Source organism: Capsicum annuum, unplaced genomic scaffold (assembly GCF_002878395.1).
Source record: "Capsicum annuum cultivar UCD-10X-F1 unplaced genomic scaffold, UCD10Xv1.1 ctg80788, whole genome shotgun sequence".
NCBI lineage: Eukaryota > Viridiplantae > Streptophyta > Magnoliopsida > Solanales > Solanaceae > Capsicum > Capsicum annuum.
Genome location: NW_025891456.1, coordinates 1 through 64,886, shown reverse-complemented (window position 1 = coordinate 64,886; position 64,886 = coordinate 1). Strand labels below are relative to the sequence as shown.

The following is a 64,886-nucleotide window of genomic DNA, read 5'->3' as shown; positions in this document are numbered from 1 at the left end:
CTCCGTTTTTCGTTATATAGGCTAACATTTGGATCAAAGTGTAAATTTTAAAACTTGTGGGTTATTTTCAAACTTTTTCAACTTTCTTAATTCATAATAAAGTAATTGTCACCTCCACCTAATAATTAAGACTTGTGTCACTTACATCTCATTTTAAAACTCTTTTGTCACCTGTGGCCCAAACCCCCATGTAATATAGGTTTGAAACAAGAAAATCGTTTGTTGAAAATGATTTGAATTATTCGTAGTGATTTTTCTTCTCGAGAAAATTAAGTTTGTTAATTTTTTAATCTCTTTATTCAAATATAAATTTATACTATGAATAATATAATTTCTTGATTATATATTATTTTGAGGTATTGCATAATTATGAAATAAAAATGATTGTTTTTTTTAATTTTATTAATCGTTATTCAATATCATATTTTGGTATAGTAAAAGATCCACATAGTGAAGGACTGTTGTCAATAATTAGTAATGAGATTTCAAGAAGAAGAAACCTATGAGAAGGTCACTATATATTCAAACAATATAGGTTTGAAACAAGAAAATTATTTGTTAAAAATGATTTTAATTATTCATAGTATTTTTCTTTTTTGAGAAAAATAAGTTTGTTACCTTAGTGATTTCTTTATCCAAATACAAATTTTCGTAATATAGTCTCACTAAATAATGAATCTATTAATAAAATTTTAAAAATATATCAATTTTTTTGACACGAATGAAAAATAAAAATTTCAAGATCTTGCTTGAGATTATTATGATTTATTCGTTTAAAATTTTAAATTTTTTAAAGATAAATTTTATCTCTTTTTTATATTTAGTATTTTATGATCCTATTTTGACTTAAATGTGAATGTTATAAATGGTATAACTAGAACGATAATATTTTTTCTTTATGCTTGGTCTCCTTTCAATATTCGTATATCGGTAAATATTTTTAATAAATTCAAATTGATTTTATCTACTTTTTTTTTTCATTTTCAAGTAATTTATTATGAATTATTTGTTATGAACTATTCAAAAACTATAATTGATCGGAGATTTTGACTTACATTTCATTAGTTTATGTTGGCTTATTTATTGGTCAATGATTTTTTTTTTTTTATGCTTTACTATTTGATAAATTTATAAATCTAAATTATTTTTTTAATCTATCTTTATTTAATAATTACTTTCACTCAAATATTATTCGCACATCGTGCGGGTACTAATACTAGTTATACATGTAAAAACAACTACAAAAGTGATTATTGCCGATTTCGATCAACAAAAACTAAGAAAAAGGACCGGAGTGAATTTTCACCAAACTGAAGAGGTGATTATGTAATTCACAGAAAAGTCAATAGACTACACTATTTATACTGGAATCAAACTTTGGAGACGATTGCCGGAACTGAAAAAAACTCTCTCGGGGAATGGCAGGAATGGCTATGTTTACCTCTAATCTCTCCAGCGAGGTATTTACTATTCGCAATACACTGATCTTACTGCGATTACGTTAAGTGATTATCCTTTTTGCTGCTAATTTCATATGTAAATTAGGATGTTTTCTAATTTAACTGAGATTTTTTTGTTGGATCATTAGCAATTAAAGGTTTTGTCTATGCTACTGTTTTCAATTTAGCAGATTATAGAAAGATAATTATCGACTGTTGTGGACAACAAAATTTTATTAAATTGAAATTCGTACGAAATTCAGATTACATTAAATTCAAAATATATTAGTCCCAAATAGATATTGTGGATTAATATAATTTGATTAATTATTTAAGTCCAAACATGTATGGATTTAAATAAAGTCTAATCTTTATTGGGCTAGTCCATTAACTTGAGCTACAAATGGTGAGCCCATCTTGCTAAGTCCAAAATGTTGTCTTATTCTAGATGCCCAAATGAGTGCCACGTGACAAATGACATGGCATGCCCAGTCAAGTGAAGAAGTCAATAGGTCCATGCCACATGTCAAAATGATGCAACAGACCCAATGAAATCAAAGCCCACAAAAGGCACCACATCACTCGAATTTGATTGGACAAAGAAAATCCATCTTCATCACGACTCTTTCCTTTCCACAACTATAAATAGGGGTCTCATAATTTAGAAAAGGAGATCCCGGAACGATCGTGGATCAAACACTGCAATTTCTCTAAAAAGCTCAAACATTCAAATCAAGCTCATCAAGATCAAGATCGCAATATTCAAGAACAAGCTCTAAAACCCTTGAATTCAAACAAGTTAAGATCAAGTCCCTTAAATCAACAAATCAAGGTCAAATTCAAGATCAAGCTTTAAACCCTTGAATTTATATTTGAAAAGGCGAATCAGAGGATTCATAGAGATTGTAACACTCACATATTGAAATTAATAAATTGATTGTTGCAATATTTTCTTGTCTCGATTACTTATTTTTCGGTCTTGAAAATTTTATTGTCCAATAAATTCTGGCACGCCCAGTGGGACGATCTCTACCTCTCATCTCAATTTTTCCAACTTCAAAGTTCAACAATGCTGAAATGACTTCCAAGAAGGTCAACTCTCAATCAACTGCTTCCAAGGCTGCTGATTCAAAGTTCTCTGCTGAAGTAGAAAGCATCCTTGGTGTTACTTTTGGAAGCTGTCACAAGGAGCAAGGCAGGCTTGCTAGGACAACAAACACATCCAGTGTCGTCCGCGCCAACTCCAGTTTTTGGATCTTCAGCCCCAAAAGGAACGAAGTCCAATGCAAGTGCTTCGGAAGGAGGAAGTAATGTGGCGGAATTGCTTAAGAGGGGCTAGCTCTTCTTGAGCACTCTGGTTCCAAATACTCTGGCGCAAAGAGCGATGATCGTTCAACAAATGCGTCATCTCCACTTATGCCGCATAAGTTGAGCACTTCGAAGATCAACTTATGCGACAATCCGTGTTACTCTCCAACATCTCCCGTTAGGGGTATGCAAAAACTGAGCCGAACGATAAACCGAACCGATAAAAATGTTATTAGGCTAATGGTTTTTTATTGGTTTTATAAAAAAATTTATTGGGTAAATGGTTCGGTTTCGATTTTAGCTTATTGGGTTATCGGTTAAACCGATAACCCAATAAGGATACACTAAATTATTGTTTAATCCCTATTTTTTATGTTATATATAAATATCTCTCTCTCTCTCTCTATATATATATATAGATAAATATGTGTATGTATATATATTATATGCACTACTTATTCACAATTTAGTGATTCACAAAGTATTAACCCATTCAGGGCAACAAAGGCACAATATAAAACTCGGCTTTTATCGTATTGAAAAACTTGAAGCATTTATAGCTTCCAACAATTAGGTTTTAATTTTTTTTCTAACTAATATTCAGTTCAAGTTTGAAGATTCTTGTAAACTAAAATGCATTGTGTTGGATTTTGGCGATAACTAAGATTTTGTTTTTTTATGTTAGTTGTTACTATTTCTATTTTATAAGTATTTTCTTATTGGCTAAACCGAAAACCGAACCATTAAGGACCGATAAGAAAAATATCATATTGGTTGGTTATTGGTTTTACATATTTAAAAACCGAAAATCGATAAACCGAACCAATAACACATAAAACCGAAGCGAACCGACTGATGCACACCCTATCTCCGGTGATCATGCAAGCAATGGTAACTGATGCCTCGTCTATGAAGGATCAAGTTGCGAATCTGACAAAGGCAATTGAGGGCCTAACCAAATATGTTTAGTATCAAGATGCTCGGTTGATAAGATAGTGGATAGGATGGAAGGCTTGATAGACGGAGAGTCTAGCCATGCACCTGAAAAGTCTCCAGAGGCTCACGAGACAGAACATCCTGTGAAACAAACATCACCAACTAAAGAAGTACAAGTTTCTTCTGAGGGAATGATCCCGATTGAGCAACTGAAGGAATTCATTGAAGAGACCCTCAAAGACTAGAATGATGTTGTCACCAAATCTTCCCTTGCGTATGCCAAGCCCTACACTGTGAGGATAGATAGCCTCAAAATGCTTGCCGGCTATTTACCCCCCAAATTTCAACAATTTGAGGGCAAAGGGAATCCAAAACAGCTTGTCGCATACTTTGTTGAGACACGTAATAATGCTGGAACTTACGGTGATTATCTTGTCAAACAGTTTGTTCATTCCCTAAAGGAAAACGCCTTTGATTGGTATACGGACCTTGAGCCTAATTCCATCGATAGTTGGGAGCAATTGGAGCACGAGTTCTTAAATCGCTTTTATAGCACAAGACGTGCAGTGAGCATGGTAGAGCTCACAAATACTCGGCAAAGAAAGGACGAACCAGTCATTGACTACACTAATTGATGGATAAATGCTAGCCTAAACTGCAAATATAGGCTCAACGAAGCTTCTGCAATAGAGATGTGTGTCCAAGGAATGCATTGGGAGCTTCTCTACATCTTGCAAGGCATTAATCCTAAATCCTTTGAAAAGTTAGCTACTCGTGCTCACGATATCGAGTTGAGCATGTCTTCTGCCGGAAAGGGAGCAACGCCTATCCATGACCCTCGAAGGGGAAAGGATAAGCAAGAACCCAAAAGATGGGGCAAGTTTGTCCCCAGAAATGACAACAAGGAATCTATGAATATTGACGTGTCTCCTATGAAGGTCACCACGAAGGTGAGCAAGAAGCAAAGTGTGAAGACGACTCCTGGAGCACATCCAAATCAGAAAACTTTAGAGGAGATGCAAGAAAAGGAATATCCCTTCCTTGATTCTGATGTTGCTGAGATTTTCGACGAACTCCTTGGGCATAAGCTCATTGAAATCCCAGAGATGAAGCGGCCCAACGAAGATGGAAGGACCTATGACCCTAATTATTGCAAATATCATAGGCTTGTGAGTCACCCTTTGAAAAAATCCTTTGTCTTTAAAGACAAAGTCATGCAACTAGTAAATGAGAAGATCTTCTTCGACGATGAGACAGCCAGTTCTCATCAAATCTTTATCATTTTTGGCTCGCTCGATCTAGTCCAAATATGTGCTGAAGAACATAATGAGAAACTATTAGAGTCTGACAGGTCTTCAGTTGACGAAGGAGATGACGAAGGTTGGACTCTGGTGACCAGGCGCAGACGCAGGAAGACGAGTATACGAAAGGAGTCGTACGAGTAGCCAACTAGAAGGAGGATGGTAAAGAAACCGAAGAAATAAAAGTTGGTTGAACTTCCAAAGAAGACGAGGGTAATGGAACTTCACCATAAAAAACTACGGTGTTCGATAACGTTGGAAGAATTCTTACCAAGTTGGTTTCTTGCAAAGACTGCTCAAGTCAACCTTGAGGCATCTTGTTTTAATACTGCCAGAGAGGGCGAAGGGTGAAAATCTACCAATGGAAGTTCCTTCATCTTCTGAAAAGCTTGTTGAAACTCTTGGCCAGGAGGCACATGTATGTGATACAAAAATCACATTTATAAATAACGATCTTCTACTTGGAGGAACCTTACACAATCGTCCTTTGTACATGGTAGGTCAAGTTCTAGGAAAGAAGATAAATAAAATCTTGATTGATGAGGGATCCGGAGTTGACATCCTCCCTATCCGTACAATGAAGGAACTTGGCATCGCTACCGACAAATTGGCCGAAAGCCGTATAATGATCCAAGACTTCAACCAAGGGGGCCAGAGGTCCATGGGAGCTGTCAAGTTGGGGATTCGTATGGATGATTTTCAATAAAATGTATTGATGCATGTGATCGATGCCAAAACTTCATACAATATATTACTTGGTAGGCCTTGGGTACACGAGAACAAAATTATCTCGTTCTCTTACTATCAATGCTTGAAGTACCTTGAAGGCGAAGTGGAAAGAAAGATAGTTGCCGATGATAAGCTGTTTACTGAAGCTGAGTCACACTTTGTCGATGCAAAATTTTACTTAAAGAATTAAGTTGTGAATGAGAAAAGGGTTGAAGATGTCACCAAGACCAAGTGTGATGATCTTGCATCTAAGAAGGTCGCGGTGACTGTCGAAAAAGTCGCTACCAAGAAGCCCCTCTTCACTCTGAATAAAGAAAGCGTCGCATCTACGAAAAAGAAGGCAACTCCTGTTCTTCACTATGTACCAAAGGTAAAGAAAAAAAAAGATCACCCATCTGATTCCCAAGATAATGTGTTAAAGGGGCTAACTTTACCTATCAGGAGGATTGACGCAATAAATCCATCCTCAAGGCTACTTGGAGAGTCTGTGGCTCAAAATCCTCTACAAGATATGACACTCCCCATAAAACGCACAAAAGAAGGCTTCGATCCAAATGCATACAAGTTATTTGTATAGGCTGGATATAATACTAATGAGCCATCAAGGTTGGGCAAACTTTCGTCGGAGGGTACAACCAGGCAGGCACGTGAAGGCCTAGGATACACGCAGCCACCTCCAATTTGCATCTCCATAAGAAGGGCAGTCAGTAATTACATCACCGTGGAAGAAGAATCCACTGCTGCTAATAAAAGACCCTCTGTATTTGATCGACTTGGAGAATCAACTATCCCACGTGGATTTCAAGTATTGTTCCAGTACGGAAGAAAAATGGCCAAATTCGAGTTTGTATCGACTTTCGGGATCTCAAAAATGTCTGGCCAAAGGATGACTTTTCAATTCCCATACCAGAATTGATGATTGATGCCACCACTGGTTATGAGACAATGTCCTTCATGGATGGTTCATCCGGCTATAATCAAATCCACATGGCACCAAAGGATGAAGAACTCACTGTATTTCGTTCGCCCAAAGGTATTTATTGCTACAAGGTGATGCCTTTTGGTTTGAAGAAAGCTGGCGCCACTTATCAAAGGGCTATATCAAATATCTTTGACGGCCTGCTCCATAAAAATGTTGAATGCTACGTAGATGATCTAGTTATGAAGTCAAGAAAGAGAGATGACCACTTAAAAGACCTAAGAATGGTGTCTGAGTTACTTTGAAAATATCAACTTAAGATTAATTCATTGAAGTGTGCCTTTGGAGTTACTTTCGGAAAGTTTCTTGGCTTCATTGTGCGACACCGAGGAATTGAAATTGATCAAGCCAAGGTCGATGGAGTTTTGAAGATGCCCGAGCCTCGAAACATTCACGAGTTAAAAAGCCTTCAAGGAAGGCTAGCATATTTAAGGAGGTTCATCTCAAACCTGGCTGGAAAATGTCAACCATTATCAAATTATACTTAATAAAGCCACCAGTTCTTATGGCACCCATACCTGGGAAACCATTGATACTCTACATCGCGGTACAAAAGAGGTCAGTTGGAGCATTACTGGCTCAAGAAAATAATGAAGGCAAAGAGAACTTTCTTTACTATCTGAGCAGAATAATGACACCAAATGAGCTAAAGTATTCTCCAATCGAAAAGTTGTGTTTGGCATTGGCCTTCTCAATTCAAAAAATGAAGCACTACTTTTAGGCTCATGTTGTTCGTCTTGTGTCTAGGGCGAATCCCATCAAGTTTGTAACGTCGAAACCAGTCCTTAGTGACCGACTTGCAAGATGGTACCTTCTATTTCAACAGTTTGAGATTGTGTATGTTCCCCAAAAGGCCGTTAAGGGACAAGAATTGGTTGACTTCTTGGCAGACCACCCGATACCTGATGATTGGGAACTGAGTGATGAACTTCCTGATGAAGATGCAATGATTATTGAAGCCAGACCCCGTGGAAGATGTATTTTGATGGTGCCGCACATCGAGATGGAGCTGGTGCCAGTTTAGTGTTTGTCACTCCACAAGAAGAGGTCATCCCATACTCTTTTACCCTAATAAACTGTTGCTCTAATAATGTTGCTGAATATCAAGCGTTAATACTTGGACTTGAGATGACAGTTGATATGAAACAACTGCAATTACAAGTCTTTGGTGACTCTCAATTGGTGATCAAGCAATTTTTGGGGAGCTATGAAGTCAGAAAGCCTGAGCTACGACTATATCACGATTATGCGCAAAGTTGATGGGGTGGCTTGGAGAAGTAACCCTCCAGCATATGCCGAGGAAAAAAAATAAGCAAGTCGATGCCTAGATGCTTTGGCCTCAATCCTGACTCTTCCAAATCAGATACGAGTTACTATCTGCCAAGAATGGGTAATACCACCGTCAAATGAGGATGTAGAAAATAAGGTTGAATACCTCGTTGTCGTGTCCGAAGCTGTAAAAAAAGATTGACAACAACCTATCATTGACTATTTGTGTTATGGGATTACTTCCAGAAGATCCAAGGAGAAGGATTGACATTCGTCGTCGTGCACCTCGCTTCCTTTACTACAAAGACACACTGTACAAAAGTTCATTTGAAGGAGTACTCTTACGGTGTTTGGGAAAGGAAAAAGCAATTCAAGTTTTGCAAGAAGCACACTCGGGAGTTTGTGGATCGCATCAGTCTAGACCGAAGCTCCATTTTCACATTAAAAGGATGGGATACTATTAGCCAACGATGGTGAAAGATTGCTTGGACTATGCTAGAAGATGCAAAGCTTGTCAATTCCATGCAAATTTCATTCATCAACCTCCTGAGGTAGTACACCCAACTGTAGCATCTTGGCCATTCAATGCTTGGGGAATGGATGTTGTTGGTCCACTACCAAAATCTTCTGGTGTACACTTATACCCACCACTTATACATCTTGGCCGCAACAGATTACTTCTCAAAATAGGCCGATGCCGTTGCTCTCAAAGAAGTAAAGTAGGAGAATGTTGCGAATTTCATCCGAGTGAATATCATCTATCGCTTTGGAATCCCTCAATATATAATAACCGACAATGGCAAGCCGTTTGATAACAAACTGATAAGTAAGATTTGTGATTTCTTTGGCTTCAAGCAACGCAAGTCTTCTATGTACCATGTTGCCGCCAATGGTCTAGCCAAAGCAGTTAATAAGACTTTATGCAATCTATTGAAAAAAGTCGTCTCCAAGTCCAAGTGAGATTGGCATGAACGAATGGAAGAAGCTCTATGGGCATATAGAACAACTTACCTCACACCAACGCAAGCAACCTCATATTCGCTTGCTTTTGGAGTTGAAGCCGTCCTGCCACTTGAGCGTCAAATACCTTCTTTGAGACTGGCTATCCAAGAAGGAATCACTAATGAAAAAAATGCTAAATTGTGTCTTGCAGAGTTAGAAACTCTTGATGAAAAGAAGCTGGAGGCTCAACAAAATCTTGAATGTTACCAAGCCTGTCTATCTCATTCTTTCAACAAAAGAGTTCGATTGAGGTGCTTCCAAGTTGGAGATCAAGTTCTTGCAGTGAGAAGACCCATTATTACTTCTCGAACGTCTGGGGGCAAATTCACCCCAAAGTGGGATGGACCATATGTCGTACAAGAGACATATTCAAATGGTGCTTACAAGCTTGTCGATGCAGATGGCGTGAAGATTGGCCCTATCAACGCCAAGTTCTTGAAGTACTATCCTTGAAGGAAGATGACACTCCTTAAGGCACGAGTATAAACTCCATGTTCACTTCTGGACCGCAAGAGTATAAACTGTATACGGCTCAAAAAAATGTCCGCTAGGTTGAAAACCTCGAAAGAGGCGGCCTAGGCAAAAGTTAAGACAAAAAAAAAAACTTACTTAGAACTACGTTGTGACTTGATACTCTTCATTGAGGTACGTAGGCACTTGGAATCTCATTTTGAGTTCAGTTGCATGAGTGTAAAAAAAAAAAATGTTCCTGCAGTATCTATCATATGGATACCGGGTATGAAAATATTCTAATTAAATTTTGGACTCACTCCAAGTATTGGCGGCTCAATGGGGGCAAACTCCAATGAAATATGGCTCCTTTCACATAAGATGAAGTCTCCAAACTCCCCAAATTTGGAAGTTGAACCACTAAATGCCAAATTTAGGAGTGAAAGTTGACAAAATCTCCAAGTCTTCAAATCAAGGCCTCCAAAATTTCCATGTCTTAAGGTGGGAAAGATTTGTCCCTTTGCACCTTAAGTTGGTTTCTTTACGGATTTATCTTTAAGAAGATATAAAATAGTTGTCATGCCTTACGGTGGACAAGATTTGTCCCTTTGCACCTTAAGCTGGCCTCTCACGAGTTTGTCCTCAAAAGGATCTCAAAATTTTTATGTCTTAAGGCGGACAAAATTTGTCCCTTTACATCTTAAACTGACCTCTTAAGGGTTTATCCTTAAAAGGATCTCAAAATTTTCATGCCTTAAGGTGGACAAGATTTGTCCCTTTGCACCTTAAGCTGGCCTCTTACGGATTTATTCTTTACAGGATCTTAAAATTTCCGTGCCTGAAGGCAGACAAGATTTGCCCCTTCGCAAGCTAACCATTGAAAAGGGCCCATACTTAAAGAAGACCATTGCAGAAATGCATTAGTGAAAGGGCCCATACTTAAAGAAGATCGTTGCATAAATGCATCGGTGAAAAGGATCTTACAGAATACCATTGCATAAATGCATCGGTGAAAGGGCCCATACTTAAAGAAGACCATTGCATAAGTTCATCAGTGAAAGGGCCCATACTTAAAAGCAGATCATTGCATAAATGCATCGGTGAAAGCGTCCATACTTACAGAATACCGTTACATAAATGCATCGGTGAAAGGGTCCATACTTAAAAAAGACCATTGCATAAGTGCATCGGTGAAAGGGGTCAATACTTAAAGAATACCATCGCATAAGTGCATCAGTGAAAGGACCCATACTTAAAAAAACCATTGCATAAGTACGTAGGTAAAAAGTCAGCATCTTGAAGCCAATTGGTCAGTCTTAGAGTGTACGGAGGGGAAGTTAAACTCTCGCACCCTAAGCTGAATGTTACATAGCCACCATCTTAAAGTCAAATTGGTTGGTCTTAGAGTGTACGGAGGCGAAGTTAAACTCTCGCACCCTAAGCCGATTGTTGCATAGTCAGCATCTTGAAGCCAAATTGGTCGGTCTTAGAGTGTACGGAGGCGAAGTTAAACTCTCGCACCCTAAGCCGAATGTTGCATAGCCACTACCTTGAAGTCAAATTGGTCGGTCTTAGAGTGTACGGAGGCGAAGTTAAACTCTCGTACCCTAAGCCGAATGTTGCATAGCCACCACCTTGAAGTCAAATTGGTCGGTCTTAGAGTGTACGGAGACGAAGTTAAACTCTCGTACCCTAAGCCGATTGTTGCAAAGCCACCATCTTGGAGTCAAATTGATCGATCTTAGAGTGTATAGAGGAGAAGTTAAACTCTCGCACCCTAAGCCGATTGTTGCATATTTGTTTCAATCCTACGGAAAAAGAGACAAGAACCCCACACACAAAAAAAAAGAAAAAAAAGAAAAAAAAGAAAAGAAAAGAAATTACCTGAAAATGGTTACTTCTTAGCCATGGAGATGGGTATGGCAGCTTACAAACTCTCTGGATTGTTGCTCAGGCATGAAGAACATGTGCTCTATTTATAGACTCCAAGTGTCGGCTCCAAGAAACTATCTCCTACACGGACTTGGTTACTTAAGGCGGTGGCTAGTTCCTAGTTGAATAGAAATTGGAAGCAGGTTAAATTTATGAAGAATATGTACGTGGTTCTAAAATATAATTGGCTTAGGTAGAAGATGTGAATAGGCAACATTCTCGTCTCCTTGATGAAATAAAATTAAAGACATATTCCTACTTGAATATGACTACAGAAGAGGCGGTGGCTATTATTTATTTCCAATCAGTACTAGCTTCAAATTGTTGGCGTGATTTGATTAGGAATTGGCTTGGTACGTGCCTCTGCTACAGATGGCATTATGGAGTCTCTGCATGTTTATGAGATTTTGTCCATATTAAGAAAAAAGTCAAATATCACTTTGTTATACTTCTAAATCATATTGTTTTAAGGGAATCATGTGTTATCCTAGTCATTAACAAATTTGAAGGTCCTTATACAAGGGATCCTTCAACAAATTAAATGATCTCTTTTAATACTTCAAGCCCAGTCTTCGAGATAGATAAACGTACTCCGACGAGTCTTGAAGTGGGGGCATTTTGTGGACAACGAAATTTTATTAAATTGAAATTCGAACGAAATTCGGATTACATTAAATTCAAAATATATTAGTCCCAAATAGATATTGTGGATTAATATAATTTGATTAATTATTTAAGTCCAAACATGTATGGATTTAAATAAAGTCCAATCTTTATTGGGCTAGTCCATTAACTTGGGCTACAAATGGTGAGCCCATCTTGCTAAGTCCAAAATGTTGTCTTATTTTAGAGGCCCAAATGAGTGCCACGTGGCAACTGACATGGCATGCCCAGTCAAGTGAAGGAGCCAATAGGTCCATGCCACATGTCACAATGATGCAACAGGCCAAATGAAATCAAAGCCCATAAAAGGCACCACGTCACTTGAATTTGATTGGACAAAGGAAGTCCATCTTCATCATGACTCTTCCCTTTCCACAACTCTAAATAGGGGTCTCATAATTTAGAAAAGGAGACCAGTAGAACTCTAACAAGAAGCAAGAGAAAGCTCGTGGATCAAACGCTGCAATTTCTCTAAAAAGCTCAAGCATTCAAATCAAGTTCATCAAGATCAAGATCAAGATCGCAATATTCAAGTACAAACTCAAAAGCCCTTGAATTCAAACACAAGTCAAGATCAAGTCCCTCAAATCAACAAATCAAATTCAAATTCAAGATCAAGCTTTAAGCCCTTGAATTTATATTTAAAAAGGCGAATCAGAGGATTCATAGATATTGTAACACTCACATATTGAAATCAATAAATTGATTGTTGCAATATTTTCTTGTCTCGATTACTTATTTTTCGGTCTCGAAATTTTATTGTCCAACAACTGTATGTTCTCCCAGTTTCGAACAACTCTTTTTTTGTTTGTTTATTAGTAAAATGATGATATGCTCATTCAAGATTTCACAAAGAAAGTGAAGAGATCGAGTAACTGAGTTTTCGCGTGGGATTTGCAAATCAAGGGTTTAGGCTATGTTGCTGTTTCAGTTTAGCAGATTATAGAAAGATAATTATCGACTATATATTCTACCAGTTTCAAACAGCTCTCTTTTTTTGTTTGTTTTTAAGTAAAATGACGATATGCTCATTCAAACTTTCACTAAGAAAGTGAAGAGATCGAGTAGCTGATTTTTTGCATGGGATCATTAGCAAATTAAGGGTTTACGCTATGTTGCTGTTTCAATTTAGCAGATTATAGAAAGATAATTATTGACTGTATATGTCCCAGTTTTGAGCAGCTTTTTTTTTTGTGTGTGTGTTTATAAGTAAAATGATATGCTTATTCAAACTTTCACAAAGAAAGTGAAGAGATCGAGTAGCTGAGTTTTCGCGTGGGATTATTAGCAAATTAAGGATTTAGGCTATGTTTGCTGTTTCGGTGTAGCAGATTATAGAAAGATAATTATCACCTATATATGTGGTGATGCATTAGATACACAAACTTAAAAAATGTGAGAGCCACTTTGTGGCATTTAGGAGAGTGACTATGTGCAGTATGCAAATAGGCAGTGGCGGAGCCAGGAATTTCACCAAGTGGGTTCACAAGTGAACATACGAACTAATCGAAGGGGGTTTGACATCTACTGTATATACATAAAAAATAATTTGAACCATGTATATATTGTATAATTTTCCGTCGAACCTCTTTCTCAAGTGTAGCTCCGCCCCTGCAAATAGGCCGTGTTTGTGATGATATGTTCATTTAAACTGCACCAAGATGGTGTCGAGATCGAGTGACTAGGTTTTCATGTTGGATCATTAGCAATTAGGGGTCGTTTGGTAGCTGGTTAGAATTATGCAAATATTTGTAATGTAGGGATTAGTCATGTGGGAATCTATAGTGTTATATTTGCATGTATTAGTTATGCATGGATTAGTATGTATGTACTCCCTCTAGTCCATATGAGTCATTTTTCAATGTTCAAAATAACTTAGTTGTTCAATCTTCAAGAGCGTGGTTGGAAATTTCTTCCATTTTTGCCCTTCATTTATATTTTCTAGTTGATGAGTTCACGATACTTAATTGCTCATATTTATGATTTTAATTTGACTTCAAAAGGCAAAGGTGGAAGGTGACGTCCAATTTATGTCCTATTTTTCTCTTCTCAAAAGGTTTGCATTGCCTCACAAATTAATTGAATATGGAATAGAGGGAGTATCACTCATTCCATCTTCTATCTTGCATAAGATAATGCATAGATTTCCTCATATCTTATACATGTCTTAGTTATGCGTGTTTTCAAATTGTAAACCAAGTACCATATTAATTTTATACATAAATAATTTACCTTCTAACTAGCTACCAAATGTGGTATTACTTATGTAGAATTTTATGCCTGCATAATTCACCTCCAAACCAGCTACCAAACAATCCCTATGGGTTTAGGCTTTGTTGTGTTTCAATTTAGCAGATTTAGAAGGACAATCACTGCCTGTGTAGTTCCCCAGTTACAAACAAGTTATATTATTCTTTTAATAAGTAAAATGATGATATGTTCATTCACACGGCATCGAGAAGGTCTCGAGATCCAGTGTTACGTACAAAAGTTGTGGCCCCTGACAAATTGTGTAGGAGTCCAATAACATCTAATGATTTACAGTTGTAAAATTACATTAAAACGTTAAAATATTTAATGTGTTAGACAGTAGCGAGTTTAATCTTCATTCCGAGCATCTCTGATTACTCTCTTCCAAATAACACATATGTTAGAAGTCTTCCAGACCATTCGATTGCTTGTTCTGAATTTCCCTCCCCTTTTAGCAAAATCTAAACTGTCTCATAGATTTACGCATCACCTGTTGTACCTCAGAGGGACTAGGAAAGCGTACACCAGATCCCAGAAGCAATTGGGCAGTGTAAAATTCTGATGATTTACACTTTCGTCTTCAGACTTATATGTAGTAACTTTTGCATATTATAAATTTCCCTTTCCTTTCCCATTCTTTTAAGACACACATGTTAATGAATTCCTCTTGGATATTTTATTGATTACTTATCCAATCTAATGACGTTTTTTGAAATTCTAGATTGAGGGATCGCGGTATATGAGTACTTGTATTAGGAAAGGGGTATCCAATCCTTTTGAAAATGATTGAATAAGGGAAATAGCGTGTGAATTAAATTTCTATCTCATGTCTGGCGTAAAGGATGATGTACAGATTGATTTTTTCGGGTATGCCTCTAATCGAATGTTTTAAAAATTTCACTAAAAGTCATATGAAGGACCAAAAACACAACAGAAGAATTTCTTCTATTAGAAGATCATCTTTTATATTTTACCTTTTCAGAGGGATCCTCACTCACATTGGACAAAACAGTGAGGGTTTCCCAGATTGGCCGGTCGAAGGTGGGATTAGACTAGATAAAATTATCTCAACCAATTGGTCCTCATGTTAAATGGCCTTAAAGGTGTGAATACTTTAGCATAAAATAATGAATGAATTAATCTAATTGTAGAAGCATAAGTAGAATATCATCATTTTTGTAATGCTGTAATGTTATGAGGAAATGTTGAAACAGACAGTGATATTTTGGATCTTCTTGCCAATTATGGTCACTTCACAAATTGGTAAAATTTGTAAGTACCCTATACTACTTTCCCCAGTCCTAGAGTGTTTGAACTGGCCAACCACTTGTTCTTCAACCCTTGAGGTCCATCTTGCAGCTATGACTTTTCAAGTTTTACTAAAACTTCTCTTGTATTACTGGTCATCCTTGTGCTTACAGCTTTCGTTTATTTCATGCATTCAGAAGGTTTGGGCTGTCTTTTCTGGCCTCACATCATTTTATTTTGATGCAGATTGGGTTGAAATTGCTTCTTAGCCCGCTTAATACTAATGTTGTTGTCCGCACTGCATGGTGAGCTCTTATTCGTGTCTGTAGATTTTCTACTCATGATTCCAATTGATTTTTGCCATTGTCACTTTTATGCTTTAAGAAGGCATCCTACATTGTTGCTTGGGATGACTCAGATGCAAAAGTTTCAGTGCCATATCACAAGCTTGAAGAATTTTTGTTTCTTATTATTTGGAAAAATTCTCATTAAAATATAAAGGTATTTGCAGTTGTTCTGTAGGGATTGTTTTGCCTGTTTATTCTACCTTCAAAGCAATTGAGATGGGTGACCAAAATGAGCAACGTAAATGGCTTTTGTACTGGGCAGGTGATGATGCTTTTTCCTTAACATTACACATATTGTTATGCTTTGCAAATCTTGAAATTACATTTTTCTCCACAAGATACTGATTGATGTCCTCAGCACAAAGTATCTCCGATAAATTCTATTATATGTCCTGTTTTCCCAATACCACGTGAAACTATTGCTGGGAAATAATCTAAGAGATCATTCGAAAGCAATAAAAAGAAGCTGTTGAGTCTGCAGAACAAGAAAATATAACAAGAATTTAAACTAGTTCCCCCTATAAATCATCTCATATTTTGTAAGAACAAAGCTGCTATACTTATAATATTTCAATTACTTACTACGTGCCTACATCTCAAACTCGGGTTCGAGTATCTGATATGGGTGCGGATCTAGAGGGTAGATTCCTCATCACATAAATTTTAGGATTCGGATGTATGCTTCATAATTATATGTTTTATGATAGTGTTTGATGAAGTGAGCAATTTTATAATAGGTGTCACTGATTGCACGCGCATACACAAAAACAAAAAAGAAGAAGGAAAACCCTACTCCCCATGTATTGTTTGCTTTCCTCGTGACTTATTCTTAACCTATTCAAGGCCTAACCACTGTGGATTTAATGCCTCACAGTAATTACTTATAATTTTATGTGATTGCAATTATCTTGCCTGTATATCTCTTTTACATGAAGCATAAGTTACTCTCTCTCACTCCCTTTCTGCCTGCAGTGTATGGATCTTTCAGTATAGTTGAAGCATTCACAGATAAATTTCTCTACTGGTACTGCTTCCTTTTTTGTTTTCTAATTTGTTTATAGCCAGTCTCATGTGGTTACATGGGGTTGTTAGTTTGGAACATCAACTTTTACAAGCCTTGCTTTTGTAACATGCAAGATTTGTCTTATTTCATAGGTTCCCACTTTACTATCATGTGAAGCTCGCATTTCTTGTTTGGCTTCAACTTCCATCTGCTGAGGTGGGTTCGACAGATATTTTTGCTTCTTGAACTTTTTCTTTTTCTTCCCTTTCCATTTCGCTTATCCTGTTTGGGGGAGGATATGTGTAAAACACAATTCACTTTGGTGGTTATGTCCCCTGAATATATCCCCTTCCCCATTTCAATAGATAAGTGCTTGGGAAATAGCCATTGCCTTTACCGTTAGAAAAACTGGCTTTCAGCTAATAACTTATCACTGGATACTCTTTCCATATGAAAGCCTTGTTGGTTCTGCTGTTGAGGAGATAACCAAGGAAATGTAGAAGAATAACACGTTTGGAGGAGAAGATAGGTGGAGAGAGAGAGAGGGAGCTTAGGTTTCAAATAAGAGAAAAGGAACGTAGAGCTTAGGTTTCAAGCAAAAGACAAGGAATGTGGGTATCTAAGAGGATGGTTGAGGGATTGGTGGGTGAGGCGAAGCAACTGAATCTGGCAGAGAGAATGGTGAGGATAGTGAATTATGTTTAATAATTAGAATAATCATCATTGGGTCGTTCTGTGACTTTTTTTATCAATTGGAATCAGCATAAAAATGTCCTAATCTCAACATACCTGCAAGTGTATAGTGTATACGGCCAAACCTCCTGGAAAGGAAAAAACTATCTAGCTGCTTTTGAGTAACTTAGCGTTAAGATACAGCTTTAGCTTGAGGGTTATACTATACTTTTTCTCCAAAAATGGTTTGGAAAGTCATGCATTTCTTTGGTGTTACACAGGGTGCTAAGCAGTTGTACACTAACCATCTGCGCCCTTTCCTCATGAGACATCAAGCAAGACTGGATCATATTTTGGAGTTATTCCATGGAGAATTGGTAAAAGTTATTTGTTAATGTATGTTGTAAATTTGCATATCGAATGTGTAGTTGAAGGTTATGTAAAGTGTCATCTAGTTCACTTTACTAGGATGCATTGTTATTGCTTAATGCTTTAGCCTTCTTCCAAAGATTCTCAGAAATTTCTGTGGAATATTGGAAGAAACTGCTATCGTGCATGTAATCTCATAGGACTGCTTAAGGTTCTTGTTCAGTGGTATGTCTCTAAGATGTATATGCACAGCTTCTAATCTTTATTCAGCTTGTCTTATAGAAATAAAATATGCAGGCTAAATTTATCAGCGCTCACCAAACAGAAATCCAGTATGCAAAGGTGCTTCTTGGCAAAACTCTATTATCAGGTAGTTCTTTTATATAAATGATTTCCATCATATATATTTTGATAGGAAACATGTTCCTTCATCTTATGCTAGCGTCCACGAGCTATTTCTTGGCGAACATCAGTATTCATCCATCTTATGATTAAAGAAGAAAAGTACTTTCATATTTTAGATTGGAATATGAACCATGTACATCAAAAGGTGATAGGTTAACTAATTAAATTTCCTCTTTTTTTTTTTTTTTAGTTGGGAATATTCTTCAGCAACCTGCGCAAGGACGAGTTGTTGGTACAATTGAAGGGCCAGCAGAGCAAGTAGAGACTTCAGAGTCGGAAGATGAGTCATGATGCCCTTTTGAAAATCAGATAAAAAGTACCCTCTCTCTGCCATACTTCATATCAACTTAGTTTAGCTTACGTTCATTTTCATACTGCATCTTTGATGCAAAAGTAGATAGGAGTGATCAGTGTAGACATAATTTTCTAAGGAGCCAATTTTGTTGTGGGTTTGTGAGTTTCCTTCTCCTTTTGTTGTTGTGGGGTTTGAGAGTTTCCTTCTCTGTTTTCCTGTAAATATATCAACAGAAAGTGCTGATTTCCTTCAATCTCATAGTCATTACAAGGTTTCTCAATATTTGACATGTTGAAATTTGAGTGCTTGCGAATTACGCTATGTACCAGTGAGGTGCAGCGGTATAATTAAACACCAAATGCCCTTCTTCTATCGTTAATTTCGTATCGGGTAACGCTGCCTTCCAAGATTTAGGTAATTAAGAAATATTAATGCTATTTTCATTGTGATTTAAACTTGAGATCTTATGATGTTATAATTCTCATTGATTGCCCTCTGTATTATTATATACTATACATCAAGTAATTGATCATTTAAGTGTCACCATCCCTCTTTTCTTTTCGTTTGAAGATGATTTAAATAATTGTATTTGCTAATTGCTAAACAAGAGTCGAGTATAAATCCCAATTAGCATTCAACTCGACGAAACGACGACTAAATGCCAGATTGAAATTTTTAAGATACGCAACCTAACATAAAATATTATGTCACGTAATTCAATATATAATATTATAGTATATTTTTATTATTATTATACAACATTATATTTTTTAAAAAATTATTATACATAGTGTATCAATCTTATATAAAAGATATTTAAACATAAATATAGGCTAAAGCAGATAACAAACTCAAAATATGAGCTGCATGGTGTAAATATCTTCTCCCAATAAACATAGAAGTAATGTCCCTTGTAAAAAAAAAAAGTATCCATATTAGATTCTCAATTAAGAGGAGAATCATTTTATTGTCAAACGTACTGCAATTAAAAGTAATCAGTGGCACAAATTGAAAACTTTCCATTTCATTGGGGTCTTAATACTATCATTTCAATAATTAAACCACCAGTTTGTAAATAAATTACTCCTGCTTCTCACATTGCGGGTCGGGTCGGGTCCATCGGCAAGAAGCAAAAAATACACTAAAATAAACCGACATCGACGGTTTCACGTCATAATTCGTCTTTCTTCCTCCTTTCTTCTCAAATCTCTCACTCATGGCGGCAGCGGCGGTAGCAGTATCCGACACCCGTAAGATCCCACGGCCAGGACGTGGCGGCGTTGTCTCCCTCGGCTTAACGGAGGAAGAATCCAGAGTTCGTGCAATAACGGAAATCGTCAACAACATGGTGGAACTCTCACGGAGAGGCAAAGACGTTGACCTAAACGCGTTAAAGTCAGCAGCGTGCCGTAAATACGGACTCTCTAGGGCACCGAAGTTAGTAGAGATGATCGCTGCTTTGCCCGACTCTGAACGTGAAACGTTGCTACCTAAACTCCGAGCTAAGCCGGTTCGTACAGCTTCGGGTATTGCGGTTGTAGCTGTGATGTCGAAGCCTCATCGTTGTCCGCATATAGCTACTACGGGGAATATTTGTGTTTATTGTCCTGGTGGACCTGATTCGGATTTTGAGTACAGTACACAGTCGTATACTGGATATGAGCCTACTAGTATGCGAGCAATTCGAGCTAGGTGAGTATCAATTCTATGTCTTATTTGCAGTTTGGTGCTTCCTTCCTTCACTGGCAATCAAATTGAAGTAGTTGTCTCCAATTATGCCTTGCACTCTGTTTGGATGGTTGTTGCATATTGTTTCATGATGTATCGTATTGTGTTGTATTGAACGTTTGGATAGATTATATCTGTTTTTGTTGTCACATATGTCTCGCATTAATAATTTGAAAAATAAACCTACTTTTAGGGTACAGGGTAGAGCTACTATAAAAGGGTAGGGTAAAGGATAAATGGGATTATTAAATATAAATAAACACAAAATGAGAAAGAAGAGATAACTATGTGATCATATTCGCACCAAATCAGTCGTTACACAAAATGGGATTATTCGATGTTACATACCGATGGATTTAACAATATGATACAACAAAATTCAAGTAACAATCAAAACAAATATTGTCTTTAGACTAACCACACAATACAATGCAATATGTAACAACCATCCAAAGAAGCTGTTAGGATTTCAGAAGTTCATCTATACATTGTGCTGATAAATGAGAAGTTCATCTATACATTGTGCTGATAAATGAGAAGTTCATTTATACGTTCGTTTTCTTAATTAGAAAAGTCTTGTTGTTATCGCCGGAAAGTATTATACATTTGCAGAAAGATAACCATTTAATGCCGGTTGTTGTGTCTTTGCATAGGAGATTGTTGCACCACGTATTTGTTAAACTTTCCATCTACTGTCAACCCAATTATTTCTTTTTTTCTTATGGAGATAAATTGACTAAGTGTTAATATTAGCTTTTCTTCTTTAGGTATTATGCGTCTTAATCTTATAATTTTTTGTTGTTGGTAGAAATTGTGGCATTTCCTTACACACGGCTAACTAGAAAGTTGTTATACTCGTACACTCAAAAAAGTGGTCTTTCGAAAGACAGGATCAGGGTTTGTATCAGATTTAGGGAGAGTACTTATGTGGTTCATTTTTCCAGATACAACCCTTATGTACAAGCTCGAAGCCGGATTGATCAACTAAAGAGATTGGGTCACAGTGTTGACAAGGTTTTTCCCCCTTGGAAGTACTACTAATTCTTTTCTGATTTTGGAAAATTCTTCTTAAAATTGGCTGTTTTCCTCATTTTTATTAATGTCTAATTGCAGGTTGAATTCATCTTGATGGGAGGTACATTCATGTCATTGCCTGCAGACTACCGTGATTACTTCATACGGAATCTGCATGATGCTTTATCAGGCCATACCTCTGCCAATGTTGAAGAGGCTGTTGCATACTCCGAACATGGAGCGACAAAGTGCATTGGGATGACAATTGAAACGTGAGTAACTATTGGATACATGAAAGCGGTTTAAAAATCACAGTGAAAAGCACTTAGCTAGAAAAAAATTCACAGGGAAAAGCACCTCAAGAAACCTTTTAGCTTATAATTGTCCTCTGTGACTGAGATATCCTCTTTCTATTAACTTTATTCACCTCCCTGTTGTCTTGCTTTTTTCATGTGCGAGTTGAGATTTAGTGTTTAATGCATGATAGTGTTTCTTCCAGTATGGAAGAAAATGCAAATTTGCATTCTCGTCTTCCTCCTCCTCGTGATTATCACTGCCATCTTTGGTTTATTAGTTATATTAATCATTCTGCGACCTTTGATTGTTGTTATTGTAATTATTCTTCTGTCACAGTCGATTATAAGAATACTAATAAGGTGATGGAAAATAATTTAAACTAAAACAAGAAGCATACAAAGTGCTTTGCTTGATTTCTTTGGAGGCTTAGTAGCTTGGTTGAGCTATTACCTCTGAATAATATAAGCATATAGGATCTATTCATATCTTTTTGTGTACTCAATAGTTTGTACTTTGCGAATAGGAGGCCAGACTACTGCCTTGGACCTCATTTGAGACAGATGCTTTCTTACGGTTGTACGCGGCTAGAAATTGGAGTCCAGAGCACATATGAGGATGTTGCTCGTGACACCAATAGAGGCCACACTGTAGCAGCTGTGGCTGATTGCTTTTGTTTGGCAAAGGATGCTGGCTTCAAGGTGCTTTTCTAATTTCATTTTTTTGGTGGTTTGGGTTCAATCTCTGCTTTTTGTTCCAGTCTATGAAACCCCTTGTCCTCTAATAGCCTCCCCCTTCACCGACACGAAAGATTAGCCTTGAACAACAACAACAACAAACCCAGTGTATTCCCACAAAGTGGGTTCTGGGGAGGGTAAGATGTACGCAGACCATACCACTACCTCCGAAGAAGTAGAGAGGTTGTTTCCGATAGACTCTTGGCTCAAACTAAAGGACAGTAACAAATGGATGGATGACATAATAAAATCAGGAATAAGAAATAGTAAATTGGAAATCAGAGAAATATGAAATACGCGAAAAGAAGAGCGACACGAAAAAAAGAAAATAGGGACTAAGACATACGACATAGGGCCCCCACCTAGTCGTACCACACACACAAAAACCAAGGACACCTATGTACAAGCCTCAGATTACTAACCCGGCTACACTATAACACCCCAAACTGCAAGCTACAACCCACACACTCCCATTAGCCTTCTACCCTTATTCGTGACCTCCACACCTTCCTATCTAGGGTCATGTCCTCAGTCAGCTGGAGCTGCTCCATATCATGTCTAATCACCTCCCTCAAGTATTTCTTCGGCCTACCTCTACTCCTCCTGAAACCATCCATAGCTAGCCTCTCTCACCTCCGGACGGGGCCATCCGCGCCCCTCCTCATCACACTCCCGAACCATCTCCGTCTTCCTTCCCGCATCTTGTCCTCTACCGAAGCTACCTCCACCTTCTCCCGGATAATCTCATTCCTAACTCTATCCCCTCTAGTAAGCCAACACATCTAACGCAACATTATCATTTCCTCCACCTTCAATTTTTGGATGTGAGTGCTTGACTGGCCAACACTCCGCCCCATACAATATGGCCGGCCGGACTGCCACTCTACAGAATCTGCCTTTAAGCTTAAGAGGCACCTTCTTATTACACAACACTCCCAAGACGAGCCTCCACTTCATCCAATCTGCCCCAATACGTTTAGAGACATCTTCATCGATTTCACCATTCCTCTGAATTGTAGACCCAAGATACTTAAAACTGTCCGTCTTACAGACATCCTGGGAGTCCAACCTCACCACTAATTCATCCTCCTGCCTCAATTCACCAAACTTGCATTCCAAATACTCCGTCTTGGACCTACTCAACCTGAACCCCTTGAACTCGAGGGTTTGCCTCCAAACCTCCAATTTGTCATTTACACCCCTCGTGTCTCATCAATTAGCACTACATCATCCGCAAATAACATACACCAAGGCACCTCGCATTGAATGCTCCGCATCAACACGTTCATCACCAACGCTAATAAGAACGGACTAAGAGTCGATCCTTGGTGCAACCGTCTCCACCGAAAAATGCTTTGTCTCCTCCCCCCGTCCTCACACGGGTCTTCCCTCCATCGTACATATCCTTAATAGCTCTGATGTACACCACCGGAACCCCTCTCACCTTCAATCATCTCCAAAGAAACTCCCTCCCCTCGGGACTTTATCATACGTCTTTTCCAGATCGATGAACACCATATTCCAATCCCTCTTCCTTTCTCTATACTGCTCCACCAATCTCCTCACCAGGTGGATTGCCTCTGTCGTCGAACGACCAGGCATAAATCCAAACTGATTCTCTGAAACGGACACGACCCTTCTCAACCTCCGCTCAACCACTCTCTCCCAAATCTTCATGGTGTGACTCAACAACTTAATACCCCTATAGTTGTTGCAACTCTGAATGTCACCCTTGTTTTTATACAGCGGAATTAACGTACTCCATCTCCAAGCCTCAGGCATTTTCGCAGTCTTGAAAATACCGTTAAACAAAATAGTCAACCACCTTAAACCTGCCTCACCAGCATACTAGATGAGCCTTGAAGAAGAAATTAAAATTGAAAGTCAATTTTACATCCACAGTTGCAATATTATCTAGTTGGAGGTATCTTAGCTCATTCGGAAGGATTTTGAAATGAATCTTTGTCTTGAAGCTGTTTGCTTGATTCACACATTGAATTCCTTTCTGTTATCTTTTTGAACTTGAGGAATATTTTCAAGTATCTACCTAACTTTTTGTAGGTTGTTGCTCATATGATGCCTGACCTTCCAAATGTTGGTGTTGAAAGAGACTTGGAGAGTTTTAAGGAATTCTTTGAAAGTCCTTCATTTAGAGCAGATGGACTTAAAATTTATCCTACACTTGTTATTCGTGGCACGGGACTTTATGAACTGTGGAAAACGGGAAGGTATGGTCTACTTTCTGGATGTTGTTATCGCACCGTCACTGAAATAAATTATCTAATAAGTCATTCAATAAGATTGTTTTCATCCAACCCAGTCTGCGATAGCAATAAGCTATATTGTTGGATGCAAATTTGAAACTGCTATTTCAACGAGGTCGTTACAAGTGTTGACACGTGCAGGTATAGAAATTATCCACCTGAGCAGCTTGTAGACATTGTTGCTAGGATTCTTTCTATGGTGCCACCTTGGACACGTGTTTATAGGGTCCAACGTGATATCCCTATGCCGCTGGTGACGTCTGGAGTTGAGAAAGGGAATCTCCGAGAATTGGCTTTAGCTCGAATGGATGATCTTGGCTTGAAATGCCGAGATGTCCGAACACGCGAAGCTGGGATCCAGGTAATATAACTTTTGTATCTACTTTCTTGCATCTATTACAAAAGATGTGGTCTCAGAACTCAAAATGTTTTGATGGAAATAACTTATTAGGACATTCACCACAAGATAAGGCCTGAAGAAGTTGAGCTTGTTCGCCGTGATTATACAGCAAATGAAGGATGGGAGACTTTCCTTTCATATGAAGATACACGCCAGGTATGTCAATTCATTTTTTTGTCCTTTGCTGATTTACAACTCCTTTCTTGCTTTCGAGTCGAACTTGTAAATTGAACTCAATGCATTTTGCTGCCAAAAGCAGTAACTTGTTCTATATTCTTGAAGCAAAAAAAATTACTTGTTCTATGATGTAAATAAAAGCTACTTTTCTAAATTTGTTTTACTTCTGCTGCCGTGGGATCAGCACATAACTTCTTATACGGTGATGTAAGCAAGCCTTTTTTTTTCTTTTTTTGTTTTAAGGAAATTTCTATGGAGTCATGTCCTGCAATATAATAACGAAGAAAATGGTCTAGTATTTCTATTTTTCTTTTTTGACTTCTAAATTTATTAAGATTGTAGAGATAATAAACAAGAAGCCTTTCTAGGTCTTTTTTATAAATGCTGGTGAACTATTGCGAAGTATTCTTACTTGTGCTATGAAGAGTTCATGTAATTGTTGAACCTTGTTGTCTCACATCTTTGCCAGTCATTCTATTACCGTCAACTTCTTCAATATAAGAAGGGACCTTAAATCAGAGAACCCTATTCCTATGCATTTGATATGATGCAGGATATTCTTGTTGGATTGCTACGGTTGCGGAAGTGTGGACGGAATGTGACTTGCCCAGAACTCACGGGAAGATGTTCAATTGTTCGTGAGCTTCATGTGTATGGGACTGCAGTTCCTGTTCATGGTCGAGACACAGATAAGCTGCAGCACCAGGGTTATGGTACTCTGCTGATGGAAGAAGCCGAGCGAATTGCTCGGAGGGAGCATAGGTCAACCAAAATCGCTGTTATTTCGGGTGTAGGGACGCGGCATTACTACAGAAAGCTAGGGTATGAGCTTGAAGGTCCTTACATGGTAAAAAGCCTCATGTAGAAGTGTACTCGTTATTTTGCTGCAAGGTCTTACTCCTTGCAACGACAAATTTTGAATCACGGTTGGTTGTATTTTAAATGGTATGCATATTTCGTTGCTGGTAAAGACTATTTTTGTATCAGGGTTAGTTGTATTTTAGAAACTAGTGGTAGCTCGAGGGTAGTGAATATGGTTTGGAGATAGTATTTAATGATAGACGCTAGTGCGATAAATGTACAACGATGGTTGGTGGGGGAGAAGTGATTAGTACTGAAATGACGACGATGGCTAATTATACTCATTATAGTGATTATAATGTGCATAGTTAGATGTAGTAATTTATATATGGGCAATGGCAGAATACATATACCAGGCCTCTCAATTATTTGACTTTTTTCGTATAGGCACCTCAATTAGGCCATGTACCTATTGAATTTTTTTACTCCTTCACGAAACGTTTCAATTAAGTATAATTGCTGATATGGCGTGACATGTGTAATACACCATCCATTAAGAGAGTGATAGACAATAATTAATAAAAAAAAATTAAACATAAAAAATTCATTCAATAAAAAAAATATATTAAAGAAATAAAAAGAAAAAAAATAGTCTTCTTCTTCATAACTCATCATTTTCCATTTTTTTTACATATAAAAAATAAATACACAGGTGCCACACACAAAATTACACATACTCCCCAATTTTCATGGATTGACAGTGAATGATATCACATCTCACAATGAACGATATCACACGCATAAAGCTAAGGAAACCAGCGTGAACGGTAAAAAAAGGGTGAATATTGACGGCCGAAAAATCGTTGAATTGGTGAAGAATGAATTTGAAAAAAGCATTTCAACATCAATTGAATTTCAACCAATCAAAAATTTCAATTTCTTTCTCCTTGCGTTGTCGGTGTTCATCCACCCATTTCCGATCATTTGTGTTATTATTTTATTTTTTATCATGCTATTGAATTTCAAATAGCAAAAAAGATTTTTTTTTAGATATAAGTGAAAAAAATGCTTCAACGATGAAAAAAAAAAGAAAAATTTAGTGATAAAGTGGAGGAGAAGAAGGAGATCAAATTTTTTTAATTATTTTTGAAAAAGGGTGTTTGGAAGGGAAGAGGAGGTGGGAATAAGGTAGGCAGCTGCAGGGGGATATTAATGATTTTTTTTAAAAAAAAAAATAGATTTAATTATATTAGCAAATTATTTTAATGATCATTTTAAGTTAAAATGTCAGGTGTCGTTATTTAATTTGTTACTTTTCTACATCATTAGCATGTGTATTACACGTATTTTACAATTTTTGCCACATCAGCAGATTATGCTTAATTGAAACGTTTCGTGAAGGAGTAAAGGATTTAACAGGTAAATGAACTAATTGAGGTGCCTATACGAAAAAAATCAAATAGTTAAGGGGCTTGTATACGTATTCGTATTTCTTCCTTATATATGATAATAGTAAAATGTTACATAAAAAGTATTTAAATGATCATCTTAATAATTCAAACGCTTCCCACGGTAAAAAAAATTCATACCTAATCAAAACTATAATTGAATTAGCTCAAACGTAGAATAAAAACTAGCAAATAAGGTGCGCTCAGCGATATAATTTAACATATTATGAAATGAGGAATCGTCGTTTTTATTGATTAAGCCACGTGTCTTTCACTTCAACTTTGAAAGGTTAATTATTATCTTTAAGTGACCTTTTTTGTATAATTTCAACTTCCAAACATATCTTTTTGAATTCTTATTTTAGATACTTTAAAAAAAAAGTCTCTGTCAAACATGTCCAAGTGCTTACTAATTGAAACTTAGGTCCAGATATCCATGGATCTTGTTTTAAAATTTTAAAATAAAACTTGAATCTTATTATTTTAAATAAATAAATACGTGTTTATTAAATTAACTAATTATTTTAACTTCAAACTTGAAATATGAAATTTTGTAGATTTATGGATCTGATTAGCAAAATTCCATCAAACTCTTCCGTCAATACTACAATATATTTTCATCGATTCGTCACAATTTAATTTAATTCAAATGTAATTAAAATAAGCAATGTTTATTCAGACAAAGGAAATCGAGTATTTCCTTATTTAGTAATGCGAGAGTAGTCTTATTCTATTTTTGCTTTTTGATGTATCTATTAGTCTTGTATTCACACATAATTACGTTTAGTTGAATAAATAAATAGAATCGTCATTTTTATCATGGAAGTTGATTCCCATCGTCCAAAACAAGCAAAAAATTTAAGATTCTAGTAAATAGTAAGACTTGTTTAGATGATTTCCGATTAACCTGTTTTCTTGATCAGTCTCTCTCTTGATATTGGTCATCCAATAATATGAGTGATGTAGATCTCTTATCCTTGATTGCTAGACTAGAAGCTAACTTGTCTTATTGAGCCTCTCCCAGTATTCTCATCCAACAACGTGAAGCTCTCTTGTTCTTGATTGTCGGAGGGGAAGTTAACCTATCTTATTGAACCTCTTTCATGGTATTAGTCATTCAATAACGTGAGTGTCACGTGTCTCTTGTCCCAGATGAAAAGCTAACTTATCTTATTAAGTCTCTCTCCTAATATTGGTCAACAACATAAGTGTTGCAGATCTCTTATTCCTAACTGCTAGTCGAGAAGCTGGATGACTAACAAGAACATATTAAAAAAAAATAGGAATAAATGCAAGAAAACACCTTAAGCAAGATAGTAAATTACAAGTTATAATCATTAGATTCTGTCGATATGATATAAGATTTAAATTCAATGTTTGAGTTATTTTTTTCTCATATACTTTTAACCACAAGGACTTAGAATCTTTTGTGGTCCATGTACTATATGCCTCAACTCCAATCCTATTGAAATCTGCCTGCTCTCCATTTTCGTTATCTCTATTTTATTCAAGTTCTTACGTGAATAAGAAACACACAACACAACTTAAAATTAATGCTTATGATTCAATTAATCAAACTAAAATTCTAATCACAAGTAAGATAATAAATATTTTATATTTTTACTTTTATATTTATGGATAACACCACAGTTATAAAAATTTATGTGGGATTATCCATGAATTTGAAACTAAGAATATAAAATATTTATTATGTTAATCATGATTGAAATTTTATTTTGATTAGTTAAATCATAACTATTAATTTTAAGGTATGCATGTATCTCTTATCCAAGTAAGAATATGAAAAAAAAATAAAAACAATGAAAGTAAGGAGGAGTCGGAATCTAAAATCTTAGATGGAATCATAAGCTATGTTACTTAGCTATGTTTTTTTCATTATATATATTATTTAAAAGGCTTCAACAAAACAATTAATTGTGTTTTATTGGCGAGTATGGACAATAATTGCACATACATAAATTTAAAATAAATTTGGCCTTTTAAATGGCAACTTTTTTTTTTTTTTTACATATTTAATGTTGTTTAAATAAATAATTTTATGTAATTACAAAATTCATAATTTCAAAAGTAAGAGTAATGATACATAATAGTATTAGCCGGGAAAAAATTGGATTAATTAAAGCCAAATACTGTATGAGTATTTACATATTGAGTTTTTTTTGTTTTTTTTTTTGAAAAAGCACACATATGAAACAGGTTAAATTATTATCGTATTATTAAATTTAAATTACACTCCAAAATAAGTATAAGTTAAATTTAAATGTGATTAATACAATCTACAAGAGAGCATTGTGAAATGGAGATACTAAGACCGTGTTTGGCTTAGATTTTGATTTTAAAATTTAAAATATTATTTAAAATATTTATCTATTTGATGAACGAACACATTATTTTAACTTTAAAATTGAAATATAAAATTTAGAGTTTGAAAGGCAAATTTTAGAAATTGAAAGTAATTTCAACTTTCATATATTTTAAGTTTTCTACTTTATTTTTTAAATCTCAATCAAAAATGTCCAGATGTCAACTAATTGAAATCTAAGCCTAGATTGTTCATTGATCTTGTTTTAATATTAAAATAACATTTGCTAATTCATTATTTCAACTGCAAAATAGTAAATTATGAAGTTCGAAATATTTTAGGTTTGTGAATTTGATGAGCAAAACTCGATCAAACTTTTACTTAATACTACAAAATATTGTGACCTCTGAAGCTTGTTTAATTTAGCACAACTGTCATTTTAAATAAGACTTTTTTATTTGAGCAAAAAAGATTAATTTTTTTTATTCAGTAGTGAGAAAACATATCTTTTTATCTAGTATTCAGACGATACATTAGACGATTCTACCGAGTTATTCTCATTGCAAGATAAAAGGATTTTTTTCTATGACTTATTCCCGTGAATTAGATCTATTTAGATGATTTCGAGTACTTTATTTTATTTAATCTCTCTCTTGGTATTCGTTATCAACAACTTGAGTGTCACAATTCTCGTGTCCAAGCTAACTTATTTTATTGAGCCTCTAGTATGACAATTCTCTTGTCCTTGACTGTTAGTCTCTCTTCTCGTCTTGGTCATTCACAGCGTGAATGTTGAAGCTCTCTTAGGCTTAACTGCTAGACGAGTTATCTTACTGAACACTTCTCCCGATATTGGTCATTCAACAATGTGAATGTCTTGTCATTGATTGTTATTCTTAACTGCTAGATGAAAAGTTAAGTAGAAAAAGTATTTTATATTCTCCGTCCAGAATGATAACTTCGACTTCTTAATTTGCCGCAATTTAAATAAAGATGTAAAATAAACTAAATTTTAGAAAGTTTCAAATTATTAATAACGAAATGGTTCAAACTTTTAATTTTTTTCTCTTAAAATATGAATCAATAAAGTATATGTCCAAACAAGTCCTTAAAACAAGCAAGAAAAAGTGTGAAGGTGGAAAACTCCTCCTCTCCTATCCAAATTATAAATTTTGGCTTCATCCATTGCATTTCCTCCCAACACCAACCCTTCTCAAAAATACAAAAACAATACTCACTCTATATACTTATTATTTTTCACAAATCAAAACCAAAGCAACAACAAAGAAAATTAAAGAAAACCCAAACTCTCTCCCTCTCTTTCTCTCTCTCTCATTAGAGTTTTTTGGTCTCCGGAGAAATGGTAGCTACAAGGAGAAGTGGATCTCTACCCTCCACCGCTAAACGCTCCGCTTCATCCGACGATGATTCTTCCTCTAAGCGACACAAGGTACAATCTGTCCCTCTGAACCTCACTCTTTTTTTTTATTTTTTTTTATTTTTTGGCTTTGTTCGGTGAGTTGATTTTTTATTTTTTTTGATTTTATAGGTGGATAATAATAGTAATGCGGAGTCGTCGGAGAAACCGAAGTTGTCGTCGGAGAAACCGACGGAGAATCCTAAGGAGTTGTCTTCTACTGAACCGCCGGAATTTGGGGTCGGCGCCGTTACTCCTCAGGCTGGCGGTGCCTCCGCCGCCGCCTCTGACAAGGGTGATGATGCACCTGCCGTATCGGTTGCTACACCTGTAGCAGAAGGTTACTTTCTTTTTCAACTGTTTCTTGTGAAGTTTACTGTTTGGTCTACTTGATCATGTCAAGTGAAGTGAGTTTCTTTATTTTATTTTATTTATTTTGTTTGTGTGTGTGGTTTTAGGGGCGACACCTGCTATAGTTGATAAGCCGAGGAGTTCGGTGACTTTGAGGAAGCTGAATCAAGGTTCGGAAACGACGTCACCTTGGTGTAGGCTTATATCCGAGTTTCCACAGGTGAACTTTCTTGATTCAAGATTCTATCTTTTTGAATTTTGTGCTGACCCGGACATCACGGTTATCAAAAAAGAACTTTTGTTTTTCAAATTGGGTGAACTCAAGCTGGGCTGGTTATCAAAAGAAAAATGATTCTCTTTTTGAATGTAATTTGATTGCTGTTACTCCTATTTGTGGGAGTTATTGTTTTGTTATTCAAGATTGATTAATGGTGGTTTCATATATGTGTTGCAGAACCCAACTATACATGTTTCCGCGACAACATTCATGATTGGTTCTAGCAAAAATGCTCATCTTCCTATCAAGCAACAAACAGTTAGTGCAACTTTATGTTTAATAAGGCTTACACAGGTATTGCTTCAGTTCTTGGTCTTTACTCTGATGGAATTCCCCAATTTTGTTTCCATCTGCCCGTGGTTTTCAGATTATTCATTTGGGAAAAAGAAGAAACTTTTTTTTTTTTTTTTTTTTTCATTTTGGACTTTTCTGCTTTTTTTCTTTGGTCAGCTCACAGACTGTTTCTGTCCAAGATTGCAATAAAAACAACTATCTAACATTATCCAACTTTGCGTGGCCCAGCCAGTTTTTCCTGGATAACTGGTGCTGGACTGTAACCATGTTGATAGAAGTCCACATTCGTGGTCTGAAATTATAAACAGTTCGTGGTCTGAATTTTTTGTTTTAAAAATTCTTGGACTGTTTATATGTTGGCTGAAACTGTGTTTGTTATTTGGAGTAAAAAATCTTTGGGGTGATCTCTGATAGCATGCCAATACTTGGCTTTGAACCACTGCATATGAAAATTCACCGCTCGGAACAACTACAGCTGTGCTCAATTTGGCGTTTCTTTCTTTCGTTCGTTATTTTTTCCGAAGATGAACTTCATACTGTGTATCTGAAGTATTAATACTCATTGTTTGTGGAAATGATCAGCACGAAGGAAATTGGGTTGCTGTGCTGGAGAGCAGGGGCAAAGGATCTGTGCAAGTTAATGGAAAGACAGTTAGAAAAAACAGTAGTTGCATTCTGAAGTCAGGCGATGAGCTTGTTTTCGGTGTTACGGGGACTCATGCTTATGTATCCTCAAAGTTACTGTCAAAATTAATGGAAAGACATATTAAAAGAAATCCGAAATCCTAAGTCTCTTGTTGTTTTTCATATTTCTTTTTGGGTTCTGAAGTTCTGTAGTTTCTATTTGGCCACATGATTTGTAGGAATATCCTTAACATTTTTGTGGTATAGATATTTGAGCAGCTGCCGCATGAGCTTGGAGTTAAGTCACCTCCTTCAGATGTTAGGACCAGTGCAGGTAAATTAGTGCGTGTTGAAAGAAGAGCAGGAGATGCCTCAGCTGTAGCAGGTGCTTCCATTTTGGCATCGCTTTCAAGCCTGCGGCAAGACCCATCGCGTTTGAAACCTACGTCTCAGGTTAGTGGGAATGAGCCTTCTTCCCCTGTTATTCACGAAGACGAGTTTGATGGCCTCGAAGTCGATTCAGCTGCAAATGTTGGCAGCAGCAGTGCTGCTGATGTTGGGTTGACTAGCAAGATCCTCCCTCTTGATGGAAATCTGAACGCTAGCAGAGATGCAGGCGATGTAAAGTGTCTGACTGATTTATTTCTTTTTTGGTCTTTCATTATGGGTATGCGCTCGCTGATATGTGAGATGAACTAAATAGAATTGTATATGGACAGATACCAGAGGAAAGAGAGTGGACAAGAGATTCAATGCCAGCTTCCGCAGCAGGGGTGTCTGTGAGATGTGCCGTATTTAAAGAAGAGATCCACGCTGCAATAGTTGATGGACAACAGCTAGATATTTCATTTGATAGCTTCCCATATTACTTGAGGTATTTCCAGAGACTACAATGCATTATCCCATTTACAACTTATACTTAGTATACACTTGGTTTATATGCTATATGTTCTCTTTGAGTTGAAAGATATGGTATTTATGGACTGAATTTTGTAGTTTCTTTTATTCACGTCTTTCACTTGAATGAAGCAGGCTTTGCTTTAAGCCCTAGGGATTTGTGCCAATGTGTTACTAGAGTCATAATCATATCTTGTTTTTGAAGTTCCAATATTGCACCTTAGTCTTCACTTACTATACCCTCTTTTGAGTAAGCTGTTTTTATTGCCCCTGCTTTGGACAATTGCCATGGCAAAAATTTTGTACATTAGCTTATGTGGCAAAAATAGTATTCTTTGTTTGTAAAATGCTACTGCTCGAAGTAAAAGAAAAGCTAAATTAACCTTTAGTCGGGAATTCAAATTCAAAATATAATTGTATATGTTCTCAGTGTGTTTCTTTCAAAAGTATATGCCTATGTGGGAGACTGGGAGGTAAAAGTTTATCATTAGAAAGAAGTTTGTCATTGACAACTAGGAGGTTGAGATAGAGGATACAGTTATTTAGTAGGTGTTTGAACAATATTTAAGTTGAAGTTGGTCTGGTGACAAGGCAGATTTGGTCCTTATTTTTCGACCTATTCAGTATAGGTTCTACTATGCCTAACTCAGAAAGGAACTCTTGATCAGCTGGGATGTTGGGGGAACAAAAAGAAAACCTTTGAGAAAGATTTGGAGCGTAATGCCTGCTCGTGTTGTTGGGTGGTATGGAAGCAAAGGATTGCAAGATGTTTCCAAGGGAAAGTAGATGCTATACCGAAGATTAAATTCAGATATTTATGGCTTTGGCTTTTTGGTGCAACCTGTAAGATGTCAAAGATGAAATAGCGTGCTCATTGCTTTTCTACAGGAATAAACTTTTGTACCGAAGAAATCCATCCTTTTTTTTTGTATTCGAGGATTTCTATGTTTCTAATGTACTGGCACATTCTTAGTGCTAGTCTGTTTATTATTTTCTTATTATTAGTAATATAGTTAAATAATTAATATTTAGCTGTTATAAAAAGTTGAAGTTAAAAAAAAAAGTTTATTTGAGGTTGAAGTTGGAAGATGTTTGGGGAATATAACTTATTTTAACCTACAAGCTAGAGTATAGGCTGCGACATGTAGGTTCTCTCTTTCTCTTTTTTTTTTTTCTTTTTTTTTTTTAAAATCTGGAATTGTGGGGGTGGGGGGCAGATGTATCATCATTTTTCTGTGAGATATGTCAATAATTGATTTTTCTCCACTACCAAGATAACCTTACAAATTTTTAAGCAGCACGGAAGTCCTATTCTCCAATAAAGATTGGGAATTCATCTACTGATTTTTATGTCTGTCTGTTAATGTGATGAAGGGTCAAGCTCCAAAATGTGATTTCTTTCAGTTGCTTGAATGCAGTAAGTGCATCACTAGAGTTATTAACTACACAATCCTGGAGACCATCCCCATGAGGGTGGTGAAGAGAGAGCCCGATTGCTAGAGCAAAACCCACAAATCCTTGGTGTTATCCTGCACTTGAAATTCTCATTTTAGTTGCTAAAAGAATTCATTTAATTTCTGGTCCTACTGAGCGAGTGAGCTTTGGAGGGGAGCCTTGGAGTAACTGTAAAGTTTTTGCCATGTGACCAGAAGATCATGGGTTCAAGCCGAGGAAACAGCCCCTTGCAGAAATGTGAGGTGAGGCTGCGTACAATAGATCCTTGTGGTCCTGCCCTTCCTCGGAGCCGCACATATCGGGAGCTATAGTGCACCGGGCTGCCCTCTTTACTGAGAGAGTGAGCTTTGTAGTGATAAATTCTGTTGGTAATTTATCAGGACTAGTTGTGCCTCATTTTTGTTCTTAATTGGTTTAGCAACCCCATAGCTGTAACATTATTCAGTATTCAATATGTCCAACAACCATGATTGGTGAAGATTCATTTGATATCTGAGCTTGCAGTGAGAACACAAAAAATGTGCTGATTGCGGCTGCATATATACATCTGAAGCATAAAGAACAAGTAAAATATACTTCTGAGCTAGCCACTATCAACCCAAGAATTCTGCTCTCAGGTCCTGCAGGTAAGTCGTTTTCCTTAGTATTTTTTGATGAAAAGCTTCTTATGAATTGTTTGTCCTGTAGATTCTTGGTAGTAAACTTTAATGTCTGCATACTAACCACTTCTGCTTTTGTATAGCAGGTTCTGAGATTTATCAGGAGATGCTGGCAAAGGCACTTGCTCATTTTTATGGAGCTAAATTGCTCATCTTTGATAGCCATTCCTTTTTGGGTGTAAGACAATATTCATTTTATCTTTTCTTGAGGGTGGATTGCGTGATACCTTGCCATGATTTTCTTAGTTGTGTTTGACCTCCCTTGCTTCTGAAATGCTTTGATTCCTATATCCTACCTTTTTCACGTCAACCTTTTTTTTTTTAATGATTGCTTGCTTTGCCGCTTGTCCTGGCCAACATTGTTGGTACTTATGGACCTCTTTCTGGATCTCTGCTTATAGAACAGAAACAATATTATCTGTTGGTTTGGTCACTAAAAGGGCAGTTAGCCAGGTTGGACATATTGAGTGATATGGGAGTAACATCAAAATTTGGAGAAATTCTCTCTTCTCCAAGTGTGTTAGGGTGGGGGGATTTCACGTCTCCCTAATTTTTAACAGTGGGAATCTGTGCTCTATTTCTGATTTTCTAGAATCATTAAACTTGTCATGTTTGGTTCTGTTACATTCTTGCCCCTTTACTGCTGTTAAATTGTTATGTTCTCTCTCAAAAAAATAAAATGTTATAATGTAATGCAACTTATGGATTATTATCGTATCATCCAGGGTCTATCAGCAAAGGAGGCTGAACTACTAAAAGAGGGATGCAGTGCACATAAGATGTCCACAAACTCCAAGCAGATTCCTGGAGAACCTGACATGCCTAAAGGCAATGAGTCATCATCTGGTCAAGCAACTAATGCTGACACTCAGACTGATTTTTTGGGTTTGGAAGCACAACCAAAGATGGAGAGTAGCAATGTAGCGTCTTTAGCCGGGACATCAAAGAATACCTTGTTCAAGACAGGTATTTCCATTGGGTTCTAATATTTGTTAATTGTTACTGCATTTTTTTTTTTTTGACTATACAAGCATGGCTTCTTTTTCTCTTTAACCTTGGTAATCAATGTTGGTAATATTTAGGTGATAAGGTGAGGTTCATTGGTTCTGCTTCTGGTGGTTTATATTCAAGCTCTGCCAGGTAATTTATACAGAACACTTTCTCCTTAAGACCACTTACTATTCGTTCTTCCGGGACCCAAAATGAGTTGTATTATCCACTATCTGGTGTTATTTTATAATTCTGTTGATATTGTATCTGTTCTCTTTCCTGGAACTCTTTTTCTTTATTTTTGAATTTGGATGCCATTTGAAAATGATGTATAGTAGTACCTAACCACTGCAGCATAACTATTATATTATCAAGAGATAGATATCATCACAAGTAAATTAAAGGTAGAACAACTTGTTTAGGTTTAGATATTAGGAGGAATGGATGAGAAGAAGAACAATATGGTTAAAGATTGCTGTTTTAAGTACCATATTGACCAAGCTTCTGGGAGGCCAAAAACACTTTTTCTGGAGATTTGAGGTGCCAAAACAAAAAGTGCATTGGGAAGTTTTAAGAGTGGCAGAGTTTTTCAACACAATTGGCCAGTTCAATGGGACACAAGAGGGGGAAGATGAGCTATGGTGGCAGGGCAGTGAGAAAGGCACATTCAAGGTTAGCAAAGCATACAAGAAACTGAATCTCCCTAACCAACCGTCCATCAACTGGCCATGGAAGAACACTGGAGGGTCAAAATACCTTATAAAGTAGTCTGTTTTGTCTGGCTCTTTTCTAAAGAGTCGGTTCTCGCAAAGGACAACTTAATGAAGAGGAGGATGACATTAGATCCTGCATGTTTTTTGTGTGGGGAGAAGCCAGAAACTGTAAACCACCTTTTTTTGCATTTTAAGTTTACAGGTCAACTATGGAGGATGTTTCTGAATTTGAGAGGTATATCTTGGTCCATGCCAGGAAAGATTACACAGACACTTCAAAGCTGGGAAGAGATAGGGATACTGGCTAATAGCAGAAGCATATGGAGAATCATTCCAGCCAGTATATGGTGGACTATATGGAGGCAAAGAAATGCTAGGTGTTTCGAGAACATAGGAAATAGTATACCGCAGATCAAGTTGAATTCCATCTTGACGCTGTGTTTTGGTGTAATCAGATTTGGTCCAATGATCCTGTCTCTATTATTGATGTGCTAGGCGCATTATAGACATAGGATCATAGGTGTTTTTAAGTATAGTTGTAGTACAAACCATGTACTACTCTTCTCTGATATATAAATACAAAGTTACCAGTTTCAAAGAAACAAAGTGTCTTGGAGCAGCGGAAACAACTTGTTTTTGTAGTAGGGAGAAGCTACAAATTTCTGCTTCTTCCACAAAACAGAAGCAGAAAATTAATCCCTTCAAGACAAAAATATCCTTACTGAAAATCTGCAATCTTAAAATAAATTCCTTGCCCAAAATTCATATTTACCAAATTACTACTACAACAACAACAACATACCCAGTGTATTTCCACAAAGTGGGTTCTGGGTAGGGTAAAGTGTGTGCAGTCCATACCACTACCTCAGATAAAGTAGAGAGTGCTTCCGATAGGCCCCCAACTCGGGACAAATAACAATATAACAAACAAAAAATATAAAAATAAACATCAAAATGGGATAACACATCGCTAGATAATAAAAGAAACAAGTCACCGACAAAGTAGTACTATAACCTATCTATTCCAGATCACAAGTGATCAGAACACTACGACAATAAACTACAATAAACTACAGACACAAATACAAACAAATGACTCCTCTCTACTATTACGGATGCACTCCAACCCACTAACCTTCTATCCTAATTCACGTTCTCCACTCCTTCCTATCAAGGATCATGTCCTTCGTAAGATGTAACTACTCCATGTCATGCCTAATCACCTCCTTCCAATATTTCTTCGACCTACCTTAACACCGCCTAAAATCATCTAAGTCAGCCTCTGACACCTCTGTACTGAAGCATCCGTGCACCTCTCCATCACATGCCTAAATTATCACAACCTCACTTCCCTCATCTTATCTTCCACCAAAGTCACTCCCACCTTCTCTCGAATAACCTCATTTTTAACTCTGTCTCTCCTGGTAAGTCCACACATCCATCTCAACCTCCTCATCTCTGCCACTTGGATGTGGGAGTTCTTAAATGTCCAATACTCCGCTCTATACTACATAGCTGGTCGAACTGTCACTCTACAGAAGAACTTACCTTTAAGCTTAGGAGGCATCTTCCTATCACACAAGAGTTAAGCGAGCGTCCACTTCAACTACCCTGCACCAATACGGTGTGTGTTATCCTCGTCAATCTCTCCATTCCCCTGTATTATAGACCCAAGATACTTGAAAATATCCCTCTTCCCGAATGGCCTGTGAATCCAGCTCCACTATCACATCAGCCTCATGCGTCGAATCACTGGACTTGCATTTCAAGTATTCCGTCTTAGTCCCTGCGCAACCTAACCCCTTTAGACTCTAGGGTCTGTGACCAAACATCCAACTTATCATATTTACCAAATTATCTTTCATTAATTTAACCAATATATTTCTCAAATATAAATACGAGCCTCTTCTCTTCTTCCTTTTTTTTTTGCTTAAAAAGTATTTATACTGATTAGCTGTAATGTATATTTTCATTTATGTTTTAAATGTCACTAAATAATATGTTACCTTCTCAATTCTTTTTCTAAATAAAAATAAAAAAACTTAATTGAAGTCCTCATCAAAAAATATTAAAATCATTTCCCTATTTAAGTATTATTAATTATAAAATGAATCTTAATACTGTCTTTTTTTTTTGTTATTTTGTACTCAGAATCACTTACTGAAACATTGGTCAAACACAATCAGTTTACCAGAAATACTTTTCTGTAAACTATTTTGACTAAAGTGCTTTTCAAAATAAGCTCTAGAAGTTTGACCACATAGGCTCCAGTTCATTTGTGGGATGACTCTGGGACTTGTGTAGAAAAGTTCAATCTTTCCTTTTTGTCTGTCCACAAGTGAGGTTGGGAAAAGAAACATAGTTTAGTTCCTCTTTTTCTTTGCTAGGAAACCAAAACACAGATCAACATGGTTGCTCTCTGTATCTCTTTTTAAGTGGCTTCTTTTTTGCTCATTTAATTAGATTCAGACACATTCTGAATGAAAGTTGATGTGCTAACATTTGTTTTATTTACTATGAGCCCCTGGGAAGCAGGCGGGTGTAGGTGTTCTGCTTCCACTTTTCTCTATAAATTTCCCTAGTGTACCGCCCTTCTGCCAAGTAAAAACTAGGGAAATGTATGAGTTACAGGGACTTCAGTGAGTCCCATTAAATAATATGGAGGAATTGGAAGTGTGAGAGTTTGCGACTTGCTGTAAGGATGTTTATAAGGAATGGCAAAAAATCCCTAGAGGTTATCAAGTTCAGAAATCCCTTATAATCTATTTTATTAATATTGTGATTTGTTCTCTTTAAGCATTGTGGTCCCGTGGTGCTGGGCCTGTGATGGTCGTGTATGTTGTTACCAGTGGCGATGTATCTTAGAGCTATGGTTCAACTGAACCCAATATATTCTACCCGGGATATAAATGTATGTAAAATAATAAAATTTCAACAAACATTAGATTTTGAACTCACAATCTTGATGGTTGAATCCGTGAAAGTGAAATTGAAGTCCTGGATCTGCCTCTTGACGCGTAACTACCTTTTTTTTTTTTTGATGAAGATACTACTTGTTTAGATATGATGTATATGGAATACGGAAATAGTGGTCTTCTCTCCTTATCTTTTGATCCTTAAATGTATCTGCAGATTGGTTTTCTCTAATCCATTTAGTCCAGATTTAATGGAGTTTCAACTCTTTTTTAAAATTGTCAGCAAGTCAGACCAGTGATCATGTTGTAGTACAGTTGTTTTGCTTTCTACCGATGAGAATATGTCAGAAAGATCAGATCATACTATTTTACAGCTTTACGTGGATCAATTTGGAGGTTTTTTCTGTGGTTGAATTGGGAATTTTATGTGGATACATGATAATGAGATTGCATGCATTTCCATTAAGAGAGAGTTATATGACACAAAGAAGACGGGGAGAAGAAAATGGATAGACGAGATCCAGTGTTGGTTTATTTTCTTTAACTTTACGTCTCGGGAGGCTTTTGCAAGAACCTGATATTCAAATAAAAGACCACCTAAATATAAAGGTTAAGATGAAAGTGATAGGTGGCAAGTCCGTTTTATCAATGGGTTACCAGTGAAATTGAGGGCGATTCTGTTCTAGCAATATGTCTGAATAACCACTTGTTGCTGTGTCAATGTGAAGGTAACATTAGGTCTGCGACTTGCATGAATTGATTGAGTTCAGTGCCGTTCCCAAATGTATTACTACTTTTAACTGTTTTTCTCCTTCAATTTTCGGAAATTTCGGATTGGGGCGCTGTTTGATTGATTTGTGTTGTGGGCCTGGCCATGCACACACGTGCATGCTTTATGGATGCAAATAATCACTTCTTCCTCTTGTTTCATCTGTGCAAACTTTTAATGATTAAGATTTATATAATGCTTAATTTTTACGTTTTTTTGGAGACAAGGCAACACTTATTTTTTATCCTCCTTATTTTAATTTTGTTTTTGTGATTTTATATTGTAGTCCTTAATTTTCCTCATAGTATTGATTGTAAACTAGTCATGCTATAAAGTATTTTATTCTGTAACAGTGCCTATGCTTCAGCTGCAATACAATTTAAAACTGTTCTATTTAACCATATTTATCTTGGTTCAAATTACTAGAGGGCCAGCTTTTGGGACTCGAGGGAAGATTGTGTTGCCTTTTGAAGATAATCCATCATCAAAAATTGGTGTAAGGTTTGATAAGCCAATACCAGACGGGGTTAACTTTGGGGGTCTTTGTGATGATGGTCATGGATTCTTTTGCAAGGGTATTGCCCACATGGTCTTACTTTCTTTCTCCTTTATTTTGTGAAGTTCAGTAATGCCGAATTTAGTTTTCTTTGCTTTTTGGTCATCTCTCTCTCTCTCTCAGCCAGTGAGCTACGCTTGGAAGCCTCTGGTGCCGATGATCTTGACAAGTTACTCATTAGCACATTGTTTGAGGTTGATCCTTGTATAATTTTGAGAACTAATGCTATTGAACCTGTGTTCTTTTTTTCTGGTTATTCTGAGGTCTCAATTATCTCTGTATATTGCTTTCTATTTGTAAGGTTGTATTCAGCGAGAGCAGAAATTCCCCCTTCATTTTATTTATGAAAGATGCTGAGAAATCTATGGCGGGGAGTTCAGAATCGTATTCCACTTTTAAAAATCGGCTTGAAAAGCTTCCTGCTAACATCGTTGTTCTTGGATCTCACGCTCACACAGATAACCGCAAGGAAAAGGTACTTTTGCTTTTTCCAGGTTGTTGTCAAATGTAATGTCAAAGAATTATTTTGTTTTCGGTATGAATGTGTGTTTGGTCTCCTCTGGTATGAATCTCTTTTGGATTAAGTTTCTTGATTAAAGAAGTCATAGGTGCGAAAGTTCTAGAGATGAGGTTTGACAAGGAAGCGAGAGATGTATCTTTTTCTAATAAAAAGGTAATAAATCTTATTGATGGAGAAAAAACCTCGTATACTAAATGTACATCAAAATTAAGAGTCTACATCTTATGTTTCTATACAAATCCATTCAATAATCTATACTAGCCTCATGGGTGCCCAAAAGTTCATTCAAAAATAAAAGACATGCCCTAACATGTACAGTCCTATTCCACCACTCTAAAGGCTCTCTTATTCCTTTTCCTCCAAGAGCCAACCTAAGTGTAATGGGAAATACAACTAGGATCCTCCTGTTCTATGACACCGTTAAGTGCGAGGGGAGATGCATCCGAGGCTCTTCCTGCTCATCATCTTCTTCTCCGAATATGTACCAACTATTATGTCATTCACTGTTACTCACATTGTTCATTGCATTACCCACCACAACTAGGTGAGAATGGGCAGGGTGCTAGTTGATCACTTACATGTGAAGCACCAACTTATGTAACAATTCCTCATCCTTTCTTTTTTTTGAGAAAGAAAAAGCTATGAAGTATCTCTTCCTCCTCCTCAATTTGTGTATTCCATTCAAGCTGATTAAAAAAGAATGCCACCTTTCTATGTTTGGTTACTTTTAATTCCAACATTCTGATTTTACCCTTAATGAAACTCCTTTATAGGAAAGACTTGACATGTTTAAGACCGCAAGATTTAATGAATTTTTTGATATGTTAATACACCCTTTAGTTTAAAACCACGTGATTCAAAAGTTTCTTGTAGATTCTTAGATTCCATGCAGGGCCAAATGAAGACACATAAAATGAAATGGAAGGAGTAATACATCTCCTCTAGTTTTTGATGATAGTATCACACCCTTTCATGAAGACACATAAAATGACAACAACAACAACAAACCCAGTGTATTCTCACATAGTGAGGTCTGGGGAGGGTAAGATGTACGCAGTCCATACCTCTACCTCTAAAGAAGTAGAAAGGTTGTTTCCGATAGACCCCCGGCTCGAGACAAGACACATAAAATGAAATGGAAAGAATATTATTTCTCCTCTAGGTTTGTTTGATAGTATCACACCCTTTGAAATAATAATAATAATAATAATAATAATAATAATAATTATTATTATTATTATTATTTTTATTTTTATTTTTTTTGATAAAGTGGTGTTATCACAACCACTCATTGCATCAACCCTCTCTCCCTTTTTTTTTTTTTTAAATTAATATGTTTGTACATTAGTTGTAACAAATAACACAAAGGCCGTTTTATAACACCCTTTGCTTTCTTGCTCCTTTCTTCCTCCTCTAGAGGCTGTTCTATTACACTTTGCTTTCTTGCTCCTTTCCTCCTCGTCCAGAGGAGATAAATTATTTGTGTGCTTTAACTTTTCTTTTAAATTTGTCGATCTTTGTGTTATCTATTTATTAGTTGGGATAAGTTCTAATTATTTCCCGTTCTACCCGCTGTAGTCACATCCTGGGGGATTGCTCTTCACCAAATTTGGCAGCAATCAAACTGCTTTGCTCGATTTGGCTTTCCCGGTATACTCTCTCTCTCTCGATCTTTTCTTCCGTAATTTTTTTTTTTGGGGAAAAAGGTAACATATTTGTATATATTTTTCTACAACAAGAAACTGTGTAGTATCCCATAATTACAAGGTGGAATGCAGAAATAACACTCCTAATCCTTTGTCATCTCATAAGGATTCTGGAGTATCGAAAAAGATTCATGATCTTCTAAATACTTTCCTTTAAACCAAAATAAAACAGCACCAAACACTTCATTTCATCTCTGAATGTTGCTAGACTTATCTTCAAAACATCTTTATTCCTCTCTTCCCATATTTTCCACGAAATACAAGCAGGGACAATCTTCTTATATCCTTTTGTATGATGGATAATCCTGGGTAGAGTATTTTGTACAGGATGATGCCAATAGGAAACAATGGCTTCATTGTGTGCCTTCAATACTAACTTAATACACATCTTTATTACCTTTTATGAACAAGCCTGGCAGTTTGTCTTTGATTTGATGTCTTTTCCTTCTTAACTGAGGTGGATTGTTTTTCCTTTTCACCAACTTCGTTACGACATTGCATCTGAAATAATTGGAATCTGACTGCCCTAAGCCTGGCAGTTTGAGTGGTTCCTTTTGTCTGGATGAAGTCCGCTCCATGTGCCAATGTCATTCTTACTGGGAGTTTTTTATTTCCTTTCAACCTTTAACCACTGGCTTATAGTACTTAAATTTGTTGACCTCAGGATAGTTTTGGGAAGTTGCATGACAGGGGAAAGGAAGTTACCAAGACAACTAAACTGCTGACAAAGCTTTTCCCCAACAAAGTGACCATTCACATGCCACAGGTCTGTTTTGATTTTTTTTTTAAAATAGAATTTCTGGTGGTTCTTGTTGTCTTGCATAACTGATGAGTGACTATGACTATGAAGGATGAAGCGCTTTTATCTGCTTGGAAGCAGCAGTTGGATCGAGATGCTGATACTCTCAAAATGAAGGGAAATTTGAATAGTTTGCGAACAGTAAGGGCTTGTAACCTATCTTTCACGTGTTCATTGATTATATTGTTGCTAATCATCCTTGCTGTAGCCTTTAAGTGGAAACCTAATATTTTGAACTGTTTAGTATTTAAATCATTTGACATCTCTGCATTCTTATGAAGATACAAGCTTCTTTAGACTTTGATGGGGTGGTTCATTTTCCTCCACATGAATTTTGCTTTTGGTTATATAAAGCCAGTCAATAGCTCCCACATCCAAAAGTTGAAGGTGGCGCAAATGAGGATGCTGCGATGAATGTGTGAACTTACTAGGAGAGATAGGGTTAAAAATGAGATTATTCGAGAGATGGTGGGAGTGGCTTCAGTTGGAGACAAGATGCGGGAAGTGAGGTTGAGATGGTTTGGGCATGTGATGAGGAGGTACATGGATGCCCCAGTATGGAGGTGTGAGAGGTTGGCTATGGATGATTTCAGGCCGGTAGAGGTAGTCCCAAAAAATACTGGAGGGAGGTGATTAGAAATGACATGTAGCAATTACAACTTACTGTGGATAGACCCTAGATTGAAAGGTGTGGATGGCGTGGATTAGAGTAGAGAGTTGGTAGGTGGGAGTACGTCCTTGCTAGTAGGAAGGGATGGTTTGTTTGTAGCTGTGCCAGTAGTCGTAGTGCTATTCATGTGTCCTGTAGTTTTCTTGTTCGTGATGTTTGTGTCTTCAGGTAGATAATTTCTAGTAATACTCTGTGGCTGTCTTGTTCCTGTTATCCTTTATTGGTGTGTTATTCCACCCTTTTATTGTTTTTAATTATGTCTTTTTATACTGTTGTTGCTTGTTCTGAGGCGGGGTCTTTCGGGAACACACACTCTATTTCATCTGAATTCTGAGGTAGTGGTATTGGATTGCGTACACTTTACCCTTCCCAGACCCCACTCTGTGCGAGAGAGTACAGAGTACACTGGGTATGTTGTTGGTTATATAAAAAAGTTGAAGAGAAACTACTGTTATGTTAGCACAGATCAAAGTTTGATGATATTAAGTGCCTTGTTGTTCCCTTTTTTTTTTGATCATTCAGAAGTATTTATCTGGTCTTGCACCAAATTGTTGTTACTAAAATGCACAAACCGACAGTATGGCTGAACTACTGTCAAGGAATTTTCTCTTTACACTAACAAGATGGGTCAACCTCATTGATGTAGTTTCTTTCAGATCCTCCTGGTTCGCTTAGTGATAGCTCCAGCTGATGTAGCATCACTAGCAAGTTCATCTGTGTCGGTCTTGTTCCATCACCTGTCAAAGTTCTAAATCCTGGTTCACCTAGTACAGATGGTTCCACCAGCAAAAAACAATCCTGTCTTTTCCCTTGCTGCTGACAAGCTTCTCCATTTTGTCATTGTGAACGCCTTTTTTTTTTGTTTTTTTTTGGGGGGGGGGGATCTTCTGTTGGAGAAGATGAGAATAACACCTTTGGGCTGTTGAGCTTTCAGCTGGTGCGCTCTTTCTTGAATTTTGAGTTGTGATTGGCAACAGAATATACTCCACTATTTTAGTTTTATTCATCCCTAGAAAGTGGGTAACATGTCTCAGCATACTGAAGAACTGCAAATTTTGATATTTCCTTAGACCCCACTTTGTGGGAATATATTGGGTATGTTGTTTTTGTTGTGTTAAAAAGTGGAAAACCTGACGTATGAGGTCAGGAGATCATTGAAAAAAGCATGATTCTTTTTACTTATTTCTTTGTTGGTTGATCCTCCTTTTCTTTTTGGGTATAGGTTCTTAATCGGAATGGATTGGATTGTGATGGACTCGACACGTTGTGCATCAAAGACCAAACCTTTTCTGTTGAAAGTGAGCAACTTCTTTTTCATATTGCTTACAATTTCTTTGGATGGGTAAGGGGATGGGGGCGAAGGAGGTTGTCAGGCTACTTCACATTTGTATTTGTTTAAGTCAACATATGATATTCACAAAATGGAAAAAGAACTGTTTTTTTGTCATTTGATTTGCTTTTGTAGCATAAAGACAAATTATTTAGTTTTTCTTCTCTTTTTTTGGTGTTGTGAAGGTGCAGAGAAGGTGGTTGGATGGGCCTTGAGCCATCATTTGATGCAGAACCCTGCTGCAGATCCTGACGTGAGGCTTGTATTGTCTCCTGTGAGGTAATAGAAGTAGCAGCAGCAGCTGAGACTATATGCGTTTGCTTAGCTGTAATATTTGTGGTATTGAAAAGTTGTTTTGTATCTCTCAATCTAGCAGCATTCAGTATGGATTGGAAATTCTTCAAGCTATGCAAAATGAAAGCAAGAGCTTGAAGAAGTCACTGAAGGTGATTACCTTCTTTCTGGTGGTTTGCTAAACTTATATTTTCATGAGATGCTATCCTAATCTGACTGTGGGAGGTTTTTGACATATTAATTTGTGGATAAATTGTCTGTCTGACCCAGGATATTGTGACTGAGAATGAATTTGAGAAGAGACTTCTGGCAGATGTTATCCCCCCAAGTGATATTGGAGTAACGTTTGATGATATTGGTGCGCTTGAAAATGTCAAAGATACATTAAAAGAGCTGGTCATGCTTCCTTTGCAAAGACCTGAACTTTTCTGCAAGGGTCAACTAACCAAGGTTTTCATCTTCAGTTCTTGGTCATTTACATGATTGTCTATACGTAGAACCATATTTTTTTGTTTAGTAGTGTTTGATCTTGTGATCAAGGATCTAACAGTAAGCACAGATGGTCTTAGTCTTACTCATTTCTGTCCACTCTTTATATCGATTTGCTGTTGTGCTGACAAAAAGTAAAATGAGAAGATGATGAGTGTTAGTTTCACTTTTATTAAATTCTTGTTTGAGGTCAGTAAACTGAGTTATCTAGGCGCTATGGTACTAGTTCAGATGAGGTTTGAAGTTACGAATTAGAATATTCATTAGGTGTGGCTGCATTAATTTGATAGATACTGTAAAATAAACATAAAGACGTTCTTGTAAGTTTTCTGACTCCTTACTTTGTTTTAGCTTCTTTGCTACTTGAATTTGATTATGAAATTTCTTGTTTATCTTGATAAAAGAAGTTCCTTTCTTCTTTATCTGTCACCTTCTTATATCACTATGACAATATGTTACATATTTTCCATCCTCTTGATCTTTGTGAGATCCTTGTTATGGATAATTCATTGGTAAAAATATTATGTAGCGCACTAGAGAAGGTTCTTGTTCTTAAATACTTTCTCTTTGGTGGGTCAGAAGAAAAACTTTTTGTATATAATGCTATATTATTTGGCTTCGCTAAGTATTGTTCTTGGTATCAGTCGTGTATATCTCATATAAGTTGTGCTTGTGATTGCCTAAGTTTTCAACTGCTTATTTGCAGCCCTGCAAGGGAATACTTCTGTTTGGACCCCCTGGAACTGGGAAAACCATGCTCGCGAAAGCAGTTGCCACTGAAGCGGGTGCGAACTTTATCAATATTTCAATGTCAAGTATCACTTCAAAGGTGAGCTTCATTTGAAACTTGTCAGATTGTTCTATCGCATATGGATCATGTGTTAATATGCTTCTTGTCATATATACATCTTGCTATTGTTTTTCCATGCTGCAGTGGTTTGGTGAGGGTGAGAAATATGTGAAGGCTGTCTTCTCCCTGGCTAGTAAAATTGCTCCGAGTGTCGTTTTTGTTGATGAAGTACACTTCCTAGAACTCATGACTCATATCTTTGTTCTTTCTATTTTATTCTATGCTTTTTCTTATTCTCTCTCTCTCTCCTCTTTCTCTGATGTGATCTACATAAGGTTGATAGCATGCTGGGCCGACGGGAAAATCCAGGAGAACACGAGGCCATGCGTAAAATGAAAAATGAATTCATGGTGAATTGGGATGGCTTGCGTACGAAAGATACTGAACGAGTGTTGGTACTTGCAGCAACAAACAGACCGTTTGACCTTGATGAGGCTGTCATAAGGCGACTGCCCCGTAGGTAAAAGAACCAGTAATTTGCACTTACCCAATGAAGTAGGAAAATTTCGTTAGTTGGTTTCAATGTTCTTATCATGACATTTTATGAACAGGCTGATGGTCAATTTACCAGATGCTCCTAATAGAGCAAAAATTCTGAAAGTGATACTTGCAAAAGAAGACTTGTCTCCGGATGTTGATCTGGATGCAGTTGCCAGTATGACAGATGGATATTCTGGAAGTGACCTTAAGGTGTCTTTGCTATTTCATTTTTGCATGACAAAATGACTCTTCCTTTGTGTCGTTATGATGTTTGCAGAGGCTGATTTAAGTCTGGTATTTTGCAGAATCTCTGTGTTACAGCAGCATATCAACCCATTAGAGAAATCCTAGAAAAAGAAAAGAAGGTACAGGGTTTGTTATTAGATGTCTTGAGCGTTTACTCCTTTGTTATTAGAGAGCATTTGCATTGCTTCTATAATAGATAATATGAATGCTGCTGTTTGGATGTGTCAATTCTAGGTTCTTTAATTATTTTGTGGTTGGGAGGACTTTATGAAAGTATCAATGCACTGTCAAGAGGGAATAGGATGTAGGTATATTAACATAACTGTGAAGGATCACAAGATGTGGAATTGGTTCAAGAATTTGGGGATATTGCCTCTTCGTAGATAGTCCTGCTCTGGCAGATAATTCAAGATAATGAATAGGCTTCCATTAGGTAAGCACAAGTTAGGAGTCACTTGGGAAGTATTGTTGGAAAGTTAAAACTAAATCCATCTCAAGTACATAGACTATAGATTTTCCTAATTTATTATTAGGATTTAACGTGAGAATGCATGTACAGTTTTGTACATGCCTTTAGGAATGGGAGAGTCTGGACTTAAATCATGATACCTATAAATACTCTTAGGTAATATAATTATTTTATTCAAGCCAAGCTGGAAGAAGTGAAGAAGAAAACTTTCTTACACTTGTCTTCAAGAGAATTTGATTGATTGAGAGTGCTCTTCCTCTTTGAATTCTCAACATTTGGTGCCAGAAATACTTTTCTAGTGACTTCTGTTTCATTCTCTCACTCATTTCCCTCTCAGGACTTACCATCTTAAAACCACCAATCTACAACAACCTTATCGACCAGAAAGTACACATGCAATCCCATATACGAAAACGGGAGGAAGGGTGTCGTCACAGTGGTAGCCTGGTGGCCATTGTCTGTGGTGGGGAGAAGAAATTTTTTTCGTGAGTCCACCTTTGAGGGAGATGGAGAAGTGGTTGACAGTTGATGGTGTCGCTTGGAAAATGGGATTGAAGTTGGTTGGAATTATGTTAAGAATTGAAGTTTACTTCATAGTTTAAGAAGGTTGGAATTCTGTTCAGAATTTGTGGAAGATGAGTTGAGGGTGGTTTTGTGGAGTAGCTGGTTGGGAGAAAAAGAAAAGAAAGATAAAAATAAAAATAGTATTAAAACAAAAATTACGTGGCAAAACGTTATTTGTCTATGACATACACTCTACCATCTTCCTGTCACTGTTTAATTTGGTTTTTAAATGTGTGTCTAGCGCCTTCCACTCTCTCCCTCAGCAGATCCAGAGGCTCGTCTATCGCCTGCTTAGGGGGGTAAGTTGGGTGTTGTGGAGGAACCATACTGGATATAGAATTGAATGGGCAGGAGGGACTTGGGCACCATGACAATAGATGAGCTTGTCGGATCTTTGAAAGTCTGAAGAAAGCTAAACACAGTTCGTTGAACATGCTTTTTCTTTTAGATAGGAAGTAGTTGGCTGAATGTGCTTTGCTGCAAGGATATGATTTCTCAAAGGAGAAAGATGAAAAATGTGTCTCTTGTCAAAGAATCCATGGACAGGGATGAGGGTAGAAGAAGATCCAAGAAAGAATTCAAACTCGAGATTTCAAAGTTGAAGACCCAATTGTGCTAGTTATCTTCACCTAGCTTTTAGAAACTTATATATGTTTCTTGGGATGCAGACTCTAGTTGTTTATTATTATTCTTATTCTTCCTCTTATTATTATTATTATTTTCGTTTGGGGGGGGGGGTGTTGTTGGAAATAAACTAGATCCATCTCAAGTGCATGGATGTTCTTATGTATTAGGATATTACTGTAATAATAATGCATGGTATTCTACATTCCCCCCCACCCCTCTTGTAGGATCACACTTGGTATGTTATTGTAGAGTGCTCCCCCCCAAATTTCCCTTAGTGTGCACTTGATCTGCTATTCATAAACGTCCCACTTAATAGACTTATGCTACCACTGGAATCTCATGCTTGGAGTTGATTTTAGGAGCATGCTGCAGCTTTGGCAGAAGGTAGACCTACGCCAACACCATGCGGTGGTGCAGACATACGGCCTCTGAACATGGACGACTTCAAAAATGCTCATGAGCGGGTGTGTTGACAAAAGTTATCTAGAGTTTGGCCATAGACTCCCAAATACTTTTGGCAAATTATTGTTAGGTGAAGTTTCACCATGTGCTTGGCCATAGCATTTGGAAAACCGATTTCACCTTTAAAAGTTTCCAAAAAAATGAAATTTGGCCCAAATACTAGTTTTTTCTAGTATTTGGGAATTTGGATTATCTGCCAAATAATGGCAAATTGTATAGCCAAACCTACCAAGTTTTCCCCCAAAAATTACTTGGGAAATCTATGGCCAAACGGGCTCTTAATGTGTCTTTAAGCTCACTGTTTTTTTTTTTCGCTGCATCTGAATGCTGAGAATTCAATTGCTTTGGGGTTTATATAGGTTTGTGCAAGCGTTTCATCGGAGTCCATAAATATGACGGAGCTTCTTCAGTGGAATGAACTATATGGAGAGGGGGGCTCTAGAAGGAAGAAGTCCTTGAGTTATTTCATGTAAAAAGCTGTTCATATTGTACATTGGTGGTGTCTTAAGGAAGAAGTCCTTAAGTCCATGTGATCTCCTCGGCCCAGGTCGGTCGCCGCGCTTTGTGGTATGCCATGAAACCCTGGAAGTTTGTACAATGAGTATAGGTCTCTTTAGTTATACATGAGTTTTGAGATGTAATGAGGGTGGAGTAACACTCTAGGAATAGATAGTATCTCCGCCTTCATTTTCTTTCCCCTCTTTCTCACAATGAGCAGAAAGATGTCTTGAGTTTCTCATTTAATACAGCTGCTACTGTTGTGATTGATTTATATGTCAGAGTTGGAAGCAAAATAATATGCAAGTCTTCTCATTGCTGCTGTTCTTCTTGGAGTCTTTGTTATAGATGCTGACTTGGTTCTTTGGATATCTAGATGAGCCGGCCCTTGCCGTGTTCCAGCAAAAATACAGTGAAATCCCCCACCCCACTACCTATGTCATGACATCTTTAGGCATTCTCTCTTCCGATTGTGTTACTTTATATGGTTTTATTGGTCTTCAAATTGAAATTTTTGGTGTTACTTTGGAGGTGCCTATAGTACCGAGAAGTAATTTATAGTAGAGGGACAGATCTTAGATCAATCAAAGCATCCATACAAATAACCCAGTTGATAATCTCTCACGTTACCGTGTGTTATGAGTTAATCAGATTACCCCTTTGTGTCTTATTGTATGAAAATTTGAGGACATTTGAAATGTGATTTCTCCATAATACTGTATTTTACAACTCGTCGCGGGTTTTCTTCTCCATCAACAACCAAAATGCATGAAGCTACACGTTCAACAAAAGACCATTTTTGTTGATTCTCCCTTTATCATCTCAGCTTTGAAGTTTTGTTTGTCTCTAATTATCAGTAATAAGTATGTTAAAGAATAATGCTATTCGAGTTGAAGAGCATGAACCTTAGGTGCTTTGGTGTAGGGAAAAAAAAAAATGCTTTTGCTAAAATCATTTTCTAGTGTTTAGTTGAAATTGTTGGTAGATGGATGAACTTAGTTAGAACTGGTGTTTTTGGTACTTTACTCTCTTTAAATGAACTTAGAGACCGCATGCGGTGTTAGATGCTTGTTTATATCAGAGTAATAGATAGCTTTTTCTTTAATATCACTCATATTCACCAAACGATGACAAAATAGTACCTAGAAGGTTCCCTTTAAATGGATTTGTCCTTCATTTTGGTCTTTTAGGCATCTTTAGAAATTGAAGCCATGTCTGGACATAACTTGTGCTATATATGATACGAAAATATAAACTTATGTCTCGTGAAAAGACCAGCACAAAATAAGGGCAACAGTGCAAATGACCCCCAACAAGGTATTGCAAAAATAGACGAAATTTGGTGACCCAACTTCTTAAACAAAGAGTACCCATCATTCACAATGATTGATCACACCTACATCACTAACAACAGTTACAAAAGATACTCAATTTAGTAGATACTGAAAATTGTGACAGCTAATCAAGAAGAAAAAGAAAAACAACAGTATAATCTCACAAATGATATCTGGAAAAGTAGTAGCGTATACACAAACCTTTCCACTACCTTGTTGGGTAGAAAGGCTGTTTCCGACAAACTCTCGGCAAGAAGTAAAAAAGAAAGCAAACGCTTCAAACTAAAGAAACTATCATTCCTTCATCTTCACTCAAGAAAATTCAGAAAGGAAATTAACACATGTCACTCAAATTATTAAAAGCCTCTCTTTAGGTAGAAAATAGTGACATGAGAAAAGTACACAATGCCCCCTTCTGAAATTGCTTTCCCTTTTCTTCTTTTCTCACCAAAAACTCGTCTAAAAAAGACTCTTTTACACAAGTACTATAGAGCTATGAAATTTACAAAAAGAAACATAATCCCACTTCTTGTTTTCATCTTATCATTTGCTTCCATACTCAGACTAGTCAAGATTTGTCTACTTACTTCATATTCCTCTCCGATTTTCTCCGCCTTGTCTATAGTTGAACACCCCCACAATCTCCTCGAGGAGAAAGAAATCAACTTTCTCTATGATCTTGTATCGCGAAAATCACCCTGCAATATTCTTGTTTTCGGGCTTGAAACGCAATACTCTTATCAAATTTCAAACATCAACAAGGGTGGAATCACTGTCTTTCTTGAGGACAACGCCGCGAAGATCAAGGCTAGTAACTCCACGAGTAATACTAACAACACTCGGATTCACAGAGTCGAGTATCAGACAGTTGCTAAAAACGCATACAAGATTTTAAAACATGCTAGACAGAACCAGAAAGACTGCTACATATCAGCTACTGATAGTGCCAAACATGATCTGCATAGTAATTCATCAAGGAAGTGCAAATTTATTTCACTTGTGACAAATGTACCTAAGGAAGTGTATGAAGTGAAGTGGGATTTGGTGATTGTGGATGGACCAGATGGAGATAAACCAGAAACACCAGGAAGAATGGCTGCAATTTATATTGCTGGTGTAGTAGCAAGAAGAAGCAAGAACAAGAATGGGACTCATGTGTTGGTACATGATGTTGATAGAATGATTGAGAAATGGTTTTCTTGGGAATTCTTATGTGACACTAATTTGGTTTCTTCTAAAGGGAAATTCTGGGATTTTAACATACTAGCAAAACCAAATGCCACCACATTTTGTCCTACATAATTGAACATATATAGTTTGCGGTTGTAGAAGAAATTCTTTTGTTTGCTATTAGATCTAGGCATCTAGCTTATGTTTATTTCGTTTCCATATATATTCTTTTCATTATATTGAGAACTCATTTTAATTTATCTCTTTGTAAATTTGTCCCTTCTATACATGTTTACCTCCAAGGATGTCTCCATTCACTAATCCTTTCAGTCTTAACCTTTGAATCTCTCCATTTGAATGGTAAAATTGAATGGTAAAATAGCATATACAATTCCAAAATGGAGAAGATGCTGGATCTGGTACAAGAAATTAATAGTGTCAAATTGGTGGACTGAATTTAGACTGGTCAAAACATACAACAATAATTAATATAGAGTGTGTAATATAACCTAGGGGAGGCTAAGATGTACGCAGACATGATAGGCCCTATCTTTGTGGGATAGAGGTTGTTTTCGATAGACCGTCGGCTCAAAAGAGTGCAATCAAAGAAGGTAGAAAGAAAAATAATGACAAGAAGTTAAACAAAGCAATTGAAGTACAACCTCCAAACCTAGACCTTCCTATCAAAGATATGTTGAGGAATGTGCCATGTCTTGTTTGATTGAGCTTTTCTTTAGTTTATCTCTACTTTTCCTTGGTATGTTGAGGAATGTGCCATGTCTTGATCACATCTCCTGAGCTTTTCTTTAGTTTATCTCTACTTTTCCTAAAAACTGCTATAGCCAACTCTCACACCTCCGCGCACTCCCTCTTCACATGGCTGAATCATCTCAATCTTGCTTCCCTAATCTTTTTTGTGACACTCCCACCTTGTCCTATATAACTTTGTTTTTAGTCTTGTCTCTCTTAGTATGCACGTGCATTCATCTACGCATAACGTTTGAACGTGTGCTTTCTTTACGGGCCAACTAGGTCTAACCACCACTGTGGAACTTACCACTCAAATGCCCCATTTCACCCCACCGGGCTGAACCGAGTAAATAGTTGTTTGGGGGAGGGGGACGGCACTCTTGCTGGTTTGGATTATTTTACCTGAAATTCATTGTGTTTCTAACTAATCAGTACGTCAATCTCTATCAGCATTTGGCTACTCTGTACTACTTCCACCACTTCTTTCTTCCATCACTTCTAGAGGTAACAACTAATAATTACTTTAATAGAGCTACTTATTCAATCAAATCTAATTGTTATAGTCAAGAACAATTTTAATCTGAAACCAAACAAGACAAGTGACACGTCAAAAGTATGACCACAGCAATACAGCATACTTGCTACTACTTCTATCGTGTGTTATTTACCCTTTTGCATCGAAATCAATTCCCTGCCACAGCAAGCAAGCAATTCAGCATGTATGTGTGTGAGCGTGCGTGTGTGTGAGAGAGAGAGAACTGGGGGGCGGGGGGTGAATGTCTAAACGAAACACACTTTTTCAAACCTGATAACCAACAGGATTCAAATACAAGAGACAATTCTCTTCTGCCATCAACACTAGACATATCTACAGAAAACAGTGTTTGCCACAACCTGATAACCAGGAAGCTCAGGATACAAGAGAGGATTTTCTTATGCAAACAGATAGAGCGTTCGCCATCAACAACTTCACCAACGTGTCAGCATCATTAGTGTAATCTAGAAGATGAAACTTAATCAGGAACTAGCAAATCTCAGTGTCAAACTTGAGAGATATGCCCATGCTGAAGAGCTCCTGGCACAACAACTTTGCACCATATGGCACATTAACTTTCACTATATCTTCGACTGACTCACAGAACCGGCAAAACGGACCCCTTACCTTACCACCTTGCACAGATCTCTGGATTACATTTGCCATGTTTTTGCACTTACCACAGATGTGCATCTGGGAGGAGTCACTGAGTGTGAAAAGGCGTTCATGCAGATTTGCTGCAGCGCCATGAGCTATAAGACAGTCGCGTTCCATTTCACCAAACTTAATTCCACCAAAGCGTTTTCTGTCTGCCACAGGTTGGCGAGTAAGGGGATGGACAGGCCCAGTGTTACGGAATTTCACCTTGTCTTCAGCCATATGGATGAGGCGTTGGTAGAATGTTGGGCCCATGAAAATCAGGGAATGAACCATTTCACCCGTCCGACCGTTGTAAACTCTCTCGTTTCCCCATCTTGAGAATCCTCTCCTGCAGGTTATATAGTATTTAATAATCAATGACAAATCACCAGAATTCACAACTGAATACAACAAAACAAACACAGCACAACTGGTTGGCACAAAAATATGGAATTATGAAAAAGGATACAGCTTTCGGATATCTTACGCATGAAGTTGATCCATTATGGCATCAACTGATAAAGTGGAGAAGGGGGTGGCATATTTTTGACCACCACCTAGGGCAATGCCCTTCCCCAAAGAGGCTTCTAGCAGCTGACCAGGGGTTTGCCTTGAAGGAAATGCATGGGGATTGATTACAATATCTGGAACAATCCCCTGAACTGTAAAAGGAAAGTTTTCCTGAGATTCCAGAAATCCAAGGACACCCTTTTGTCCATGCATGCTGGAGAACTTGTCTCCAAGACATGGAGAACGAACCTGCACAGTGTACAAGAATATAAGATTAGCATTATGTTCCAGGTATACACACGAAGAAGAACAGGGTGGAAGAAAACATAAAGATGGATAGGACGTGACCAACTTTTTCACATGTATATTTGAATCATAACACAGAAACATACTGCTTACTGCTAACAGCTTTGTTTGCTAACTTTTTTTTTTGAGAAGGAAAAGTAATTTTATGGATAAAGCAGCACTAAACATGTGCGACAGGAACTGTACTAGTAAAAGCAAAACAACAAAAGTATTCCCTATCTAGTCCTGTAGGGATTCTGACATCTGTAGCACAGATTCAACCTCATTTACACATACCAATGTTTTTTTCTTTTTCGGAAAATGCATTTACTTGTTCCAGTTTACACCATAAGTAAAACAAAAATATGTGATTAGGCTTTCTTGCAAACTCTTAAGAGTATAAAATGTATTCTAAAATGGCTTCTAGCTTCGAAGCTTCAGCATAGTCTAGTACTGCTACTTATAGATAAATCATCTTTGTTTCAGTTCAGTGGCTAGTCTTTCAATGTGTTCATTAATAAGATGGTTCAAGCCTTCAAGGCACATATATGGTCTTTTTGAACACAGTACATAGCATCTGTTCTCCTATTATCGTGAAGATTGAAACTCAATTTCCCGATCTGTATCTTCAATTTTTGGGAACTTATAAAGTTCTTTAGCATATTGTTAATCAATTCCATAATGAGTACTGTTTTGCCCACTCCAGCACCCCCGAATTACAAGGCGCTAAGGGGCTAAAAGATCTACAATTTTAACTCCTGTTTCAAAAATAGATAATTTTGTAATTAACTGTATGAAGGCAAGCACAGATGTATGAATAGGAGACCTTGTATCCCATGAAGTGCAAGTATTTTAAGAAGCTAGCTAAATTGCCTGCGAACAGTTTTCCAAAGACTTAATATGGCCTTTTAAATAAAGAAATGTTTCTCATAAACCTGCATCTTAAATCAGAAGTTCTATACAGAAATAGAGAGTCATGTAAGTACAATATTGGGTATCTTACTTGTCTGAGAGATACGACAGCAAAATTCTTCCCTTCATCATTAGCAGAGAGCAAAACCTTCTGAACCATGCCCCTTTCCGTATGCTTCAGCTTGATACTGTGATCAGACCCTGATTCAGAATATTTCCCAATTATGATATCTCCGCTCTGGAGATTTGCCCCAATGAATGGAAAACCATCATCATCTAGGCTGTCCACTCGTCCAATTTTACTCTGGGTTTTCCCAAAGTTGACAGAGTCCTCAATCTTTAGCTTCTTAGCAACAGCTTCCTTATTGTCGACGTCAGCCTTGTAGCTCCTAACATGCTCAGATCGGAACATTCCACGCTCCAGTGAAGCACGATTCATAACCAATGAATCTTCTTGGTTATAGCCAAGGTGAACATTTACTGCAACAATAGCACATTGCCCATTGAAGTATTCAGGCCGTGGAAGCATTCCTTTCTGCGAACGAGCACATTTTGGTTTTCCAAGGGAATCTGCCAACATTGTCCGGAAAAGTGGCCTCTGAGGATAATACAGTTGATGTGTATTCGTATCAACTCTAATATTTGGATTCACTGTCGAAAACCCAATTGCCTGCTGGGAGTGCTTCTCGGATTGATAGAGGACCCTCCTAGCATGATCATGGTTTGCAAATGGGATAATACCACAGCTCAAACCTAATAGCAATGACATGTCCAACTCACAATGTGTATACTTAGCAGGTGGGTCCTCTTTATCTGCTTTTAAGATGTATTCAACTCCCCATGCAGTTCGACAATCTTCTTCTTCTTCGGGTCCTATGAGCTCAATAATCCCATTGTCCAGAAGAGATTGAAAGCCATAATCTCCCCCTTTCAAAGCTTTGATTTTCTTTAGATTTGAAACAACAAGAAGAGGGCGCAGAATCCTTCCTGCATCAGAAAATATGCGAACTTCACCCTGCAGCTCATCTCTCTTAACTTCAACCTAGAAGAAAAATTTTGATTGTTCAGTGTATGAGTATCAAATTTACAGAGCTGATATGACAACATACAACGTCTCCTCAACAACAATATACTAGACTGAATTTTTAATATCCATGTAAAAGGAGACTTTTCACAGCAGATCCAGTGCTAATGAAAAAGGTATCGAGTCAAATTTCCATAGTCAAGAAGCTTCATCAACTTCCATGATTTTAACTCGCATGGTATATCTATTAGTGTGTTAGAAGAAAACATCAAATCAATTGCCAAATTTGTGATAAAGGTTATGTAATAGAGAACCGTCGTATTTAAGGTTATTTCCATTTAAGGAAACTCGTCAATGACGAGAGAGGGTTGTTCTAAAGGTAGACCCTCTACTTCAACCAAGAGGTTGGGAGTTCAGGTCACTATTGGAGGAAAGAGGCACAACCTACATGGATTTACCAGAATACAAAAGTTTACCACAAAACTCACATCTTTTTCAGGAACAAAGAGAAAAACATGAGTCTACATTTGGTTAATAGTTTTATAATCGCCTTCTAATGAACTAATGAATTAATCGCCTTTTGGTGGATCAATGAACAAAGTTGCAATATAAATAATATTCAACAGAAAGGTTCCATGATTCTACTGCACATAATTAAATGAAAATGATCATGAGCCAACCTGGTGTGGCACTTCATTCCTGCGGCGCTTACGTCTTAGCTTTGAAACAAAGAGTGCAGAATCTTCACATACTCCAACCCACTCCCCGTCTAGTAGTACCTTTTGCTTTCCGTGGAGTGAGGTGGCACTATCGTCTACTAACTTTTGCATTCCACACCGGAACAAGGTCTCAAGAAGTGGCTTCAAAACAATTGTGCTGACAAGACCCATACTAGCCAAATTTTTCACCAGGCCACAATTTTCTCCATCTGGGGTAGATAGAAAACATACTTTTCCCCAGTGAGAAGGATGTCTGCATAAGTTATTTTTAACAAACATTAGATTATCATACTTAAGCTAAACAAAACAGAAACAAAATACCAAAAAATATGACAGAACAACCAACGATCAGGAAGCGAGACAAATGAAGTCACCAATTTTGCTAATGGAAAGCACAAAAAGAAATGGTTAATATAAATTTAGAAACACTTACGGATATCTAGCATCGCCAACCCTCCCGGTGTATGTAACCTGCTGACGCGTTTTCCTCATATCAGCAGTCATTTGCAATGGATTTGTTCGTCTAAGAGTTGCAACTACACCGGAAACCCTCTCCATTCTCTTGTAAGGGTGACACCAATGTCCAGTGGAAAAGGCCCTGGAGAGACCATTGGTAATTATTGATGCATCCAAGTAGTGCTCAATTGGCTGCACTTGTCGATCTCCATAAAGATCTCTTTGCATTGCCTTCACCATACGCCTCTCGGCATGTTTAATGTGTGCCCTGAGCTCTCGTTCAAGGAGCTCACCAGCCAGCTCCAATCTCTTGTTTCGAAAATCATCTCTGTTCTCAACCTTTCTGCGACCAATGAAAGAGTGCACGAGGCATTTTACCATATAGCCAAGGAAGCGAGCCTTCTGCTTGAAACCACTAAGATTAGGGAACAGGTATGCTTTTATGCATTCCTCAACAGATTCTTGAGGTGGAAATTTACAACTCTTTATAAGTCTATCAACAAAAGCAAGAGCCTTTTTCCCCTTCCTGAAATCCTCACAATTCTTATCAGCCTCATGGATAGAAGCTACTAGTATATTGACGATTCTAGTATCTTCAATATCCACATCAATTAAATTTACTACCTCCTTGTCAGAGGATACACCTAGAGCAAAGAACAAGATCCAAATTGGCATTTCTGCCAAGATGTACACACTGAGGGCTTTTTCTCCTCCCTTAATGTGCTCAAGTTTCAAGGTCTCAGTCAGTTTAACATAGACTCTCTTCCTTTTTTCACCTGGGCGATATCCAACCATCCAAGTGGGATTGTTTGACACCCAGAGTCTTTTTAAACAAAGCTGCTCCTGTGCAATGAAGGTCTGAAATGGAAATTGCAGGAGGTTTCAATCGATAAAGAACTGCAATAGGGAATTTACTTCTAAAATTTGCCAAAAAGATTAAATAATTTTCTGTATCACTATACTAATAGCACAAGTGCAGAATGCATGCCAAAGTGACATATTCCTTCAATTCCAAAAAAGAATGGTGGATACGGAGTACAAGAGCCGGACACATTTAATTTTCGACATGAAGTATCCATTCTCTTTTTTTAGTGATAAAAGAAGATAGTAAAGAATCATAGCAATTACTAAGAAAACGCCAATTAACTAAGCCCATATATAAAAACATGACCCGGTCTCTTTTAGTGGCTTTCTTCTCATTTCTCAAGAACGAACACTGGCTTAAAATGGAAAAAAACAAAGAACCCCACAATTTTGACAGGTAATTTATCAAGGAAAAATTCCGAACAGACCATTGACTGAGCGTAAGCTGCTTTCTATTCACTCTTCTATTATAGAGTAAAATAAATATTACTCCTACAAATTGAAAAACGAGATAATAAGTACTCAAACCATAACTTTTTTTTTTTGGCTAAGAGTATTTAGCGGATGTTTGAAACTTGTAGTCACGAAACAAAATTTTTGAAATTTGTAGTCAAAAAACAAACTATTTGACTCCCCAAAATTGTACTTTGTCATTCTTTTGGGACAAAGGAGTATTATGTACTCAGACAAGGGAAAAGATTACATTACTCAGCTTGAAGAAGTCTCCAAACTAAGGTAACGTGAAGTTTTGTTCTACAGTTCTTAATCTGATCCCAGTTCCATATGCACGTATTTAAGATGAAATAGAATTGACATGAAGCAGCCTCAGTGAGTGATTCCTTCCTTCCCCCAGAAGTTAGAAAACGGTTGTCGTGAAAGTATACATCAAGCTCATTCGTGCATCATATACCCCCCTTCTTCCCAAGCCATCAGAAGCTAAAGAATGTTATTTTTTTAACTATACCGAAAATGTTGGTTCACTGTCACCAACAGCCAAGTTATGCAGATGATGCTGTAAAAGAACGTTCAACCATGAACTATTACAACTGTATTATTCAACAAGCACAGTGGATTTTTCTTTGATCATTGTCTTCAGCTTTAGGCTCATAAGTGGAGTCATTTGAGTTTACATCACCTTTTTTGCACTTCAAAATTCACAATCTAAGGAACGACATAGAGCATGGAAAACCATCTGATAAACTTAAATAACCCTTTTTTGCACCCAAGGATGTGGCCAAGTGGTCAATGAAGTGGACTGAGAGCATGAGGTCCTAGGTTCAAATCCCAGTAGAGACAAAAAACGCTAGGTTATACTTCCCATCCGTTCTAGCCTTGGTGGACAGAGTTACCTGGTATTTTTGATGCTGGGAGGTGACAGGTATCCCGTGGAATTAGTCGAGGTGCGCAAAAGCTTGCCTAGACATCACGGTTAAAAAAGAAAAAAGAACTTAAAGTATCAGTCTCTTACCTGCCTAACAATGAAATCTGATCTTCAACTGCTCTATGTCATTTATGGAAAGATATTTGTTGTTGACGTCAAAATTATGTATCAGATATTAGTGTCTTAATGGAACGCAAAGTTGATAACTTTAGGTCCAGAATAGAATTTTTTTAAGCTGCACATATAATACAGGGTCCGGGTCTAGGATCCATCGTACTTCCGCTACTTCTCTCTATATATATAGGTCATGTAAAAAGTTCATGAAAAGTTCAACTTCCTTGTAGCTTCTTGTCTATTTGACTTTTTCTTTCACATTCATTTACTCTTGAACTGAACATATTTATGTCCCAAGGTTAAAAGAGAGAAACCAAGACTAGACTTGATGGGTTTTCAGAACTGTACCTGTATTAAAAGGCATGCATACAACAGTCTGATTCAACACCTCATACAAAGTCAAAGCTTTTTGTTTTGGGGAGAAATATACAATGCCGAAATTCTTATCAACTATGTGCTTTCAGAAAAACATATAAATAAATACACCACATACTTGTGCAATTTGTATTAAACATGCAGCATGATCATGAGAATTCAACACATTATACAAAATCTAGGGCTCCTAAATGATTCCTAGACTGCCGTTACGTTTTTACAGAAGACAAGTAATTTTTTATCAGATTGTTTGCAACTTGTCTTACAAAAGCAGAGTTCTTCTCTTACTAAAAGTATGTAACATCCAACTACATCAAATTATGATGGAGACACATCATCTTTCCTCCTAAAGGTTCATGCATGCTACAAAACTGTTTCATCAGTTCGAACTCTGAACTCCAAAATGTTGGATGTTATGCAAAGTGATACATAAACTTCTTCTTCATAAGATCAATCTTCAACAGTATCTTTAGTTAATCAAATGCTTAGTTAAATATCTAAGATGAAAGTTAAAATTTCTCCTCTCTTTCATCCTAACTTGTCATATCTTCCATTATATGGACACAACTGTTGCAATTATCTGAATTTTCAAAAAGTTAAGACTGTCAAAATACACACCTATTCAGGCAACAACAATTACTAGTACAACACTACGAATCGATTTGGGCTCATAAATTCTAACATTAACGAGTGAAATTCCAATATTTTGAGCTATGATAGGTTGATGTGTAGTAAAATGGGCTTTTTGTGTGTGTGTAGTAAAATGGTTGATGTAGCAGTACTTTGAAGAGTATCTCTAATTTTCCCTTTAAGACTCATTAGGGCATAAAAAATATACAAACACCAACTGTGTGGTCTTGTTTTCTATACCCTCTTTAGGTTGAAGAGAGGGTGGCAGCAAGAGTGAGGTGCTAGCGGGAAGATCTTACCTTTTCAGCCCCTTTGACTATGAAGTATCCCCCATGATCAAATTCACAATCAGGCTTCTCAACACCATTCATCCAGCACAACTCTGAGTTCACCATCACAGGGATTCTCCCAATCAAGACATCCCTTTTATCTTCCACCTCACACTCCTTGTCCACAAACCGGTCTACCCCAGTTTTGAACTTGTCACTTCTAACTAGCTTCTTTGTATACACCTGAAATCATATACAAGTGCAGCCAAAGAAATTATTAAAAAGAATAAGAAACTAACAAAGGAAAATAAATAACATGTTGGATGTGTTATCAATGTTAACTGGAAAAGGCTGTCATTGCATGACATGGATGAGAAGGGATTATATTCCAAATACCGGTGGTACTCCAGATAAAGGTTGAATTTTGTGAAGTTCAAATAAATGATGGCATCAAGTATTAAGGATTAGGATACAAGCAGCTCAGAGCCTCTTATTTCCTCTGTGATGGCCATTTTCTTACTTTCCGTTGGATGGGCAATGCATTTAACAAAGAACTGTTCAAGAGATACCAACAAGATTGGCAACATAGAACCCAGTTGGCCATGAGAATTTTTCACTTTTTCCTGAAATTGTTTTCACTTCATCTGAACATCAGTGTTTTCTCCATAAAAATCCCAACTACAACTTGAAGATGTATTTGAAAATTTGAAAAAAACCCAAATCGTGTTTTCACTTTTTAAAAATTTTCTTTTTCAAATTTATCCTAAATTTTTTATTTTTAAAATAACCTTATTTAAATTATATTTGATGTTTAAAGATATTTCATGTTTTTTTAAAACTTACATTTAATTTCTAAATATGTATTGCAAAAGTATGGCCAAAACACGACTCCAACTGTGAAAATTCCAAATGAAGTGAAAAGTTTTTTTGTTTTCATGGTCAAATGACCACTTATTCTATGGAAGAACAACACAATGCAATCATTTTAGAACACAGCTGGCTAATACAAAAAAAAATGAAGTATATTTTATTAATGTTACGGCAGAGAATCACCTGTATACAAGGATTATACCATAAAAAGTAGAAAACCTACAATCTGGCCAATTCAAATTTGAGAATAATAAGAAAAATGAATGAATATAAATAACAAAAAGAATTTGATACACATAAAACTAAAGATTATAGGATAGGCAAACATCCTCTTTTTTTTTTTTT

At 37.0% G+C, this 64,886-nt stretch overlaps 5 protein-coding genes across 7 annotated transcripts; 4 read left to right on the top strand and 1 right to left on the bottom strand.

Annotated features, from left to right (window-relative positions):
• Positions 1 to 1,251: 1,251 nt before the first annotated feature.
• Positions 1,252 to 18,976, top strand: LOC107862714 (HVA22-like protein k). Its single transcript, XM_016708351.2, has 8 exons — positions 1,252 to 1,460; positions 15,753 to 15,811; positions 16,018 to 16,115; positions 16,826 to 16,877; positions 17,009 to 17,072; positions 17,810 to 17,905; positions 18,195 to 18,267; positions 18,493 to 18,976. The coding sequence occupies exons 1-8, from the start codon at positions 1,419 to 1,421 to the stop codon at positions 18,591 to 18,593; spliced, it is 585 nt and encodes a 194-aa protein (XP_016563837.1). The 5' UTR covers positions 1,252 to 1,418; the 3' UTR covers positions 18,594 to 18,976.
• Positions 18,977 to 19,697: 721 nt separating this feature from the next.
• LOC124895239 (elongator complex protein 3) lies at positions 19,698 to 26,437 on the top strand. Its single transcript, XM_047405686.1, has 8 exons — positions 19,698 to 20,289; positions 21,270 to 21,339; positions 21,439 to 21,611; positions 22,160 to 22,334; positions 24,432 to 24,598; positions 24,776 to 24,995; positions 25,086 to 25,190; positions 25,765 to 26,437. The coding sequence occupies exons 1-8, from the start codon at positions 19,814 to 19,816 to the stop codon at positions 26,074 to 26,076; spliced, it is 1,698 nt and encodes a 565-aa protein (XP_047261642.1). The 5' UTR covers positions 19,698 to 19,813; the 3' UTR covers positions 26,077 to 26,437.
• A 4,516-nt stretch (positions 26,438 to 30,953) lies between these two features.
• LOC107862716 lies at positions 30,954 to 52,030 on the top strand. 3 transcript variants are annotated; one of them, XM_047405684.1, is made up of 28 exons: positions 30,954 to 31,233; positions 31,333 to 31,540; positions 31,659 to 31,771; positions 32,006 to 32,122; positions 32,705 to 32,848; positions 33,014 to 33,199; positions 33,466 to 33,620; positions 35,603 to 35,724; positions 35,844 to 35,935; positions 36,483 to 36,723; positions 36,840 to 36,897; positions 41,571 to 41,719; positions 41,824 to 41,894; positions 42,002 to 42,175; positions 43,799 to 43,870; positions 44,591 to 44,692; positions 44,777 to 44,866; positions 46,618 to 46,693; positions 46,911 to 47,004; positions 47,099 to 47,171; positions 47,290 to 47,469; positions 48,215 to 48,337; positions 48,443 to 48,526; positions 48,634 to 48,818; positions 48,910 to 49,048; positions 49,144 to 49,203; positions 51,104 to 51,208; positions 51,566 to 52,030. In XM_047405684.1, the coding sequence occupies exons 1-28, from the start codon at positions 31,144 to 31,146 to the stop codon at positions 51,677 to 51,679; spliced, it is 3,417 nt and encodes a 1,138-aa protein (XP_047261640.1). In that variant the 5' UTR covers positions 30,954 to 31,143; the 3' UTR covers positions 51,680 to 52,030. The 3 variants fall into 3 exon arrangements, with proteins under 3 accessions (XP_047261640.1, XP_016563839.1, XP_047261639.1); XM_016708353.2 differs by having other exon boundaries at positions 30,956 to 31,233; positions 33,014 to 33,367; positions 47,102 to 47,171; XM_047405683.1 differs by having other exon boundaries at positions 30,956 to 31,233; positions 33,014 to 33,367.
• Positions 52,031 to 52,480: 450 nt separating this feature from the next.
• LOC124885463 (probable methyltransferase At1g27930) lies at positions 52,481 to 55,015 on the top strand. The gene has a single exon (XM_047405685.1). The coding sequence runs from the start codon at positions 53,444 to 53,446 to the stop codon at positions 54,338 to 54,340; it is 897 nt and encodes a 298-aa protein (XP_047261641.1). The 5' UTR covers positions 52,481 to 53,443; the 3' UTR covers positions 54,341 to 55,015.
• A 724-nt stretch (positions 55,016 to 55,739) lies between these two features.
• On the bottom strand, positions 55,740 to 63,914 carry LOC124895238 (DNA-directed RNA polymerases IV and V subunit 2-like; the record flags this gene model as incomplete). Its single annotated transcript, XM_047405682.1, is given in 6 exon segments — positions 55,740 to 56,481; positions 56,620 to 56,891; positions 57,931 to 58,881; positions 59,544 to 59,835; positions 60,016 to 60,896; positions 63,702 to 63,914. Coding segments are annotated over 6 exon segments (3,108 nt in total), but the record flags the coding sequence as incomplete, so codon positions are not given.
• Positions 63,915 to 64,886: the final 972 nt, after the last annotated feature.

Bases quoted from the DNA above. Each gene is read 5' to 3' on its own strand.
- LOC107862714 (XM_016708351.2), top strand. From the start codon at position 1,419: ATGGCAGGAATGGCTATGTTTACCTCTAATCTCTCCAGCGAG. The intron at 15,812-16,017 runs GTGAGCTCTTAT...AGGTATTTGCAG, and splicing joins GTTGTTGTCCGCACTGCATG to TTGTTCTGTAGGGATTGTTT. The intron at 17,073-17,809 runs GTGGGTTCGACA...GGTGTTACACAG, and splicing joins TTCAACTTCCATCTGCTGAG to GGTGCTAAGCAGTTGTACAC.
- LOC124895239 (XM_047405686.1), top strand. From the start codon at position 19,814: ATGGCGGCAGCGGCGGTAGCAGTATCCGACACCCGTAAGATCCCACGG. The intron at 20,290-21,269 runs GTGAGTATCAAT...TCATTTTTCCAG, and splicing joins ATGCGAGCAATTCGAGCTAG to ATACAACCCTTATGTACAAG. The intron at 25,191-25,764 runs GTATGTCAATTC...GATATGATGCAG, and splicing joins CATATGAAGATACACGCCAG to GATATTCTTGTTGGATTGCT.
- LOC107862716 (XM_047405683.1), top strand. From the start codon at position 31,144: ATGGTAGCTACAAGGAGAAGTGGATCTCTACCCTCCACCGCTAAACGC. The intron at 47,005-47,098 runs GTAATAGAAGTA...CTCTCAATCTAG, and splicing joins CTTGTATTGTCTCCTGTGAG to CAGCATTCAGTATGGATTGG. The intron at 51,209-51,565 runs GTGTGTTGACAA...GGGTTTATATAG, and splicing joins TCAAAAATGCTCATGAGCGG to GTTTGTGCAAGCGTTTCATC.
- LOC124885463 (XM_047405685.1), top strand. From the start codon at position 53,444: ATGCCCCCTTCTGAAATTGCTTTCCCTTTTCTTCTTTTCTCACCAAAA.